General features: G+C 42.5%; 4 protein-coding genes across 7 annotated transcripts; 2 read left to right on the top strand and 2 right to left on the bottom strand.

Annotated features, from left to right (window-relative positions):
* Positions 1-18630: 18630 nt before the first annotated feature.
* LOC124264288 lies at positions 18631-19381 on the bottom strand. Its single transcript, XM_046699029.1, has one exon. It carries the CDS (start codon positions 19369-19371, stop codon positions 18631-18633), a length of 741 nt encoding a protein of 246 aa, XP_046554985.1. The 5' UTR covers positions 19372-19381.
* Positions 19382-23650: 4269 nt separating this feature from the next.
* On the top strand, positions 23651-41165 carry LOC124264290 (carbohydrate sulfotransferase 8-like). 2 transcript variants are annotated; one of them, XM_046699031.1, is made up of 4 exons: positions 23651-23909; positions 36555-36703; positions 38164-38240; positions 40559-41165. In XM_046699031.1, the coding sequence occupies exons 2-4, from the start codon at positions 36568-36570 to the stop codon at positions 41162-41164; spliced, it is 819 nt and encodes a 272-aa protein (XP_046554987.1). In that variant the 5' UTR covers positions 23651-23909; positions 36555-36567; the 3' UTR covers position 41165. The 2 variants fall into 2 exon arrangements, with proteins under 2 accessions (XP_046554987.1, XP_046554988.1); XM_046699032.1 differs by having other exon boundaries at positions 23651-23913.
* Positions 41166-47811: 6646 nt separating this feature from the next.
* On the top strand, positions 47812-55508 carry LOC124264284. Of its 2 annotated transcripts, none has more exons than XM_046699024.1 (5): positions 47812-48015; positions 49838-50437; positions 50812-50950; positions 52378-52577; positions 54615-55508. In XM_046699024.1, exons 2-5 carry the CDS (start codon positions 49897-49899, stop codon positions 54677-54679), a joined length of 945 nt encoding a protein of 314 aa, XP_046554980.1. In that variant the 5' UTR covers positions 47812-48015; positions 49838-49896; the 3' UTR covers positions 54680-55508. The 2 variants fall into 2 exon arrangements, with proteins under 2 accessions (XP_046554980.1, XP_046554981.1); XM_046699025.1 differs by lacking the exon at positions 47812-48015 and adding an exon at positions 48118-48266.
* Positions 55509-57928: 2420 nt separating this feature from the next.
* LOC124264283 lies at positions 57929-67780 on the bottom strand. Of its 2 annotated transcripts, XM_046699022.1 has the most exons (6): positions 67507-67780; positions 66988-67144; positions 64616-64742; positions 62697-62840; positions 62370-62414; positions 57929-62063 (listed from the first exon to the last, which is right to left on the bottom strand). In XM_046699022.1, the coding sequence occupies exons 4-6, from the start codon at positions 62821-62823 to the stop codon at positions 58114-58116; spliced, it is 4122 nt and encodes a 1373-aa protein (XP_046554978.1). In that variant the 5' UTR covers positions 62824-62840; positions 64616-64742; positions 66988-67144; positions 67507-67780; the 3' UTR covers positions 57929-58113. The 2 variants fall into 2 exon arrangements, with proteins under 2 accessions (XP_046554978.1, XP_046554979.1); XM_046699023.1 differs by having other exon boundaries at positions 64626-64742; positions 66988-67780.
* Between the last annotated feature and the right edge of the window lie 4309 nt (positions 67781-72089).

The raw sequence follows: 72089 nt of genomic DNA, 5'->3' as shown, positions 1-72089 counted from the left end.
AGCACATCCACCCACAGATCACAGGGATTCTCCCGTACATTGTTCAATGGCTGTGTACAGTAGAGTGCCACCCGTGAGGACACCGTGTGTTTTTTCTCTTGATTGCAGATTGCAAACAAGTATATGTATTTGTGTGAGGAAATAATTAATTCCTTTTGAACTTCTGAGCCTTCACGACATAAATCCTGCATTTAACCATAACTCAATATCCCACCTGCCACCCTAACATGCCCGACGACTGTTGCCAAGAATTCCTGTACCCGTCAACACTGACGTCTATAGGTAATCCACAATATACCTTTAGTTGGTAATAGAGGAAACTGAGGGGCTCTTAATTTCCTGCCGCCTTTATAAGGGAGAGAATATTGCTTAACGCCTAACCAGCCATTTTCGTGGCGAACGCTTTCAGAAATATGTCGTGAACATCGGCCCGGAACACTGTGAATAAGTTCCACACAGTGTGTGCACGTGGGGAAGAGCCATTTCGTGTGTATATCATTTAACGCAATTTTTCATGAGATAAAAACCGCTCGTAATCACAGCAACATAATCGGCTACATTTAGCCTGTCCTCTGTCTCATGGTCGTATGCGGTTGTCACTTCTTTACCTTGTGCTTACAGTGAGTGAGTATTGTTTCGCGCCGCTTTCACATATTCCAGCAATATCACGGCGGGGGATACCAGAAATGGGCTTCCCACATTGTACCCATGTGGGGAATCGAACCCGGGCCTTCGTCTTGACGAGCGAACGCTTTAACCACTAGGCTACCCCTCCTAGTGATTATATCTGCACCGGAATACATATACTGCCCAAGCACGTCCCTCCTCTCTTAACTTGTCAACCTTTTGCCTCACTATATTATGCAATTTTAAATAGACTTTATGTCGCCATGTAAACCCTCATCGTGCACTATATGTAGCCTTGTGCGAAATAAAGTTCAGTTCAGCTCACAGACTTAAACATATTGTCACATTTTCAACAATGCCATATTACAACAGAATAGTTTCCTATAAACTGTCTTCAAGAGACAGCCAAATAGCCCTTCCTGTATCCCAGCAGCCACAAATATTCTGCTAGCACGACTTCGACCACTAAAACACACAACAGAAAAGCAGGGTTCGACAGCAGGGTCACGATCTGACGTAGCCACACGCTTCTGTTCGTCTAAATACAAAGTTGTCATCACTTTTAATCCCCTTTCATTTGAAAATCTGACGACTAATCAGTGTTGATGAATGTTCGGTTTGTAGAGACAATTTACTGATAGCAGGGTTGCGTTATGGATTGACGGTCGATCCTACAGAGGAGAAGATGTTGACAGAAAACAACTGCCAAAATAATTTCAATTTCCGTTGTCTTCTAGAATATTCTACGACAATCAGACCGCGCAACTACTTCGACAAACAGGAGAGAAAGACTATGTCCGTGGGCAAGTCAACACAAGAAGAGCTGTCTATAAGTGGCATTTTAGAAGTTGGGGACTTTATGGATGACAACGTCTGCACGACATTTCGTTACAGATTCTTGTACTGGTGTCCCACTTAGAACAATGTTGTATTATGTTTGTTACTGATCGCCCCTGGGTCATTTAATTTATTAAACTGTGGTCATAATCGTAACAATAAGACAGACTTCATGGATGTAAATTTCTGACAACGATTGACATCCATAAATCACTTCAAAGACCTTAGTACGAAAACAATATAATATATGAAAGTATACATCTCCCGCTGACTAAAGATACCACCATCATCAGCATTGCTTCGGTTGTATCAAACAGCTTGGGTATGAAACTGACGAAGTCAGAAACATATAGCTGCGACCCCACGCCAGTGGCTCATTGTGATATGGCACTTAATGAACGTAACTCTTCCCAGTAGTGCCTCACTGTACTGGGGTGATAATGTCCACACTAATGATAAATATTTGTTAATAGTGCCGGTTTATAATAAAACGTGGTGAGGGCTACGTGTTGTGTAACTGACCGACAAAATGTATTAAGTATGGACAAGGTTTAAACCTACAAGGGCACACTCGAGTATTAATACTGGTAGCTCCAAATGGGGTTTAAACTTCTTAGTGAATGGGGATGGATACTGGCTGTTTCTTTGACAGGAGAAGTGGACAGGGAGTAGAGGTTCTGTTATGTGTGTGCACTCCTGACTGTAATAGCGCCTGGACGTGTCCACCATCACGTGATCACTCTGCTCCCCTATGCGATCAATAATACGACAATACCGCTATCTGTCCAGGAAATAAGCTGTATTACATCCAAGAGATTATACACGGTGCTGGTTACTCGCTGTCAACCGGCATCCAAGCATATGAACACCCTCATGTTTAGATATGGCAATCTCTGTCCTTGGACTCAACATGATAACGACGGTTTCCTGTGTCAAAGGGCAGATGATCTAAAGCACTGTAGAAAGTGCCGCATCACATACAGTGTATTGTTTTATATTAGTACTGATGTGTGTCACCAACGCGACCTTTCGCCTTTGTCTGGGTCCAGCTGTAAGAACGGCCATCGTGAAGGAAGGGAGTCAGGGTTAATGTCCAGTCACAAGGCCGCTCCTGCACGTGCTGTATTGACCACATGTGACACACAGGACAAAGGATATGTACACTGATGTAGTGAGTGAGTGTGTATGGTTTTACGCCGCTTTTAGCAATATTCCAGCAATATCACGGCGGGGGACACCAGAAATAGACTTCACACATTGTAACCATGTGGGGAATCGAACCCGGGTCTTTATTGTGAGATTTTTCATATCGGTTAACTATGATTTTTTTCGTAGGGGTTCAAACATATAAACGCGATTTACTTGAAATAGTCCAGTGGATGTATGAGAATAAAATATGGTTTATTAGGGATCAGCCTCACCATATTTGTTCTATTTTTTTAAAAAAAACGTTCCGAAAAATATGAAAATCGTTTCCCGACATCCACATGTACATATGTATGAAACGATTATATAGAAATGACCATTCTTCAATTGTGTGAGAATTTTTACATGAAGAAATATTGTGATGAATCTGTACCAACCAATTGTCATTCCAAATACTAATGAAATATAATGAAAGATCAATACTAGTATTTTATATCAACACATTTTCTCCAGGTAAAATGATGAAAAACAAGTCATTTTGTTGATTGAAAGTTATGTGAGAGAGTCGTCTATTACTCAACTTCATAAATGGTATTTCATTAAGAGTGGATCAATATTAATGTGTTGTCGCACAATTGAAGAATGATATTTTGAACATCGTCGTAGCATACATATGCAAGCGATTTCGGTCCCTTGTCTATCTGAACTGCATCCACTTGCCTAGTGTGAATTCGAAGCCATTCTGAAGTCACTGAAATCATGCCAACCTCCAACAACACTGGAATAAAAAAGCGGGACATATTTGTGTCAAAACAACTGATTGAGACACATTTCCGGACATTCACTAGGACACTGGTTTAATTCTAGGGTTCGGTGCGATACGTAATCAATCTCATTTACTTATCCTATGTCCATTTGGACTGGAAACACTTTCTGTGTTAACACTGATTTTCCAAACGAGTGAGCGTATGGTCGACATTGGTGAAGATCTGTGCTGAAACGTTCGGGGTCACGTAATACAACTAAACATATCCGACTTTTTAGGGTGGAATAGAATTTAACAGCATATTCACATTGCTGACATAAGTATTTAACCTATCCAGAAAAGTGCCAACAACCACCTAGTTAAGTGTAAACTTGCTCATGGAGCCCTAGACTCTTCGCGTGTTGCTGTGGCGTTTGAGATATGGTCTAAGGGAAGTAACTCTTGCTCCCCGTCCAAACGCACACCAGAGCGTCAGGGCCCGTTTCACAAAGCTATCCACTCTCCTACCAAGCCAGCATAGTACCACTGCCACAGGCTAATTTGCATATCACGTGACCGGACTTTTCTCTTGTTTGTAAACAAACGCGCATATTCAAAATAAGAAGAGACTGGACTCACGAAAGCTTTTCGGCGCTCTGTTCATAATGTTTTACATTGTTACATATATATTCTTCCACAACTGCGACAGTAAGGTCTATGACAGTACATATTTAGATATCAAACTGGCTGCATCGTTTGCTCTCCATCAGCTTCGATGACAGCACGTGGAGCCGTACAACCTATGTAAACAAAGGATCGCTACGCAAATCGAAATAGTGTTACACGTTTTTGGATATTTTCTCAGTGAAACTAAACCATTCTATTAAAGATGATTAGTTAGATGTGTAGACTCGTCAAAAAATAAAAGAGCTAAGAAATATGTACATTATATTGAATGGACATTGCAAGATGTGACGAATCGTCACATTTTTCTGGCCTGTGGCAGTGATGTTATGTTAGTCATCGCTGTGCCGGAGTGTGAAAGCTATCCTATATCAGCGACTGTCTAACCTTCTATACTATAACAAAAACATACGACAGTCGTAGGGGCCCAGCTCACAAACAAATGGTCGTTTATCGATTATACGGACTGTTGGTTCAATATATGAGTGAGTGAGTTAAGTTTACGCCGCACTCAGCAATATTCCAGCTATATGGCGGCGGACTGTAAAAAAATAGAGTCCGGACTAGACAATCCAGTGATCAACAGCATGAACATCGATCTACGCAAGTGGGAACCGATGACATGTGTCAACCAAGTCAGAGAGCCTGACCACCCGATCCCGTTAGTCGTCTCTTACGACAAGCATTGGCTACTGAAGATCAATTCTAACCCGGACCTTCACGGGTCATTTAATATATAAAATAAATATAGCTACAACCAGTCAGATATGGTGTTAACGTACGTTATTTTCATGCTTTAGATGAGGCCTTATTATTTGTTGTATTGAAACATCAGGATTGTAAACTGAACAACGTACTTACAAGATCCGTCAAGTTGAATGTTATTTGAGCTCAGCCGTGTAACCTCACTCACTCCTTCTCAGAACATGGACCTGGTCATGTAGGGGTGGAATAAAATTACCAAGACTATAACATTTTGAGGGATGTAATTGCAGTGAGGATGTGGATATCAGGATATTTGTACACATCTCCTTGTTTTGTCTTATTTTATTTTTTTAATTAATACAGTTTTATTACTTTAATTACATTCAACACAAACACCGTAATCCTTAACAAACATTGAGAACTATAATCGGTATACAACAAACAAAGCCCGCAACGACCCCGAGACCCATACCGACATTACATGTGTTACAGCAGGAACCGTGGACCATGGATCCAGCCATAGCTTATTGTGTTGAGTAATCTGTGCATGAACGCGATTTTGACATTCAACAATATTGGGTTAATTATTGACCACAGCTGTTGAATGAGATACACACCACATAGTACCCGTGAAGATCCGGTTATAATTGGTAGATCAATGCTCATGCTGTTGATCACTGGATTGTTTGGTCCAGACTCCATTATTTACACTTTGTGTGATGATCCTAACATGCCTAGCCCTATTTGCAAGTTAGATTACTGTTGCTGGGAGATGAATATTACCATTATCGGTATTGCTATTATCAGCAATATTACACTCAGCAATATTACAGCTATATGGCGGCGGTCTGTAAATAATCGAGTCTGGACCAGACAATCAAGGGATCAACAGCATGGACATCAATCTACGCAATTGGGACACGATGACATGCGTCAACCAAGTCAGTGCGTCTGACCACCCGATCCCGATAGAAGCCTCTTACGACAAGCATGGGCTACTGAAAATCAATTCTAACCCGGATCTTCACGGGTGCCACGGATAGTGATACAGCTAGAGAGTGATGTTTTCGTATTTTTCACTTTCAACTCTCCTTTCTATTAGAGTACCGTATTTCCTCTAATAAGCGCCGGGTATGTTTTATTTTTATAAATGTATTCTCCCTTGATCAAAACATAGAATTATTAAGGAATGGTCCCTAGTAACAATCAATTACATCCAGTAAGCGCAATAAGCGCCGGGTCTCCAATAAGCGCCGGGTCTCCAATAAGCGCCAGGGTGCCGTTGTACAAAACAACCTTAGCACTAAGACTACCTAAGTCTATGTTAAGGTATGGGAGTTACGGCCACCTTAGCGCTAAGACAGGTTTGTACAACGGCACCCTGGTCTCCAATAAGCGCCGGGTCTCCAATAAGCGCCAGACATGTAATAAGCGCCGGGTCTCCAATAAGCGCCGGATCTCCAATAAGCGCCGGACATCTAATAAGCGCCGGGTCTCCAATAAGCGCCGGACATCTAATAACCGCCGGGTCTCCAATAAGCGCCGGACATCTAATAAGCGCCGGGTCTCCAATAAGCGTCGGACTTCTAATAAGCGCCGGGTCTCCAATAAGCGCCGGACATCTAATAAGCGCCGGGTCTCCAATAAGCGTCGGACATCTAATAACCGCCGGGTCTCCAATAAGCGTCGGACATGTAATAAGCGCCGGGTCTCCAATAAGCGTCGGACATCTAATAACCGCCGGGTCTCCAATAAGCGTCGGACATCTAATAAGCGCCGCGTCTCCAATAAGCGCCGGACATGTAATAAGCGCCGGGTCTCCAATAAGCGTCGGACATCTAATAACCGCCGGGTCTCCAATAAGCGTCCGACATCTAATAACCGCCGGGTCTGACAGTCCGTTTAAAAAACAATAGAGGAAGTACGGTACTTGGAATTCCTTTTCCAAGTTTTTATATTTACTAACTTAGACATGAAATAGCGGATACTCTAGCGGTGGGAGTGATGCTGATGTTGATCCACCATTCAATACAGCCTCATGCTGACACCGACTGTTGTCGGGGTGTTGTCAGCAGCCGTCCCTTCTTCCACGACTGTTTGCAACGTTGTGATCTGTATAACAACCGCAGTCACGGAAGTACAGGCTCAACAGATTGGACTACATCAGAAACTCCTCTCCACAGGTTGTCGATGGTCTAAACAGGTCATCTGGAGTACACGTGAGACCTATAGGGCTGGGGGTAAAGTCAGACGACGAACATGCACGCACACTGGGTTTAGGTACCATCAACCACGCAGTCAAATCATCCAACTGTCGCTTCGAGGAGATAAAAGAGTCAAGGCCAGATGATTGACACCGCTGAAGATCACCAACGTATTAGAACTGTGGTGTCAGAGCGTCGTATATGTTGCTTTCATTGGTGGGACACAATATTCAGTAACGGATCTTACTGTCGTGTGGGGATGTTACAAGCACTACAAGCAGTGTACCAGATGCATATAACACCACCATATCTGAAGAGAGATCGATACTCCTGGGTGAGATAAGAAAAGAGATAAGATAATGCTTTATTTCCCGAAAGGGAATTTTGTGTACATCAGAGTTAAAAACATAAGAATGCAACATTTAAGATGAGCAAACAACAATGGCATTGTATGCATAGTTTAAAACATGGGTTGGGTCTTTTTTAAGATCTGACAGAAATATTTAAAACAGATCACATGTACAGAGTGTCTAAACTATCAAAATTAAACCAAGCAGTTATGTTCTGCAATTTTGACAATCCTCTGGACAGACGTCCATAACAACCCTGCATAGAAAATGTCAAAATTGAGAGTATACATGATTTATAAAACAAAGCCATAAACGTGGAATCGATGTGGAATGAGCGTAGCTGTCGTAAGAAGAGGAGGCGAGACTGACATTTGTTATTTTGAGTGAAAGTCAGTTTGCTGTCAGTTATTGTCTCCAGGTACTTGTACTCCTCGACAACCTCAACTGCTTGATCGTTGATGAGGTACCATACATCCACCCGTCTGAGCGGTGTTGTCATTACCTGACGGACTGATGTACAACATAGAGGCAGACACAAGATCTGGGGTAGCGTCAGTTAATGGCAGGTCACGCCTCTTATTTGTGACTCACGTTTCACTTTCCCCACATAAGGCGTACCCATGAAGATCCGGGTTAGAATTGATCTTCAGTAACCCATGCTTTCGTCAGAGGCGATGAACGGGATCGGGTGGTCAGGCTCGCTGATTTGGTTGACACATGTCATCGTTTCCCAGTTGCGTAGATCGTTGCTCATGGTATTGATCACTGGAATGTCTGGTCCAGACTGCATTTTTTTTACAGATTCCGCCATATAGCTGGAATATTGCTGAGTGCGGCGTAAAACTAACTCACTCACTCACTCACTCAATCCGCGGATCTGTAAAGGTACAACATCAACAACACATATCACATATGTTTTATGGTCCACCGATGCCGTAGACCGTTGCTCATCCTATCAACCACTGTTTTGTAATGACCCAGATCCATAAAAAGGTGTCCAATAATAACTCGGTAACAATCGGCGCTCTCGGAGACGCTCTCTCAAGACAGCCGCAATGCCAGAACTCAAACGTGAATTACACCGCCCAGTCAGTTTGTTGCGTTATGGTCAACGGGAGACAACTCTTGCTGCCCCTCGACGCGCACAAATGATTTTACATCATGAAGACAAAACCATATTTTCTGATTTGGCAAATGATTTCGGAAAATGACAAGACGTATCGGTATATGCTCTCAGGTAAAGTGAAGATAAGTTATGTAGACATATTGCTTATACATAAGGATTGAATACTAGTCATCTACATTAGCTTAATATGCACATAACGGTGAAGACTCGGCTTAGAATTGGTCTTCAGCAACCCATGCTTGTCGTAAGAGGCGCCTAACGGGATCGGATGGTCAGGCTCGTAGATCGATGCTGATGATGTTGATCACAGGATTGTCTTGTCCAGACTTGATTATTTACATACCGCCACCATATTGATGGAATATTGCTGAGTGCGGCGTTAAACAACAACCAAACCACACATTGAGTGCCCCAGTCTGGGGGTCTGGAAGTTTAGCAGACAGAGTCTGTTGAAGGTAAGGGGATACCAGTGGCCTTGGAAGCTTGGAAACTACGGGGCTTGATTGGGAAATACATGGACATAAACAGTTTGCCAGTGTAATAGCGACATCTAACTGAGATGCATTTACATTTTCCGTTGACCATACATTTTGTAAGATTGACCAAAAGCGCTGCAATGTCCATGAGGTCATTTACCGCGAAAAGGTAAACTCATTAATATCGCGTGAACTCGCCTCTATTCTCAAGACAATCCCGGATTCGTTGATACATACTCCTAGTCAGACCACCAAAGTCAACTTCATTCCATCCCAATCTTCCTGTAATACACGGTGCCAATGAAAGGCTTGTGCCTCCATGATGTTGTGACGGTTGTTCAGCCTGGTGCCAAGTAACATGTACAGGTGTTCTACCAGTCAGAGTGATCCAACGATGTTGTGACGGTTGTTCAGCCCGGTGCCAGGTAACGTGTACAGGTGTTCTACCAGTCAGAGTGATCCAACGATGTTGTGACGGTTGTTCTGCCCAGTGCCAGGTAACATGTACAGGTGTTCTACCAGTCAGAGTGATCCAACGATGTTGTGACGGTTGTTCTGCCCAGTGCCAGGTAACATGTACAGGTGTTCTACCAGTCAGAGTGATCCAAGGATGTTGTGACGGTTGTTCTGCCCAGTGCCAGGTAACATGTACAGGTGTTCTACCAGTCAGAGTGATCCAAGGATGTTGTGACGGTTGTTCTGCCCAGTGCCAGGTAACATGTTCTGCCCAGTGCAGGTGTTCTACCAGTCAGAGTGATCCAAGGATGTTGTGACGGTTGTTCTGCCCGGTGCCAGGTAACTACCAGTCAGAGTATCCAGGTGTTCTACCAGTCAGAGTGATCTACCAAGAGTGATCGATGTTGTGACGGTTGTTCTGCCCAGTGCCAGGTAACATGTACAGGTGTTCTACCAGTCAGAGTGATCCAAGGATGTTGTGACGGTTGTTCTGCCCAGTGCCAGGTAACATGTACAGGTGTTCTACCAGTCAGAGTGATCCAACGATGTTGTGACGGTTGTTCTGCCCAGTGCCAGGTAACATGTACAGGTGTTCTACCAGTCAGAGTGATCCAACGATGTTGTGACGGTTGTTCTGCCCAGTGCCAGGTAACATGTACAGGTGTTCTACCAGTCAGAGTGATCCAAGGATGTTGTGACGGTTGTTCTGCCCAGTGCCAGGTAACATGTACAGGTGTTCTACCAGTCAGAGTGATCCAAGGATGTTGTGACGGTTGTTCTGCCCAGTGCCAGGTAACATGTACAGGTGTTCTACCAGTCAGAGTGATCCAACGATGTTGTGACGGTTGTTCTGCCCAGTGCCAGGTAACATGTACAGGTGTTCTACCAGTCAGAGTGATCAAAGCCGGCCAGGTAACATGTACGGTGTTCTACCGGTCAGAGTTGTGGCGGATGATGTTGTGACGGTTGTTCTGCCCGGTGCCAGGTAACGTGTACAGGTGTTCTACCAGTCAGAGTGATCCAAGGATGTTGTGACGGTTGATGTTGTGACGTTTGCTCTACCCGGTGCCAGGTAACATGTACAGGTGTTCTACCAGTCAGAGTGATCCAATGATGTTGTGACGGTTGATGTTGTGACGGTTGTTCTGCCCGGTGCCAGGTAACGTATACAGGTGTTCTACCAGTCAGAGTGATCCAAGGATGTTGTGACGGTTGTTCTGCCCAGTGCCAGGTAACATGTACAGGTGTTCTACCAGTCAGAGTGATCCAACGATGTTGTGACGGTTGTTCAGCCCGGTGACAGGTAACGTGTACAGGTGTTCTGGGGGATACCAAACCACACCATAACAGAACTAGAGCCAACACGATCGTTATGCCTAAACTTAACACCTATTCCGTCTACGCCACACTCTGTGCCTGTCAAGTAAACCATGATTCATCCGAAAACCTGAAAGCATTCCAACGCTACACTACCACAGTCAACATATGGTTCTGGCATAACGCTACACTACCACAGTCAACTTGGTTGGTTCTGTTATAATGCTACACTACCACAGTCAACACAGTGGTTCTGTGGTATAACGCTACACTACCACAGTCAACACTTGGTTCTGTTATAACTACACTACAACTACCACAGTCAACACTTGGTTCTGGTATAATGCTACACTACCACAGTCAACACTTGGTTCTGGTATAACGCTACACTACCACAGTCAACTCATGGTTCTGGTATAACGCTACACTACCACAGTCAACTCATGGTTCTGGTATAACGCTACACTACCACAGTCAACACTTGGTTCTGTTATAACGCTACACTACCACAGTCAACACTTGGTTCTGGTATAATGCTACACTACCACAGTCAACTCTTGGTTCTGTTATAACGCTACACTACCACAGTCAACACTTGGTTCTGTTATAACGCTACACTACCACAGTCAACACTTGGTTCTGGTATAACGCTACACTACCACAGTCAACACTTGGTTCTGGTATAACGCTACACTACCACAGTCAACACATGGTTCTGGTATAACGCTACACTACCACAGTCAACTCATGGTTCTGGTATAACAGTCAACTACGGTTCTGGTATAACGCTACACTACCACAGTCAACACTTGGTTCTGTTATAACGCTACACTACCACAGTCAACACTTGGTTCTGGTATAATGCTACACTACCACAGTCAACACAACTCATGGTTCTGGTATAACGCTACACTACCACAGTCAACTCATGGTTCTGGTATAATGCTACACTACCACAGTCAACTCATGGTTCTGTTATAACGCTACACTACCACAGTCAACACATGGTTCTGTTATAATGCTACACTACCACAGTCAACACATGGTTCTGGTATAACGCTACACTACCACAGTCAACACTTGGTTCTGTTATAACGCTACACTACCACAGTCAACTCATAGTTCTGGTATAATGCTACACTACAACAGTCAACACATGGTTCTGTTATAACGCTACACTACCACAGTCAACACTTGGTTCTGTTATAACGCTACACTACCACAGTCAACACTTGGTTCTGTTATAACGCTACACTACCACAGTCAACACTTGGTTCTCAACACATGGTTCTGTTATAATGCTACACTACCACAGTCAACACATGGTTCTGGTATAACGCTACACTACCACAGTCAACACTTGGTTCTGTTATAATGCTACACTACCACAGTCAACTCATGGTTCTGGTATAACGCTACACTACCACAGTCAACACTTGGTTCTGTTATAATGCTACACTACCACAGTCAACTCATGGTTCTGGTATAACGCTACACTACCACAGTCAACACTTGGTTCTGTTATAACGCTACACTACCACAGTCAACACTTGGTTCTGTTATAATGCTACACTACCACAGTCAACTCATGGTTCTGGTATAACGCTACACTACCACAGTCAACACTTGGTTCTGTTATAACGCTACACTACCACAGTCAACACTTGGTTTCTGTTATAACGCTGTTACAATGCTACTACACAGTCAACACATGGTTCTGGTATAACGCTACACTACCACAGTCAACACTTGGTTCTGTTATAACGCTACACTACCACAGTCAACACAGGTTCAACTACCACAGTCAACACTTGGTTCTGGTATAACGCTACACTACCACAGTCAACACTTGGTTCTGTTATAACGCTACACTACCACAGTCAACACTTGGTTCTGTTATAACGCTACACTACCACAGTCAACACATGGTTCTGGTATAACGCTACACTACCACAGTCAACTCATTGGTTCTGTTATAACGCTACACTACCACAGTCAACTCATGGTTCTGGTATAACGCTACACTACCACAGTCAACTCTTGGTTCTGTTATAACGCTACACTACCACAGTCAACACTTGGTTCTGTTATAACGCTACACTACCACAGTCAACTCATGGTTCTGGTATAACGCTACACTACCACAGTCAACACTTGGTTCTGTTATAACGCTACACTACCACAGTCAACACTTGGTTCTGGTATAATGCTACACTACCACAGTCAACACTTGGTTCTGTTATAACGCTACACTACCACAGTCAACTCATGGTTCTGGTATAACGCTACACTACCACAGTCAACTCATGGTTCTGGTATAACGCTACACTACCACAGTCAACACTTGGTTCTGTTATAACGCTTCACTACCACAGTCAACACTTGGTTCTGGTATAATGCTACACTACCACAGTCAACACTTGGTTGTGGTATAACGCTACACTACCACAGTCAACTCATGGTTCTGGTATAAAGCTACACTACCACAGTCAACTCATGGTCCTGTTATAACGCTACACTACCACAGTCAACACTTGGTTCTGTTATAATGCTACACTACCACAGTCAACTCATGGTTCTGGTATAACGCTACACTACCACAGTCAACACTTGGTTCTGTTATAACGCTACACTACCACAGTCAACTGACAGTTCTGGCATAATGCTACACTACCACAGTCAACTCATGGTTCTGGTATAACGCTACACTACCACAGTCAACACCTTGGTTCTGTTATAACGCTACACTACCACAGTCAACTTATTCTGGTATAACGCTACACTACCACAGTCAACACTTGGTTCTGTTATTCTGTTATAATGCTACACTACCACAGTCAACTCATGGTTCTGGTATAACGCTACACTACCACAGTCAACACTTGGTTCTGTTATAATGCTACACTACCACAGTCAACTCATGGTTCTGGTATAACGCTACACTACCACAGTCAACACTTGGTTCTGTTATAATGCTACACTACCACAGTCAACTCATGGTTCTGGTACTACCACAGTCAACACTATAACGCTACACTACCACAGTCAACACTTGGTTCTGTTATAACGCTACACTACCACAGTCAACACTTGGTTCTGGTATAATGCTACACTACCACAGTCAACTCATGGTTCTGGTCTAACGCTACACTACCACAGTCAACACTTGGTTCTGTTATAACGCTACACTACCACAGTCAACACTTGTTTTCAGTATAACGCTTCACTACCACAGTCAACACTTGGTTCTGGTATAATGCTACACTACCACAGTCAACACTTGGTTCTGGTATAACGCTACACTACCACAGTCAACACTTGGTTCTGTTATAATGCTACACTACCACAGTCAACTCATGGTTCTGGTATAACGCTACACTACCACAGTCAACACTTGGTTCTGTTATAATGCTACACTACCACAGTCAACTCATGGTTCTGGTGGTATAACGCTACACTACCACAGTCAACACTTGGTTCTGTATAACGCTACACTACCACAGTCAACTCATGGTTCTGGTATAACGCTACACTACCACAGTCAACACTTGGTTCTGTTATAACGCTACACTACCACAGTCAACTTGGTTCTGGTATAACGCTACACTACCACAGTCAACACTTGGTTCTGGTATAATGCTACACTACCACAGTCAACACATGGTTCTGTTATAACGCTACACTACCACAGTCAACACTTGGTTTTTATAACGCTACACTACCACAGTCAACACTTGTTTTTAGTATAACGCTTCACTACCACAGTCAACACATGGTTCTGGTATAACGCTTCACTACCACAGTCAACTCATGGTTCTCTTATAATGCTACACTACCACAGTCAACACATGGTTCTGTTATAACGCTACACTACCACAGTCAACTCATGGTTCTGTTATAACGCTACACTACCACAGTCAACACATGGTTCTGGTATAACGCTACACTACCACAGTCAACTCATGGTTCTGTTATAACGCTACACTACCACAGTCATCTCATGGTTCTGTTATAACGCTACACTACCACAGTCAACTCATGGTTCTGGTATAACGCTACACTACCACAGTCAACTCATGGTTCTGTTATAACGCTACACTACCACAGTCAACTCATCGTTCTCTTATAATACTACACTACCACAGTCAACTTATGGTTCTGTTATAATGCTACACTACCACAGTCTTTTTTTTTTTTTTAAGACCTGCATTGCCTTGTAAGATAAGATTAATATCAATCAGTGTTCTATTTTTGACAATATGTTCTAAAGATTTTAACAGTTTATGTCTTTGAATAGTATACAAAGGACATTCAAGGAAGTAATGAAAAACATTCTCACATCTATGGCCACATTGACATGATGCGTCATTTTTTACATTTATTCTATATAAATCATAATTAAGTGTACTCGTCATATATCTTAATCTAGTGTGCATAACATTGAACTTCCTTATTCCATATGAATAATATATAGGTGCACATTTTTCCTTCACGTGGATATAAGATTTAAACGTGGCAACAGAGTCGCAATTTCTAATAGCTAAGGGAATATTATTCCACACTTTAACAGTTGATGGAATAAAAGATGACGTTGAGTACCTCAGTCTTGTATATGGTTGACTAAAGTTATTTGAGTTTCTTAACTCATAGCTTGTCTGGTTGCTAACTACAGGTGGGAGTAAATCTTGAAGAAAAACTGGTGTCAGTCATTTTTTAATTTTATAAAATAATGTTAATTTGCGTCTTCTCCTTCTCTCAGAAAGTAAATCCCATCCCGTTTCGTAATACAATGAACTGGAAGATGCATATCTTGGAAGACCAGTAACTATGCGCGCTGCTTCAAGTTGAAGTTTTTCTAATCTATTAGCTTGTTCAATTAAACATCCATCCCATACCTCGCATGCGTACTCAAAGTGTGGCCTTATGAATACAGTATATATGTTCGCTAGTGTTGCTCTATGTAATAAGAACTTTAATTTCCGAAATGCTCCAATCATTTTAGATGTCTTTTTGATAATGTTTTCAATATGATGATGCCAGCTCCCGTTAGACGTGAAGATTAAACCAAAATCGACTGTTTTATATTGCAGTTATCAAACTTCAAATTAATGTCTTTTGCCATCTTTCAAAGTAAATAATATAGCTTCAGTTTTTCCGGATTGTAGGAAATTAACCAGACCTTTGCCCAATCGTTTAATATTTCTAGATTTTCATTCATGGCTCTTTCCATCACTTGTTTGTGATTTGATAAAGTTCCCAGTGAAGTATCGTCAGCGAAAAGCCGAGTTATGCAATGTAGCTTATCAGCTATCTCATTTACACAATAAAAGAAATGGGCCTAAAACAGATCCCTGGGGAACTCCTGCTTTCAACACCATAGCTTGGAAGCGACCCATTAACAAAGACTGTTGATTGCGATCAGTTAAAACTATTAAACTAAGGAGTTTTCCACTGACTCCATACATCTCTAATTTAAGCATAAGCCCTCTGTGCCAAACTCTATCAAAGCCTTTGATACATCGCAAAAGACCATACAATCGTATTCTTTGTTATCGAGTGATGTACAAATTTGATTATAAATTTCTACAAGTTGATGTACAGTAGAATGACCTCTCCGGAAGCCACACTGATATTTGTATAACAAATCGTTTGACACAAAGAAATTATAAACATGCTTAAACACAACTCTTTCAAACAACTTCCCAACGCAACTAATAAGTGAAATTGGGCGATAGTTTGATACAACCGAATGGTCACCTTTCTTGAATAAAGGCATAACATTTGCATACTTCCATTGGCTAGGATACACATACAAATTTAGTGACATATTAAATAATATGCACAGGACTGGACTGATGGAATTAACAGTTTTTCTGAGTAATTGGTGACTAATCAGGTCTGGCCCAGCAGCTTTCTTAAGAGTAAGACATTTAATGATATCTGCAACCTCATTAACTTCGATTGTAATGTTTTCCAATACCGCATCGGTACGCTTGTCAAAATGTGGTAAACAAGTGGTATCTGCACCATTTAAATTAGATATAGACTCAAAATATTCATTTAACATATTAGCTTTATCAAAATCTGAAAAAGCTGATGGACAACCTTCATCTACATTTCTTTTCAAAGTGGGAATGAAGGAAGCAGAACCTGACGTCTTGATCAAACTGCGTAACATTTTCCAATATGATGATTTATTTTCACCATAAAGTTCGAATACAAATTCGTCAAGATTTGAATAAAAATGTTCTTTAGCATAGCATTTCATATTATTAACTTTATTACGCTGTTTTTTGTATTTCATAACATCAGTTTCCTTCCGTGTTCTCCTAGCTTTTTTTTCAGTCGATCCCGCTTCCTACTTTCACGTCGAATATTTGAGTCATACCATGGTTTGTCATTAGACCGTATCATCACAATTCTAGAAGGAATACATTGTTTGGTATAATCGTTAAAACGTTCATAAAATACACAGCAAGCATCTTCAACATTAGAACAGTCAGTAAATAGTGACATCCAATCCGTACTGCTAACAAGTGCATTCAGTTTTTCATAATCACCATTATTGTAACACCAAACTTTTCTAGGATATGCAACTTTAGTTGATACATGTACATCAAGGCTGACAAACGTGCCTTTGTGATCACTTATACTTTTATCAAAATCAACAACACCACTTTCAACAACATCAACTTCGTCACTAACAACTATTGGATCTAAAAGAGTGCTAGTTGTCTTAGTCACCCTTGTGGGTTTCGTTATAACATTACGTAAGTTTTTCTAAGTAAGATGTCTGTTAGGTTTAGATTGGATGTGGAAAGTAAGTTTTCATTCAAGTCACCGACAAGAGTAACTTTACTTGAAATATCTAAAGCACCTTCAATGCTATTGTCAAATCTGCTCCAAAAGTTGGCAGTATTACTTTCAGGCCTGTAAACTGTGCAAATGATTAATGGTTTTTGTGGAAGAAATATTTTAACCCATACAGATTCATCATACATATTTTCAAGATTTGAAAGTCTGTCAAAAGTTAAATGTCGAGATATATACATCATAACACCACCCCCAAAAGCATTTCTATCTCTACGTATCGGGTCATGAAACTTTTCCCAGGCCACTGTTTCATTATCTATACTTGAGTCTAAATGAGTCTCCGTGAAACAAACAACATCGTATTCAGATAAAAATTCCGACAAATAAGATTGCTTATTACGAATACTTCTAGCATTCAAGTGAAAAATAGACAGTAAGTTGTCTGTCTGAACAATAGGTCCTGGGTTAGACTCTACGTCACCAGCAAGCTGAAGTAACAATAGAAAAATCAGGATGATATTGACATTTGTAGCCTGTGATTGAAGTAGACATAAATACAAAAACACGCACCAAGCATTCAATTCCAACAATACTAAATTACACACAGTTTCTGCTTCAATGCATAGGAACCTGGCTAGTACATTTTTGTCAGCAAGTAAGCTACTGGTTTTCGAACATTTCTTATTGCTACTAGAACACGTGAAACAGTTGAATGACCCGATCGCCGCACGGTGTTGCATTATGTCATTACCCATACGGCTTGTTGATTTCATGTTGGTAGATACACGTGCGGATACCAGATCGGGTTATCTGCAGACATGATAATGAATTTGATAGTATATCATGGATTGGCAATACAGAATCTCTCAGTTGTTCTAAAGAGGAAGACAGAAAAATAGATATATACAGTGATTCAGTTTTGGATACATGTGTACTCGGAAATGTAACTTGAGAGTTGTAAAGTTTAAAGGTGAGATTAAGAATAGTATATACACAATTTAATACAAACATAAACAAGAAGAAAGACAGACTGTGTTGTGTGTTTATATGGTACATACAATTAATAAATAAATATTTACATACTTACATATTTGAATACCTTTAACATATAAGCCAAGCATGAATGTGAAACACATTTAAGTCACTACTGACGCCTATATTTGTCGAGGTCAGACTCACTTTGAATGACACGAATGAGTCCTTCCAACTGTTCACAGATATAAACCCTGCCATCGTATGTCCAGGTGGAATAGATCCTCTGCTCCTTCTTCAGATCTCTGGCGAGCTTGAACAGATGATTTCTGTACTTTGTCAGATCCTCGTTGATGTAGATATTGTCTCTTTTACCCTTGAGCTTGAACTTGTTCCTGATCACTTTGTTTCTGTCCCAATAACTCACAAACTTCACCAATATGCTTCTGTTCTGTTCTCGCTGTTTCTTGCCCACCCGGTGGCACCTGTCAATATCTGTGGGTGAAATATCCGAGTGCACATCCTTAAGCACCTCCAGCACAACTTCCTCAATATTTTCGTCCTCCTCTCCCCACTTGGGTTCCTTGATTCCCGATATCCTCAAAGAGTTCCTCCGACTGTACTGTTCTAGCTCGTCAGTCTTGAGGTGGAGTTCGACTCTCAAATCACGTATCTCCTGCTTGAGAGGGGCCACAACATCCTGTATTATGTCTTTCAGCGCTTCTTTAGCGACAGTCACAAACGATTCCCTGAACTTCTGCTGTAGAGCTGGTAACATGAGTGCATTACTCAGTTTCGTAGTGATCACATCCATGGAAGCATCACTGATGAAATTAAACAGTGTAGACGGGTAGGAGAGGTCCTGGTTCTGGTCGCCGTGACTTGTCCCGCTCTGTTGTGTGGGGGTCGCCATCTTGGTTTGCGTCGTTGATCTCGGCGGAAAGGAACTGCAAGATCCAAACGAAAATCACTTCTGGTAAATCAAGCTGTAGTGTCGATTGAACCATTCAGAAAATTTCAAAGGTAGTGGTTTCACGTGTTGGACTTCGGTGGCACAGAATCCAGTGGAGAACCAGATGGTTTTCTTTTTTCACTGCTGCTCCTCTGTGGCGCGGCCTGACCTGTGGTGTTTGCGCCCTTCCGTCCTCGTCTATCTCGTGAAGGCATATTTCACAATATAATACTTCAAAGACCTCAATATTCCCTTACACATGCTTCAGGATTATTCCGGTTGACATAAAGGCTATTACAGATCACCACCGTCAACACATGGTTCTGTTATAACGCTACACTACCACAGTCAACTCATGGTTCTGTTATGATGCTACACTACCACAGTCAACTCATGGTTCTGTTATAATGCTACACTACCACAGTCAACACATGGTTCTGGTATAAAGCTACACTACCACATTCAACTCATGGTTCTGTTATAACGCTACACTACCACAGTCAACTCATGTTTCGGTTATAACGCTACACTACCACAGTCAACACATGGTTCTGGTATAACGCTACACTACCACAGTCAACTCATGGTTCTGTTATAACGCTACACTACCACAGTCAACACATGGTTCTGTTATAATGCTACACTACCACAGTCAACTCATGGTTCTGTTATAATGCTACACTACCACAGTCAACTCATGGTTCTGGTATAACGCTACACTACCACAGTCAACTCATGGTTCTCTTATAATGCTACACTACCACAGTCAACTCATGGTTCTGGTATAACGCTATACTACCACAGTCAACTCATGGTTCTGTGATAATGCTACACTACCACAGTCAACTCATGGTTCTGTTATAATGCTACACTACCACAGTCAACTTATGGTTCTGTTACAACGCTACACTACCACAGTCAACACTTTGTTTCAATATAACGCTACACTACCACAGTCAACACATTGTTTTTGGTATAACGCTACACTACCACAGTCAACACATGGTTCTGGTATAACGCTACACTACCACAGTCAACATTAAAACGCTACATGGTTCAACTCATGGTTCTGTTATAACGCTACACTACCACAGTCAACACTTTGTTCTCACGCTACTAACGCAGTACACTACCACAGTCAACACTTGGTTTCTTATAACGCTACACTACCACAGTCAACACTTGTTTCTGTTATAACGCTACACTACCACAGTCATCTCATGGTTCTGTTATAACGCTACACTGCCACAGTCATCTCATGGTTCTCTCATGGTTCTGTTATAACGCTACACTGCCACAGTCTACACTTGGTTCTGCATATAATTGTGTGTACCGACTGGTGAATCAGCCACACCGCGCAGCACACAAAGCACAGAACCGGACATCGGCAGACTTTCTGCAGTGTTTTTTTTTCATATTTGGTTTTCTGTCAATACGTCTAACACGACCAAGTGCCTGCCAAATAAATCGTAGCGTTACTTGATGTCAGACCGAAAACTGACAGTTTTACACTCAAACTTGAGAGGGTCAATAAGATTTAGGGCCTGTCGTCTATATGAAGTAACGCTTCTTAGTAAAGTATCAACTGTACCTCGTGAAAGTTGTGCTTAACCAACAACATTGGACCGAACACTGTTGCAAGGTTAGTGATGGTAACAAGGTAACGATACGGTAGGTAACATACAATAGTGTACTCTCTGTGTCATACCGAGATGAGAAACTACTAGTATATAATGCATGGAACTCCTGTCTGTTCCCAGCTCGTCTTGTATACTGATAAAGGTGACAGTTTCATTGTCTGTCAGAGCAACATGTTTCTTGGGTCTGCGATACAGTGGTACTACACGTGTGCCATTACCCCTGTGTATATCACAGCACATTGTTGTCATTAGCAACTGACTGAAACGTACAGCAACATGTACTGGTGTGTATTGTCAAACAGCTATCTGTCAATCAACAGTCACCCTGTAGTTCTGAATAGGCTTACGCTACAGGGCGATCTGGTTGTGATATCTAGATAATTTCTGTCAATGGCGTCTTGTCCAGTCTTGTCGAGTCTGGACCAGATAATCCAGTGATCAACAGCAAGGGCATCGATCTGCGCAAATGGGAACCGATGACGTGTGTCAACCAAGTCAGCGAGCCTGACCACCCGATAACGTTAGTCGCCAAATACGACAAGCATGGGTTACTGAAGATCAATATTCTAACCCGGAATTTCACGGGTGAATAACGAAGGTAGGTGGCAAAATATTGATGTATCTCAAAGAAATTGTCCTGTGTGTAAAGTAGATTTAGAAGATGAATATAACTTCTTGTTGAAATGTCCAGCTTATAAAAAACTTCGGGGTAGATTATTGCCTAAGAATTTGCAGGTTAATGTGATATGGTTTAGCAATATCCTTAAACAAAACAAACCTGAAGACCAATCTAGCTCGTTTTATCTATTATGCATACAAAATAAGAGAAAGGTTAGAATAATAGAAATAGGTATTAAAATTCTAAAAACATCCAGTTCAGCTATTGATATATATGTTACAGATATTTTTCACTGGGGGTGTAAGATAATCTACACAGGTAGAAAGGTACATGCTAAAATGCTTACGAAATTGTTTCCTCTGTTCATACCTGTTTAGCATATGTATATTAATATGTATATGGGCCTGTGGCCTTCATACGTAATACAGATTTTGATGATGATGATGATGATGATGAACAAACATGACTAAATCCTACATTGACAGTACATGATATACAAAGACAAAGCAAGCTATACACGATGTTGTCAGGAAACAGGGTTTTGTTTGAAAAAGGAATTATGTGTTTCACAAAGCGAGAAATACGTATTTTGCATGTTTATTACAGACATTAAGTTTGTTACTTGAAAATAATAAAACCATTTTACCAAGAGTTGGGAACATGAAATGATATTGTGGAATAAGGCTGGAGTGCAAATCTGAATAAAATAGGCACACTAAACAAAAGTGGAATTCATCCTCAACGTTTGGGGTAATACATAATGGTATAACCGTTCATGTCTTGGTATTTTGTGATATCTGCCCGATTCTACTAGAAGACTGGTTTGATCCGCGGAATCTTACAATACTAATTCTATAGATTTTGACATTAATTAATCTGATGCAATTGCAATACTGGAAGATATCTGTTATAGATGAAAACAATTCAAGCTTTGAACAACTTTTAAGTTTTTCGTTGTAAACTTGATAAACATATGTTGGTGTCCAATATGTACACAATCACGCACATGAATGAACAGATGCGTACATGATATATTTGACGAAATTTGACCAAGACGGGGACCAAACATTTTTGTGCTATGGTTCTTTTTCATATATATTAGACATTCAGTAACAACAATTACTTCCACAGCCTGGTCGCTGGTCGGTGTTATAAGAATCAAGTAGATCCTCCTCCTCGTTGAGTTGCTCCTCCCTCCCCCTCCCCCCCGTTGCTGGTGGTCCCACGTTCGTGCATGTCCTCTAGGAGAGATAAAGTAATTTTGCATGGTATAAAACAGACCCAGGTTAAATGAATTATTCACGAGTTCCACAGTGGGCAATTGGCGGGAGGTTGTCAGAATTGTTTCCCGGCGTCTGACGTCGACTACAGACAGGAACAGTCAGCTCCATCCCATGGATATTGATTGTTTCACCACAAATTCATTTAGAGAACATTGTTCAATTTTTTATCTTGTTCGATTCATAGTGGATGACTTTGTGCATAACGGCTGCACATTTGCCGATGTGTGGCTATGAGTTCATGTAGGGTCATAGATAAGAAGTAATGAAAAGATAATACGGAGGCTACAGTGTTAGTGTTTTTATAAAAGCTCAAGTCTAGGCAGGTATAAGGTATATGGCTATTTCGTGAACAGGAAGAGATTTGTCCACGTGGCTAGTGCCGGACAATGTGTTTTGTTAGACTAAGATACATCACAGCGTGTGGTAGATGAACCGTTTAAGTGGGAATACATGTTTTCGGTATCCAACACTGAACAGAGAACTCAAAGTCTGATCGGATAATTCAGATTAAAACTCGCCCTTTATAACGTGTTTAGTCACAAACAAATAGACCATTTGACACCGGTCAAATATTTGATAAAGGTTTCCCCTGTACTCAGCAGATCTTCTTTGCGGCAAGCGCTGATAACTCACATAATCGATGCTATTTACCGACGGTGATAAAAACCCTTTGATATAAAACAAGGGAGACAATCGAAGAGAGCGGGAGCGTGTTTGATGTGTCTGATCAGCAGAGAGACGGCATTGTGCGATCGAACTGGAAGCAGAGAAATCCCGACTCGTATTTAGGAGAAAATCAATTCATTGCAGGGGAATATATAGACTCGTTTAGAAGAAATAGACAGAAGAACGCAATTTTGTTCCCATGGAAACGTTCACAACTGACCACACTGGCATCGTCTGAAACCATGTGAAGACGACTTGTGAGGGAAACTGGAACCACGTCCTGTCTTGGAGGTAGGTAAGCACATGTTCCTTCTGTGACGTGGAACAGAACATTTGAAGTATATAATTTGAAACGTGGAGTGGCCCCTTCGCCTGTATCAGACAGACGGTCGTCTCAGATAGGGCCTCGTTTGAACTGTGGTCGGTATGTTATCATCCTTATCAAATTATAATCGGATTGGGAAAACACTTAAATAACCCTATGGTGTAGGTGACTCAAAACAAAGTGTGACACATGGGTGTGATGTGTGACACGTGGCTGTGATGTGTGACACGTGGCTGTGATGTGTGACATGTAGCTGTGATGTGTGACACATGACTGCGATGTGTGACACGTGGCTGTGATGTGTGACACGTGGTTGTGATGTGTGACACATGACTGTGTTGTGTGACACATGACTGTGATGTGTGACACGTGACTGTGATGTGTGACACGTGGCTGCGATGTGTGACACATGACTGTGATGTGTGACACGTGGCTGTGATGTGTGACACATGACTGTGATGTGTGACACGTGGCTGTGATGTGTGACACGTGGCTGCGATGTGTGACACATGACTGTGATGTGTGACAAATGACAGTGATGTGTGACACGTGGCTGTGATGTGTGACACGTGGCTGCCATGTGTGACACATGACTGTGATGTGTGACACGTGGCTGTGATGTGTGACACATGACTGTGATGTGTGACACGTAGCTGTGATGTGTGACACGTGACTGTGATGTGTGACACGTGGCTGCGATGTGTGACACATGACTGATGTGTGACACGTGGCTGTGATGTGGGACACGTGGTTGTGATGTGTGACAAATGACTGTGATGTGTGACACATGACTGTGATGTGTGACACATGACTGTGATGTGTGACACGTGGCTGTGATGTGTGACACATGACTGTGATGTATGACACGTGGCTGTGATGTGTGACACATGACTGCGATGTGTGACACGTGGCTGTGATGTGTGAGACATGACTGTGATGTGTGACACGTAGCTGTGATGTGTGACACATGACTGTGATGTGTGACACACGGCCTTTGACGCAGGGCTGTGATAATGATGATCACAATTACATCTAAAACGATAATATCATAGATCGAGACCAGCGACAATAATCATAACGATATAACGATAACAGTGATAAATTCAACAACGAAATGACGTGAACGACATTAACCATACGAACGACAATATAATCATTATAAATAGAACCGCCTCAAAACTACAAAGTATGCTGGAACTGTACCCAGAACTTCAACATAAACATGTATTCCCGCTCGTTCAGATGGCGCCTCGAGGTAAAGGTCGCCTACCTCTCTGGTACATGTGTGAGATCAGTCTGTCGTGGGGCAGGTTTCATGTGCGATATTCATGATGTTACTGTTATCAGTACGGCAGATGTTGCCTCGACGTGGACGGCCTGGTTATAGGCGCTACAAGTATCACCTCTCCACGACAATAATTCTGGATAACGCACGACTTGGTATTTGTGTGGTTTACAGTGATGTATTAGTGCTCACGCTGACGTTTGTGGGGTTCAGTCGAGTATGTAAACTTGCGTCACCGCCCCCGGGGTGACCTTGACCTTCACATGTTCAACCTCATCCATCATGCCTCCCATTTAGGAAGCAGACCTGTTTGAAGTATCCATGTGTTGGAAGGAGTCACGATACTGTAAATACAACCTTGCCGATGAACGCTTGGCTCACAAGAATACGACGTCGTCCCTTTGTTTGTTACACCGTTACTGGTCACTGTCACTGGTCAGTGGCCAAGGTTATGATTACATATTAAATAATGGGGTCATTGTTGGAGCACTGGCTAATGCGCCCATGGTGTATCGATCCTGCTGCATCGCGCCCACGGTCAACATTACAAGGAATGCTGCAGGGAGGATATCGTGGTGCTTGTTGGACCCTCTGTTACGGCATGAACCATTCCGTCCATATGTCCATCCGCTGTCTAATTACTTGTTTCGTTGACCCATGAAGATCCGGGTTAGAATTGATCTTCAATAACTCATGCTTGTCTTAAGAGGCGACTAACGGGATCGGGTGGTCAGGTTCACTGACTTGGTTGACACATGTCATCATATTCAAAATGCATAGGTCGATGCTGGATTTTCTGGTCCAGACTCGATTCTTTACAGACCGCCACCATATATCTGGAATATCGCTGAGTACGGCGTAAAACTAAATCCACTCACTACTTGGTTGGTTGGGAAGAATAGTTGCTGTGTGACTTGACAACAAGATACAAGTAGTAGGTGAGTGAGTGAGTGAGTATGGTTTTACGACGCTTTTATCAATATTCCAGCAGCATCACCAGAAATAGGCTTCACACATTGTACCCATTTGGGGAAGCGAACCCGGATCTTCAGCGTGACGAGCGGACGCTTTAACCACTAAGCTACCCCATCGCCCCAATTAGTAGGGGATGCCAGTGAACATAGCGATGTGTTTTTATTGCATTGTGTTTAAATCTTTGCATTTCTTTCCAAATGACCCCAGTTAGTAAATAACCAACGTTGACCAGAATGTCGTTGCACAAAGTGATCGTACAATTAGCGCTAAGGTGATGGCATCGCGCATACCGTAGCACAGACCTACGAAATCGCAGTGCTAAGGTTTCCTTTTGTAAAACGCAACCCAGAACTAGAAATGGCCGATATTACGAGCACGTCGTAGGGATCGATGACACGCAACCAACAACGTCATCGGCCGGTGAAGTCGCCTTGTAAGACAAGCGTTTTACTTGGCACTTATCCAGGCAGTTTCACCAAGGATAGTGCCAACGTACACACATCAAATGATGGAAAACACCTCTCCACAGCCATGCGTCATATTGACACGATATCCAGGGGTTCCAACTTACTGTTTCCTTTCTTTTGAATCAATGCCACTGACCACTGTCAGGACTCAGATGTGATTGTACAAGTGATCAATTGAAAATGTTTCCAAATTAAAGACTTCGATCTAAAGTTTGGAACTCGAGAAAAAGCGTCTGTAGCGGCGTCCACCATTTTGGTTTGTTTATTTATACAACGAGTGCCGGTACCAATTCAATTTTGTTTTATTTATAAGGTTTAAATGTCACGCAAATGCAATTTTATGACCAATAAACATTCTCAAAACTATCGATGTGTAATAATAAAAAGGAAATACAAATGTTATTAGTAGTTTTGACTACATCACGAAAATTACCGATACGTATCGGGTGAACCGGTTCGCGAAAAGTGTACCGCAATATGTCGTATTGTGAAGTTCGAATAGCAGTATACCGGTAAACCGGTATTATCACTCATCCCTAATGTGAAACCCCGGTGCTAAGTTAATCTCTCATTACTCAAGTGGTTTGACAGGACGTAGAGACAGAGAAATAAATGGTCGCGATGTTCTGAAGCTTGTAATGCGCTGCTGCCTGGTTCTGGATCTGATGTATATGCCTATTATTTTAGCTGAGACTACTATCACTACAGGAAAGCATAGCACCTGCACGTACATGTATCTTGTTAACACACAGTTAACTATAAGAGCAACACGTACAACCAGATTATTGGACTGTGTCGTGTCTTATCATGTACTTCACGAAAATAAGTGTATAGTGATTCCCAGGAGCTGCTGGACTTGCAATAATTGTCACAACAAGATTCATTCGAGTAAATATGATTTACTCCTGTATAGATTGGTATAGATTCATCACCTCACTGTGGTGCTGGAGGCAAATGTATGTAACACATGATTTTTTCAAGCGTCCTGTGAATCTTGATCTGGGATTGTTGGGTTGAGCATTTGTTTCAGCTTTCGGGGCCTGGGTCCAGCTTTTAACAAGTTTTGTTTTGGGCGTGCTGGTTGCATTTCCAAGTTTGACGTATTAGCTGGGAAAAGACTTATGTACCCTTTTGACTTGTACCGAGTGTTCCCTATTTCTTTTGATGAACCACTGGCCTGCCATTGAATGTTTGTTTGTAGAGCGTGCCACCGGTTGCAGTTGTTCTTTATTTCCATCAACAAAACTCGCGTGAAAGCAATATATATACCCAAACGAAAAATTCCGTGATAAAGTAAAGCAACGTCATACAGGTGTATCACCAATGGGTCTTAAAAATGTTTTACCTATTTGTTTATAATGTGTTGACCGTTCACTTTCAAGTCCAGTTCAAGATAAGCAAGCCAGTGGTTGCGCCATTAAGGTCACCCAGATGGACACTGGCCTTTCCAAGCAATCGTCTTAAGGCGCAAGGGTTATAGTCATATGGACTTGAGAATCAGAACAGTGAAAATATGTGAAGAGATGTGTCGCTTTAAGCGATAATACTTCCATTACTTAACACTGAAATCCTGACTAGAACCTTAATAAGAGATTCTAATATATGGATCAAAAGGCAGCTAAATCTGTGAGAGGAAAGGTTGTTTTTGTTAAAATATATAACAATCATTGTCAGGTTGAAGAAATGTAGATTTGCTAGAGTATTGTAAACTTCGCTGGGACCTATTCTCTTTTACTAAACCGGGTATGTGTTAAAAATACAAATATACAAAAACAAGAAACGTCCATCTAACCTATATGATGGTTGGGTCATATGTGTCTGGTTATCACGTTATATTCGTTTACAGGCCACGATGTAGTCCTTACTTGAATCTCTGAAGTGAAAATAAAAGACAAGGTGTGACAATGGGTGTGTTTCACGTGACTCTAGACTTGTATACTATTTAAGCCAAGTATATAGGTATACATTCCCCCGTTTCGTTTCTGGGGCTGTATGGCAGACAACACAGGTCGATTAAATGGGTAATGCTTCATAAATATACTAACATAAGGTTTTCTCGTATGTTGGACGGGTTGTGAGACTCACTGACTTGGTTGACGCATGTCATCGTATCCCAATTACAAAGATTGATGCTCGTTGCAGCGAGTTATGAACAAAATGCATGGACATCATCCAACACTGTTGTGGTTTGTCTGAATGTTAATGCATTACTTGCTCTAATATTCAGCCTTGGTAGTTTTTCGCTTCTAGCGCCGAAAGCCAGAACGTAGTTCCTGATGTGGGTGCGATATGTAAGCTTACATTTGCCTCAGCGATCGTGGTATTATGTAATACCACGGAGAACATCAGAAACACATGTTATCAGTTGTGTTCTAGCGGCGTAGTGACGTAAACATGACTGTAAAACTAGAATGTCCTAGACACGGGAGGCAGTGCTCATGTCCACAAAAGAATACTCTGGGGATTCTGGAATATCAGTAGTAGTAGGGACATAACGACACCGATACACACCTGGAGTGGCCAAGGTTGCTCTATGCTTGACATCGGCTCAGCAGCATGTTCCTGCAATCCGCACACCAAGTAAATACTGTGACAAGGCTGACACTATGTTGTCGTACACACAGACAGAACCAACAACACTACGCCAGTACTGGAGGTGAAAGAATTGCTAGAACCATGGCAACAGTCCTCTACAGTCTTGTGATTATTAGATGCGTGAGTTGAAGCAGAGGTAACAGCTATATCTGGAAGTCGTCAGTAGAGGTACAGGAGGCTGCCGGTCCTGTGAGTAGCGAATCTTAGAATGGAGATGATAGTATTTGTTCCCAGTGTCTAGGGTGAAATGTGATCATTCCCGTTTTCCGACATTCGTCATGTGTCGTTTGTCCTGGTATACGTCGGCAGGCACGCTGGGAGAGAGTCTAGAGAGGGAGGTAGACCTGAACGTATAACAACTTCATGATGACAGCCTACCGCATTGACGTAAGTGAATATGTTCTGAGTGCTCAATATCTCTAAGGGAAACACCACAAAATGGTCTCCGAACATTTCACCCACGAGGGGTATCGAACCCGTATGTTCGGCGAACAAAGCTACCAAAACGCCTCCGTCTGGTAATGCAGATAGCAGTTCGAAATAGAGGTGAAATAACAGGCGTGATGGATAGAAGATTTACCCACTGATGATACAATTGTGAAGTTCAGGTGAAATAACAGGTGTGATGGTTGGAAGTGGGACCTCCTGATAATGATACCGTTGCGAGGTACACGTGAAAACACTTGTCTGATGGTTAGATGTGGGACCTCCTGAGAATGATACCGTTACGAGGTACACGTGAAAACACTTGTCTGATGGTTAGAAGTGGGACCTCCTGATAATGATACCGTTACGAGGTACACGTGAAAACACTTGTCTGAGGGTTAGAAGTGGGACCTCCTGAGAATGATACCGTTACGAGGTACACGTGAAAACACTAGTCTGATGGTTAGAAGTGGGACCTCCTGAGAATGATACCGTTGCGAGGTACACGTGAAAACACTTGTCTGATGGTTAGAAGTGGGACCTCCTGAGAATGATACCGTTACGAGGTACACGTGAAAACACTTGTCTGATGGTTAGAAGTGGGACCTCCTGATAATGATACCGTTGCGAGGTACACGTGAAAACACTTGTCTGATGGTTAGATGTGGGACCTCCTGAGAATGATACCGTTACGAGGTACACGTGAAAACACTTGTCTGATGGTTAGATGGGGACCTTGATAATGATGTACACGAAAACACTCCTGATGGTTAGATGTGGGACCTCCTGAGAATGATACCGTTACGAGGTACACGTGAAAACACTTGTCTGATGGTTAGATGTGGGACCTCCTGATAATGATACCGTTGCGAGGTACACGTGAAAACACTTGTCTGATGGTTAGATGTGGGACCTCCTGAGAATGATACCGTTACGAGGTACACGTGAAAACACTTGTCTGATGGTTAGATGTGGGACCTCCTGAGAATGATACCGTTGCGAGGTACACGAAAACACTTGTCTGATGGTTAGAAGTGGGACCTCCTGAGAATGATACCGTTACGAGGTACACGTGAAAACACTTGTCTGATGGTTAGAAGTGGGACCTCCTGATAATGATACCGTTGCGAGGTACACGTGAAAACACTTGTCTGATGGTTAGATGTGGGACCTCCTGAGAATGATACCGTTGCGAGGTACAAGTGAAAACACTTGTCTGATGGTTAGAAGTGGGACCTCCTGAGAATGATACTGTTGCGAGGTACACATGAAAACACTTGTCTGATGGTTAGAAGTGGGACATCCTGAGAATGATGCCGTTACGAGGTACACGTGAAAACACTTGTCTGATGGTTAGATGTGGCACCTCCTGAGAATGATACCATTACGAGGTACACGTGAAAACACTTGTCTGATGGTTAGAAGTGGGACCTCCTGATAATGATACCGTTGCGAGGTAAAAGTGAAAACACTTGTCTGATGGTTAGATGTGGGACATCCTGAGAGTGATACCGCTGCGAGGTACACATGAAAACACTTGTCTGATGGTTAAAAGTGGGACCTCCTGAGAATGATAACGTTGCGAGGTACACGTGAAAACACTTGTCTGATGGTTACATGTGGGACCTCCTGAGAATGATACCGTTACGAGGTACACGTGAAAACACTTGTCTGATGGTTAGAAGTAGGACCTCCGGAGAATTATACCGTTTCGAGGTACACGTGAAAACACTTGTCTGATGGTTAGAAGTGGGACCTCCTGAGAATGATACCGTTGCGAGGTACACGTGAAAACACTTGTCTGATGGTTAGAAGTGGGACCTCCTGAGAATGATACCGTTGCGAGGTACACGTGAAAACACTTGTCTGATGGTTAGAAGTGGGACCTCCTGAGAATGATACCGTTGCGAGGTACACGTGAAAACACTTGTCTGATGGTTAGAAGTGGGACCTCCTGAGAATGATACCGTTGCGAATGATACCGTTGCGAGGTACACGTGAAAACACTTGTCTGATGGTTAGATGTGGGACCTCCTGAGAATGATACCGTTGCGAGGTACACGTGAAAACACTTGTCTGATGGTTAGAAGTGGGACCTCCTGAGAATGATACCGTTGCGAGGTACACGTGAAAACACTTGTCTGATGGTTAGATGTGGGACCTCCTGAGAATGATACCGTTACGAGGTACACGTGAAAACACTTGTCTGATGGTTAGAAGTGGGACCTCCTGAGAATGATACCGTTGCGAGGTACACGTGAAAACACTTGTCTGATGGTTAGAAGTGGGACCTCCTGAGAATGATACCGTTGCGAGGTACACGTGAAAACACTTGTCTGATGGTTAGAAGTGGGACCTCCTGAGAATGATACCGTTGCGAGGTACACGTGAAAACACTTGTCTGATGGTTAGAAGTGGGACCTCCTGATAATGATACCGTTGCGAGGTACACGTGAAAACACTTGTCTGATGGTTAGATGTGGGACCTCCTGAGAATGATACCGTTGCGAGGTACACGTGAAAACACTTGTCTGATGGTTAGATGTGGGACATCCTGAGAGTGATACCGCTGCGAGGTACACATGAAAACACTTGTCTGATGGTTAGAAGTGGGACCTCCTGAGAATGATACCGTTGCGAGGTACACGTGAAAACACTTGTCTGATGGTTACATGTGGGACCTCCTGAGAATGATACCGTTACGAGGTACACGTGAAAACACTTGTCTGATGGTTAGAAGTGGGACCTCCTGAGAATGATACCGTTGCGAGGTACACGTGAAAACACTTGTCTGATGGTTAGAAGTGGGACCTCCTGAGAATGATACCGTTTCGAGGTACACGTGAAAACACTTGTCTGATGGTTAGAAGTGGGACCTCCTGAGAATGATACCGTTGCGAGGTACACGTGAAAACACTTGTCTGATGGTTAGATGTGGGACCTCCTGAGAATGATACCGTTGCGAGGTACACGTGAAAACACTTGTCTGATGGTTAGAAGTGGGACCTCCTGATAATGATACCGTTGCGAGGTACACGTGAAAACACTTGTCTGATGGTTAGAAGTGGGACCTCCTGAGAATGATACCGTTGCGAGGTACACGTGAAAACACTTGTCTGATGGTTAGAAGTGGGACCTCCTGATAATGATACCGTTGCGAGGTACACGTGAAAACACTTGTCTGATGGTTAGATGTGGGACCTCCTGAGAATGATACCGTTACGAGGTACACGTGAAAACACTTGTCTGATGGTTAGAAGTGGGACCTCCTGATAATGATACCGTTGCGAGGTACACGTGAAAACACTTGTCTGATGGTTAGATGTGGGACCTCCTGATAATGATACCGTTGCGAGGTACACGTGAAAACACTTGTCTGATGGTTAGATGTGGGACCTCCTGAGAATGATACCGTTGCGAGGTACACGTGAAAACACTTGTCTGATGGTTAGATGTGGGACCTTCTGAGAATGATACCGCTGTCTAGTACGGGTTAAATAACTGATGTGTAGGAATGACACTGCAGTGGTTTCTCCTTCCTTTTCTCCTTCTGATTCCCAGTAGGTTTTAGCGCCAGCACATGTTTTAGCCGTGCGATACTAGCGACCTTTTCAGATGCTGCTGATTCTAACGCTATAATAATTGTGCTCATTACAGCCCTAACCTTTGTGTGACCTGTGTGTACTAATGTATGGTACAAGTGAAGGTCAGTTGTGTTTCCGTAATGCATCCACAATAAATGATTCAATAATGATGACATTTCCAGTATTGAAAATGACAGACGGCACATGGGTTATTTCAGTCAGTCATGTCCGTTACTACCGAACTATGTTTTATCTATTTGCCTTAACAAAGAAGTGAACCGTCTTTACTTTACAGTTGGAAGTATTTGGATTTCGTTAATTCTCGGATTAAGAATGTTTAGATATAATAACATAAAACTTGAAGCACATAATAAAGAGAATATTTCAGGTGTCTAGTGAAATATGATGCATCTGTCATCTCGTGACGTCGAGAACGGCATATTTTCACCCTGACTACGCCACTCGTGAACATAACACGTTTTTCTTGTCACTCTCTCACAGATCATATCTTCACTAAACACATGAAATATCCTGTATATGATCCACGCGGCGTAAATCTGGTAGCTAACGTACGTGCTGAAAATACGTAATTAGCATCCATTATACGAGAAGCGGTTGCTAGGCAACTATGCTAGATTCAGCTATGACAGTTGCGAACAGGTAGGTGACTAACCTTGCCACACTAATGATGTCGTGGCTCTGCGCAGTGTTAAAAGGACAGTCACTGCTGGCAGATGTCGCTCGTCTAACAAAGATGCTACACGTTGTTTAAGCCGTCGGTCGTTACAGTCGGAGAACACCACGTTACAGGTAACACATCTTTACTTGGTTCAAAACGTTCCTTCACCTGGCTGTCGTTATGTTTCACAGCGGTCTTTGGTCATGAAAGACTCGGTTTATGATGACTTACGTTTTACCTTTTTCAAATTGCTCACCATTTTATACAGTTTGGTTATCCAGTGTCTAGTGAAAACTTCTTCATTTATGCCAGTGCCTGTTGTGTTGGCCTTGCTCCAAGGCTGTACTGAATGCTGAGCCCATGGAGGTATAGTAATTCTGTCCTTCAAGAGGCAAGTCTAGATTAGCGGACAGTCTGTTATTTATAAAAAATATTGAAATTATCATTCAAACTATTAATTTTACCATAGAGACTTGTGCAAGTTTACTATTGTTTCTACGTCTGTGCTATAGAAATATTATACGTCATTACAAATATATAGGAACACCTTTAATTAGTATTCGCATGAGTCAGAGAGACAAGGTATCTACTAATTGCGGGGAAACTGTTAGATATATGTGGGTGGTGTTTTGTGCATGGTGCACGTTCTACGAGTCTCCATCCACTGGCTGTCTGTAGCTAACCTGTAGCGGATTATGAAACTGGTCAATAGTTCACGTTCGATCCAGTGTTGACCGTTCAGTACCTGCTCATCAGCGACTCGCAGGGGAATACAATACACTGATCTCACGGTATTCAGTACATGCGTACATCAATACATATTATTAATACAATCATCAGCAGTACAAACTCAAACATTCTTCGCATTAAAATCGAGTGAGAGTTTTTTAGTACTCAGGTCAACGCAGTTATTCTGGTAATTAACTGTGTTTTGTTTACAGAAGTCTGGGTTGTTTAAAGCACAATTTTGTCCACGGTCTTGGCGACAGAGAATGCATGTCATTGAGTGTGAGTGTGTCCGCCACACAAACCTTAACTAGATACAGGTTTACATGCTTGAAGGGTCCACTGAAAAAAGAGCATTACTGAGATAAATACATCTCGACCCCTGGTCTATATACACTGAAATAAATCTTGTATTCGACATCTCGACCAGCGGTCAATATACACTGAGATAAATCTTGCATTCGACATCTCGACCAGCGGTCAATATACATTGAGATAAATCTTGTATTCGACATCTCGACCAGCGGTCAATATACATTGAGATAAATCTTGTATTCGACATCTCGACCAGCGGTCAATATACACTGAGATAAATCTTGCATTCGACATCTCGACCAGCGGTCAATATACATTGAGATAAATCTTGTATTCGACATCTCGACCAGCGGTCAATATACATTGAGATAAATCTTGTATTCGACATCTCGACCAGCGGTCAATATACATTGAGATAAATCTTGTATTCGACATCTCGACCAGCGGTCAATATACATTGAAATGAAGCTTGTATTCGACATGTCGACCAGCGGTCAATATACATTGAAATAAATCTTGTATTCGACATCTCGACCAGCGGTCAATATACATTGAGATAAATCTTGTATTCGACATCTCGACCAGCGGTCAATATACATTGAAATGAAGCTTGTATTCGACATGTCGACCAGCGGTCAATATACATTGAAATGAAGCTTGTATTCGACATCTCGACCAGCGGTCAATATACATTGAAATGAAGCTTGTATTCGACATCTCGACCAGCGGTCAATATACATTGAAATGAAGCTTGTATTCGACATGTCGACCAGCTTACCCAATGGGGCCATTCTCACTTACTCACTCTCACTAGATCTTCCACAGTACTATAACATGATCTTATCTTGTACTGCTGCAATTGTCAACTACATGTTATTTTACATCATTACATTACACATTAGTAGTACCCAGTGAGAGGAGATACACAATCTGTGTACTCAGTCACAGACAGATCACCAGCATGAAGTCTGGTCTTGAAGGTGAGAAAAAGGTAAATTACTAGTATGTCATGCGAAAATTAATCAATTTATCTTCTAGTGTATCTTGCGAAACAGTTAACAAACGGATTTCATCCCTTTCTACGTAAGTCCCAAAACATTTCAAGTAAAGTTAAGTCTACAAGGTTTTTAATCGTAGTATTTTTGTATTTTTAATGTATGGCTAACCCTCAGCATAAACGCCCGCGGCTGAAGGGATGGTGTACATCCAGCTAGGTTCCACGCTGGTAGCAAAAGTCCCATGGACCCTAGTGTGGGGATCTACCTTCAGTTGTTGGCGATCAATAGCCCATTTTTACATTGTTTTGTCAAAAAATAATTTTCTACTTTTAAAGATATACGCCAGCTAGTTTTAACTCATTTTGTGATAATCTAGTGGTTTTACTGTCCTTCGTTGACAGGGTTTTATATATTATATGTATGTATTATGAATTTAGAACTAGTCACGATGTGGTTGAAATATTGCCGATGTGACTTTAAATGTTAACTCACTCACTCACTCATCCCTTTTCTATATACAAATGCGTCTAACAAAACCATGTACCGTGTTGTATGTTCCAGAGACGATGTCAGCATGAGGAAGCCGTGGAGTAGATGCCGACGGGGTGTGGCGAGGGCGTGGCGCCATCTGAACAGGAGATTCAGCATCAACGTGATGCTGTGTGTGTGCTGCACCGCATCCCTCGTCATCATGCTGGTCAACATACACGGTAACAATACCGCGCCATATGGCATCATGTATGGGATACAGAGGATGGTGACCTCACGATGTAGCACGAACACATCTTCACTGAATACATACAGTAGTTGGCCTTAAGTGAGTCATCATTAATGCAATTCCCATGTTTCCCATGCAATTCCCAACTTTTAATACTTTCCATTCAATTTTCCGATTATTTTAAGAAAACTGCAGCTATTTAAACTAAATGTATCAGACATACCAATCAGGTTTAACATGGCTGTCTATGAGATAGATTAAAAGTTGTCCTTATATGGTGCTTAATCAGGTGTCATTCGATAACTAATCAAAGGAAACATGAAAGAAAATTATGTACACGTAGCTGAAGGTGATTTCCAAGATGTTTGCAAAATGTCAAAATACAATGACTTCTACTCAATTTGTGAACATTATGCTTGTAACAGTTAATAAACATGTAGTCTATGGAAATTTCACTAATGATGACTCACTTATGGCCAACTACTGTATACATAACACAAAGAATAGGGCGTCAAAGTATCAATACAGTGTGTGAAATAACCACTGGCCCGCCAGCCTGTGGCCAGTAAAAATCCAGTCGGGCCAGTAAATCTCCACAGTCACTGGCCCGAATTGTTAGTGAATTTTCATGGGGTCATTTTGTAAATATATCTTTCTCTCCGACTTGTTAAGTTATAATACATTTTTAAATCATGCAGAATTATGGCCTGATTAAGATGTTCATGATATTAGCAACTTAATGATGAAATCCGTGTCATGCCGACAATATCTTATTCTCACCTATTTTTGTAATCTTTTGTGTCTACACTCAAATTTGGGGCTAGTGAATTATTGTGTAGGCTAGTAACTTTCAGGCAGAGCTATCCCGACTGGCTAGCAAATTATTTCGTATCAATACCTTTGTCACTTATTTGGATTCCGCGTGGTGTACCACTCTTTGCACTATTCATGGTAACTCCTACACTTACGAACTGCATTGTGGGATCTTCCGGCCATGGTGAACATGATCAAGCCACTTTATAGACTCGAGCCTCATGGGCAGCTCTGTAGTATTAGGTTCCCTGTGGTTAGTTGGTAGGTCAAACTAGCGTCAGCTCGCATGAAGGACAAGCGAGTACACGCAGGTATAATACGTTACTACACATCTTTTGGTTTACATGGTCTGTGAAGCTGATGCAGACAGCAGATGTTCCACAGGGTGTAGTGTGTGCACGTGTAGCCTTACATCCCTGTTCTTTGTGATCTGGTTACCATGGCAACATGCGCATTGCGTGTCAAATGCACTCCTAGTCCCATCTAGCTTTAATCCAGCACTTCAGGAGCAATCTGTGACCACATATACCTTTCGCCATACGTCAGATAACACAGTCAGATGTGTCTCTATCTGCATTATGTCGATCTGTCGTAAATTAATGTGAGTGACATCAAATAAATATGGGCTTCTCTTTACAGGGTCCCAGAATATACCAGTTAGTCATGAGCTCAAAGGTCGCTTTAGTGACGTCATGGCAATGTTCCGGCATCATACAGTAAGTACCAAATCCACTGACGTCATGTAGTAAAACACGATTTGGGTGAATCTTCAATGAATATTCATGAAACATATATCTCATGACGGAAATGGGGCGGTGGGGTAGCCTAGTGGTTAAGGCGTTCGCTCGTCACGCCGAAAACCCGGGTTCGATTCCCCACATGGGCACAATGTGTTAAGTCCATTTCTGGTGTCCCCCGCCGTGATATTGCTGGAATATTGCTAAAAGCGGCGTAAAACTAAACTCACTCACTCACTCATGACGGAATGGCTACATATTGTTTGTCCCCAGTTGCATGGACATATCGTTAATAGGCATACCGAAAGATCTAGACCAAGAATACATGATAGACAGACTGACGCATTCCGCGTGACCATCTTCTATTCCGGGTATGTGAGGGGTTGGCTGCAGGGTGGACATGGTGGGAATGGGGTATGCACGCCCGGAATTTACTGGAAAATAGTTTTAATGGTGGAACATATTAAGATTGCCTCGACTGTTCTTTTCAGACAGAAACGATATTACATAGCGCCTTCTCTTGGACAATAGCCCAAAACGTGCAATACAAATATTGTTGTATCATTTACGACTCACCTTTGAATTTGTTTAGCCCTGTGTGTAACATTTGCTCCGTCAATTACCAATATTGTCCCGATGAGGACACGCCGGCTTGTTTGTAAACCAGGCGCGGCAACATCCAGGTGTTGATTACCAAACAAACAACAAACCTTTGTCCAGGTCAGCTGACCCACAAGATAGGGCCTATATTTATTCCAGGCCAACCTGTCTCGTCGCCCAACTATAAAGATGTCTGACCCCTGACGTGAACCTGAAGGTACACAGTCAGGTTAATGTTAATACCCAACATGCATTGTGGCCAACTTGTCAGATCGCCGGCTGACAGGTACCCGTAAGGTGATACATGTATAGATATGTGATTATTCATTGTCATCTGTCTTACGCATCCTTGAGGGGAAAATGATATAGTTGAATTCGCTAAACCGTTTAGAACATCCGAACAGCACAAATAGATAGATTAAATGGAAACTTATATGGACATATATGTTCTTGTTACTTACTAGTAATGCTGACGTAAATATTCCGATTGTATTTTATATTTTTAAAAAATGCCTTTTGGGGGCAAGAATATTATTTCGTAAAGCAGTTTGGTGTACGTCCAGTGGACGGCATACATATTGTTTGTAAGAACTAAAGATGCTGTTGGACGGGACTACGGTCAGGCTCGGTGACGGCGCTGATTTCTTACCATAGCACCCCGGATCCTTGTGATCGTTGTGATCATTGTGATCGTTGTTCACAATATCAGTCACTAGGCTGCCTGGCGCAGACTCCATGACATATGTTTATTGATTTACCGACATATTGTTGAAATAGTGCTGCCATAAACAAAACGAAAGAAAACGAAGGGATTTGTTTCGAATGAAAACAGTTTGCATACCTTCAGCTAGACAAGCAGAGTTAGCTCCCTTCACGAACCCCCTACTAATCTTGCTGGACAAATATGACTCTCACAATGAGGGTTTAAGCTCACACAATGTACGAAAACTGCATGTCTTTTGTTAAAAGGCTAGGAGGACAGAACGATAAATACGGTCCTTCATTCATCTATTGCATTTTATGTTCTGGTAACACTGTCGTGGTATACTTGATATATATGTGCGTTTTATAGTAGTAACCTGTAGTCGGCGAAGTCGTGAATCTATGTTACTTCTTGCAGAAACCTTGGTACCAAAATTGTCACTATCATAGAACTACGAAGGTACCTCATTACTTAAATTGGCAGGACGCCTTGTCGTATTTTTAACAGCTACATTTCACAGTATATTACATACATAGTTGCACATAGAGTTCATGTAAATTCTAAGTATTTATTTTGGCAGGAAACTGTCTTCGGAGGTGAATCATGTTCCATGTTCTACACTGTTCATTCACCAAAGCCTTATCTCCCTACATATAGCACTTAAGATTGAATACGAACTGGATCTATCTCTTATTGTGAAATATGCGGACGACGCTGCAGATATTGTTTTATTGAATTGTTCTCACGCCTCGGGGTAGCCAAGTGGTTAAAGCGTTGGCTCGTCACGCCGAAGACCCGAGTTCGATTACCCACATGAGTACAACGTGTGAAGCCCATTTCTAGTGTCCCCGCCGTGATATTGCTGGAATATTGCTAAATGTGGTGTAAAACCATAATCACTCACCCACTCTTTCATGTCATCTATGTATGTTAGAGTTATGTAGAAGGTGTTGATTAACTGATGATTATGTTATGTGATTTTTTTTCTTTGCAGCACAGCACCCAAGGATTCCAGATCAAAGAAGTTAAGAAGGAGAACCTGAGTTACTACGACCTGTTTCCGGTAGGCCGACGCTTTATGGTCAGGGAGCAGCAAGTGCAGGATGGGTGTCGTGGACGGGAGACGGAACTCAGAGGGTTGTCCTCGGAGAAGTGGGCATTCGAGCGGATAGAGGTGGACACTGACCGGAGAACCTTGTACTGTCCACTGCTCAAGGTCGGCTCAACATTCTGGAGGAGAATATTCTATGCAATGAGACAAAATGCAACAATAAACACTCCCTATGACATCAGCATCAACAAAGCGCTGATGTCGAAACGAGAGACGCTGCAGAAACTGCTACCTTTGAATAGCTCATCAACACAACAGTACTTGAAAGAATCGGTCAATATAATGTTTGTTCGTGAGCCATTCTCGAGGTTAATCTCAGGATACGTGGACAAGTTGTTCGCGCCAAATCCCTACTTTTGGACTGTCATCGGCAAATTCATCATATCAAATTACAGGAAAGATCCGAGTCCACAAAGTCTTCGCTGTGGCCATGACGTCACGTTCCCTGAGTTTGTGCAATATGTGGTGGACACGGAAGCAGGGGAATGACCCCCATCGGGACGCACACTTCACCCCCACATATGACCAGTGCAAACCCTGTCAGGTGCCCTACATCATCGGCAAGATGGAAACATTCAAGCATGACACAGCATTCATACTGAACGCTCTTGGGTACAACGTCAGTTCAAATTCGCTGAAATTTTGGTCATCGAAAGCCGAAGAGGACGCGGTCATTGATTCAACGCTCAGTCCTTTTGGGTGGAAAAAGAAAATTCAAAAGTGTATGTCATTTTACGAAGCAGCTAAACGTATCTGGCACAAAATGCAGATTCGGGGAATTGTGAGGAAGGATTATGCAATGCCTTACACTGAAAGGAGTCTCAAGACGACATCCTCCCGGCAATTTATCAAAGCTCTGTTAAACGGGCGGGGTTCAGATGATGGCCATAGTTTTCTTAAGCATCAAAAACAGGAAGTCTTACAGAGAGCATTTCAGCTTGTTCCACAGGCTGACCTTGAGAAAATCAGAAAATTATTCAAGCCTGATTTTGAACTATTTGGATATGACATGTACCCAAAGCACATCTTTCCAGATAATCCGCCACACTCGGGAAGTAATTGGTTGTTTAATTTATCAAGTGTATGATGAGTGTCTGTGTGTCTATCCACACTGTGTGTGGGATGTATCACTGTACTGATGTAAGATGTGTATTGATGTAAGATGTGTACTGATGTAAGATGTGTATTGATGTAAGATGTGTGTTGTTCATGAGAAATGATTCAGCCTGAAAGTGATGTTCTGAAAAAAAGTTGGTATGTCTGTAAAAGATGCGAAGCATTCATGAAATAAAATACCAATATTTCGTCGGTTGCTATTTTTTGAACATACAGTTTGCTCTCTACAAGTATGTGTTAATAAATTAAGTTTGAGGTCTTTTTGAACAACACCTCACTTACACACGGCCTGTCAGGTTGTGGTAATGTAAGTCTCAAGTGAAATTCTCTCACTTGATGCTCGTCAAGCTGTAACCTTCATCAGGTAGAACCTGGGAATATATTAATAGGCCTTATGCACGACTCACAAACGCAACTCTACACAATCAATATTTGCACACACAAGACGTCTACGCCCTCCGTGCAGGAACACCAAAGGAAAGTATTTCTTCACCTGCTTCTAAACTGTATTTATCTGTCTATAAAAGCAATCGACACTTATCTTACCCAGGGTCTATATCCATTCATCTGCTCCGTTGATTTGTGAAACGTTCCCTGGATCGCTGTAGAGAGGTTTATGCAATTTTAAGCTGTACCTGCAATCACTCGTTACTGGTCCAAGATACGTTCTCAAAACCTCAACATGACGTCATAACATCTTTAATTGTAGAATAATATATACAGCATGTCTGTAAACGTTTGAGTCTGGAACAGGGGGGCCACTGTCTGCAAGCTGAGGTCGCTATATCGTTTTTGTATTCCATTTTAATATGTCTTGTCTTATGTGCCTGTTTGTGATTAATTCATAACACCTAAAACACTGATACAACTCTCAGTAAAAAGATGTATATTTTCACAAGGTCATGATTTATATATAGCCATCACTGGGTCATGGGTCAAAAGTAGTTCCTATGCAAAGTAGACAAATCTAAATGAGGTCAGGGCTGCTGTCTTGTCCTTTGCTTTCAAATGCTGAAGATCTGCAACACTACCTCCAACAGCAGGCAAATGAGACAAGACATATTAAAATAGATTATATTTCCAGAACGTTTTACAGTAGGTAAATTCTCTGTGGGCGTGGGTGGAATCCTGTCTGTATGGTGGCTATTTGAATTTGTTAAATTTGCCGAATTGCTTTATCCTTTGACATCAAGCTGTTCCGTGTCGAGCATGGACTTGCACATCCCACAACCTGTTGCTGCCAAGACTCATCGTGGTACTGCCAGTCTGTTGGTCGTATCAGCACATGTGAAGTATCTACTCTTAAAAACAGCAATCTTCCTCTGATATTCTAATATGGACCCAACTACCGTGACAAGTCTCCTGTAGCGAGAACATTCGATTACAACTTTATGGATGCTGTTTAAGCATATGCTAAATTGGACCAATAGAGAAGAGTAACCTGCTGACCTCCCACTCTCTCGGAGTGGTCACGTCAGGGTGGAATGATAGCACTGATGGAACGCAGACACTGATGAAGAGGCAAGAGAACTGGTACATACCCATTCTGTCCCCGCTAGCTGCCATGTAAAGCTATTGTTCCCACGAATAAGATCTCAGATGCCATAAATAATATTGCATTAGTGTAAAATAAAAGCCAGGAACGACTCCGCCCCAAACCATGCATCAGTAGTTTCAGTACTATCAAATGCGCGTCCCCATGCGATTCAACCGGATTCCAAACTCTCCACAACAATTTGCACAATATGTGATACATTGCCGGATCAGTCATCTGCACCACCCAATCCCACTCTCCCATATACAATGAACAATAAGACTAAATACAGAAAACGTATTTAAAACAAGGAAAATAGAAACCATGTCAATTTTCAAAATTGCAAAGGATTTGCTGGAATTTTAACCATCTGAGAAAGAAGCCAAATTAAAGAATGTTAAAGCATGTCACGTTTCAACCTTAGACATGACTATCCCTTATCACAAACTTGATCCATGGGGTATTTGTATTATAAGCATGAAACTATGTTACTTATTTAAATATTTGATATGAAGTCTAGATCATTAATACTGGTAATTAAGACATAATGGGAGACAAATTATAACATGATTAATACTATCTTCAAGGGAAACATTCAGTAACTAGGGAAGGAAAGGTCGGAGACATGATGGTAGATTGGTGCATTTAGTACAGTCGGGAGCCCCAGCAAGGAGAGGTGATTGTAGATCTCTGCCAAGTAGGTTTAGGTTAAAGAAGCCACCTGTGTTATCGGGGTACGGGCAGCAGGGTCTGGCACCTTGGTGATAGTAAGACAGAAATGGTGGGAAGGGGGAGAGTGAGTGAGTGAGTCTTGTTTTACGCCGCACTCCGGAATATTCCAGCTATATGGCGGCGGTCTGTAAATAATCGAGTCTGGACCTAATAATCTAGTGATCAACAGCATGAGAATTGATCTGAGCAATTGGGAACCGAGGACATGTGTCAACCAAGTCAGCCAGCCTGACCACCAGATCCCGATAGTCGCCTCTTACGACAAGCATGGGTTACTGAAGATCAATTCTATCCCGGACCTTCACGGGTTTAGAAGAGGGAGAGGCAGCAGTTCTTGGAATTATGCAAAGTTATATATGGTCATAGGGAAAATAATACTGGTATTCAAGGAATTCACCTCACAGTATGTCGAATAAGGTATTAGGGGTAAAGAAATGGAGGGGGGGGGGGGGGTAGTCTGCAGCGAGGGGAAAAGGTTACCGTCCAATAGAAAAAACGAGAATCTTGATGCCTGTGACGTAGGATCCCGGGTCTTAAGGAAGTACGAGGGCATACCGTAGTTCCGGTACAGGAACGCCATCCCAGGTGTGGGATACTGACAGGTAAAACAACCATTACCGCCAGGAAAGGGCGTTGTAAGAGCACCTTGGACATATGTTACTTAACAGGGTGAACATAGATATATTTACATCTGGATAGGTTCGGAACTTTTTGTCAATAATGAAAGCAAATTTCACCTGAAAACAATGAGCGAAATGCTGAAATTCTGCATTGATAACATCCATGTGACATTTATGGAATAAGACAATGAAACAAGAAGCAAACATTATAGCTTCCCTTCCCATTGATCTATATATTCATGATCATGAATCTCATTAGAAACACACCACACTAAACTGCACCGACGATGCTCAGGTATGATGGGTACATTTCAGTCTGACGGGGACATTTCGTATTACATGTATATGGCTGGTGCGTATAATACTATTCACGGCTCAAATGTACAAGACAATGTAATGAAGAGGTTGGAATTATTGCCATTTATTTCAGGTGTTTGGAATAGACTACACTGGATCTTAATGGCGCAACATTTCATTTAATTCAGTCATACCCAAATACCTTGTCAAATAGGGCGGTGGGATAGGCTAGTGGTTATGCGTTCGCTTGTCACGCCGAAGACCCGGTTCGATTCCCCACATGGGTACAATGTGTGAAGCCCATTTCTGGTGTCCCCCGCCGTGATGTTGTTGGAATATTGCTAAAACCGGCGTAAGACTAAACTCACTCACTCACTCACTTTGTGAAATAAGGGGAATCAGTTACCGGCCCTGTCTAACGTTCCACGCGTCCGTAGTTTGATGGAGTATTTGATAACATAGTCCCTGTACTACACAATAATTGCTTCATCAGTTACAGGGAGAGATTACATCAGACCACTGCGCATTTTCAAAACATTCCCAAATCCTATAAAAGACTACATCACATTTTAGAATTATACCTGTATGACATAAGGCTGGATCACTAGGTATCTGTATGACATAAGGTTGGATCACTAGGTATCTGTTTGAAATAAGGTTGGATCACTAGGTATCTGTATGACATAAGGCTGGATCACTCAATATCTGTATGACATAAGGCTGGATCACTTGGTATCTGTATGACATAAGGCTGGATCACGAGGTATCTGTATGACATAAGGCTGGATCACTAGGTATCTGTATGACATAAGGCTGGAGTACGAGGTATCTGTATAACATAAGGCTGGATCACTAGGTATGTGTATGACATAAGGCTTGATCACCTGGTATCTGTTTTACCTAAGGATAGATCGCTATGTATCTGTATGACATAAGGCTGGATCACTAGGTATCGGTATGACATAATGATAGATCGCCAGGTATCTGTATGACATAAGGCTGGATCACTAGGAAACTGTATGACATAAGGCTGGATCAGTAGGCATATGTATGAAATAAGGCTGGATCACAAGGTATCTGTATGACATAAGGCTGGATCACTAGGTATCTGTATGACATAAGGCTGGATGAGTAGGTATCTGTATGACATAAGGCTGGATCCCTGGGTATCTGTATGACATAAGGCTGGATCACTAGGTATCTGTATGACATAAGGCTGGATCAGTAGGTATCTGTATGACATAAGGCTGGATCCCTAGGTATCTGTATGACATAAGGCTCGATCACTAGGTATCTGTATGACATAAGACTGGATTACTAGGTATCTGTATGACATAAGACTGGATCACTAGGTATCCTATGGCATAAGACTGGATCACCTGGTATCTGTACGACATAAGCCTGGAGCACTAGGTATATGTATGACATAAGGCTGGATCACTAGGCATCTGTATGAAATAAGGCTGGATCACAAGGTATCTGTATGACATAAGGCTCGATCACTAGGTATCTGTATGACATAAGACTGGATTACTAGGTATCTGTATGACATAAGGCTCGATCACTATGTATCCTATGGCATAAGGCTGGATCACCTGGTATCTGTACGACATAAGCCTGGAGCACTAGGTATATGTATGACATAAGGCTGGATCACTAGGCATCTGTATGAAATAAGGCTGGATCACTAGGTATCTGTATGACATAAGGCTGGATCAGTAGGTATCTGTATGACATAAGGCTGGATCACTAGGTTTCAGTATGACATAAGGCTCGATCACTAGGTATCTGTATGACATAAGACTGGATTACTAGGTATCTGTATGACATAAGGCTGGATCACTTTGTATCCTATGGCATAAGGCTGGAGCACCTGGTATCTGTATGACATAAGGCTGGATCCCTAGGTATCTGTAAGACATAAGGCTGGATCACAAGGTATCTGTATGACATAAGGCTGGATCACCTGGTATCGGTATGACATAAGGCTGGAGCACTAGTTATCTGTATGGCATAAGGCTGGATCACTAGGTATCGGTATGACATAAAACTGGATCACTAGGTATCTGTATGACATAAGGCTGGATCACTAGGTATCTGTATGACATAAGGCTGGATCAGTAGGTATCTGTATGACATAAGGCTGGATCAGTAGGTATCTGTATGACATAAGGCTGGATCACTAGGTATCTGTATGACATAAGACTGGATTACTAGGTATCTGTATGACATAAGGCTGGATCACTATGTATCCTATGGCATAAGGCTGGATCACCTGGTATCTGTACGACATAAGCCTGGAGCATTGGGTATCTGTATGACATAAGGCTGGATCACTAGGCATCTGTATGACATAAGGCTGGATCACAAGGTATCTGTATGACATAAGGCTGGATCACTTGGTATCTGTATGACGTAAGGCTGGATCATTAGATATCCTATGATATAAGGCTGGATCACTTGGTATCTGTATGACATAAGGCTGGAGCACTTGGTATCCTATGACATACTGCGGGATCACAAGGTATATAATAGTACATTTCAACACATACTCAATTTTACATGTGATTAATGTGTTCATATGTTACAGTAGGTACACATATTACATTTCAATTCATAAAGATTACATAACATAACTAAATATATTATATTGCACGGTTGTATACGGCAACTTCAGATCTCTCAGTCTCGACACGTTCACATTTTGAGACTATATCGGAAACCCAAAATCATATATGTTGGGCAACACTCGAGTCAGGTGTTGAACAAACACTCCTGTCTCAAAGGCATACCTTCAATCAGCACAAGCCCCGCCCTTCAAACAATCCCCCACCTACCCGTCAGACAGGTTTGTGTGGACAGGCACTGCAGGTACTGGGTATCACGCCGCTACATTACGGCAATCCATGTTGTCATGTCTACAAGAGAACATTTTCAAGTCCACTATGGATACGGAAGGAAGTGAACATGTGCTGCTTCGTGTTTGTTGTCTGACTACGAGTACACGATTGTTTCAGGACGAGAACGAGGCCAAGAATGAGGTCAGTACGAGTTGCCTATTCACATGTCGTGTTGATGTTTTGCCGGACGAGTGAGTTGGAGCATGGCGTCGGAGGATGTCGGTATAGCGTCTGTACTAGTAAACCTCCCTCGCACCCACCCGTCTGTAATTCTCTATACCACTACACAGAATTTGTCCCCTGGTGGAGCAGAGGGCTGTCGTGCTCGTAGTGGAGGGAATGAGTGGATTCTAACACCGAATGGAGGCTTATAGGATGTCTATGTTACAAGCGCGGGTGCTCCCGAAGCATATAGTTCACACAGTTTGTTTAGGAGAGCGATGACAGTTGGAGGCAACAAACCTATAACGAAAACCCACATATAAACTACGAGTAATCGTCACAACAAATATCACTTTATTATGTCTCACAGTGAGGCTGGAGAGCCCAGGTAAATATTAAAGAGAAGCAGCTCCGGGTACGCCAACCGTGTAATTGTTTTGTTCGTAAAACGGAATTGGTTGTGCAAAACAGTTTTGTAGCACTGTGGTAGTCTTTGTAATACATGGAAAAATGATAGTTTTTCAAACAGATCTCTGGGCTTGAATCGCCACGAATCACGGCTCTACTCCCTATAACGAGAGTACGTGCTCACTTGAGACTCAGATGAACAACCTTTGGTGCTCTTTGTGTACACTTCGAGTGACCACACCTAAAGGATTGCCGTGCTCCCTCACATGCCTTGTCATCTGTCTCTGTCACTACGGGCGTATTCCAAACCATGAAACCATGCACAACATCTGAATCATAGCACAAAGACACAGAGGAAGAAGAGTGAGAGAGAGAGAGCGAGAGAGAGAGAGAGAGAGAGAGAGATGTATCGTGGTGTATCAGCTATGGAGCTAGTCTAGTAGTTATCATTTTCAGACCCTGCACTTACAAATAGACAACGATCATAATGTTTTAATTGAATTGAGTTGGTCTGCTGTTTATAAGGTCATGTCGCGCTGACCCTTTATGGAGTATATGTTGATACAGCCGCCGAAAAGATCAAAGGATGCTATGAAAGTGTTCAGGTTACTGTCGCCCCAATAGATTATTTAGGTCTATACACATGTAAGCTCTTTGAGATCTTTATTTCAAATAATATTGTCATGGAAGATAAAGCTGACTATATTTGTCAGCAATGCAGACTACTTTAATATTTCTATACAGGGTTTAAATGTCCATACATCACTGGACATCTTAAATTGTTTACTCAGATATAATCTGCTAACATTAACACACTAATGTTTTTGAAGAAATATCTTAGTTTATGGAAACACTCAGCTGAATAATTTGAAAAATGTTATCCTTTAAATGGTATAATTCATACTGATATAAAATGTGGCGCAGCATTGTTAAAGCCGACGATGTCCCATTGTGTATAATATCATACCTATATGTTAATGTCGTACCCTGACAAAATAGAGAATGGCCAGGCATTAAAACCACAGTCAACCATTTGGTGACTTCAACATTTATGTAACCTGCACCAATCATACATACATACATACATACATACATACATACATACATACATACATACATACATACATACATACATACATACATACATACATACATACATACATACATACATATATATATATATGTCTCAATCATACATATGTGCAGGTTACATAAATGTTGAATGTTGAATGTTCAATATATATTTCAAGACAAGTTATGTTTAAAGAGTACATATTATGTCGCATCGATACCCCTCTCTCTTGGTCCACACCTGGTCATATAACATGTGTGTACTGATTACATGGCTTGAAAGCACAGTCAGTGTAGAAAGTGTAAATTTGCTCTGTTTCAGACAGAAACTGCAACAACGTCCCCTCTTGACGATGTGGCCACGCCATAAGCTGGATTAACATGAACCCAGGGTATTCCACTCCCAGGAACCATACCTTCCCTCGTGACGGTGTGACAGTCATCCCTTATGACCTTGACCCCGCCGTTGAAGGTCACGACGATAGTCCGCGTTTGACGTTCAGAACTCACTCAGGAGCTGCTTCTCTCGGAACAAGTGATGATGACGATCACCTTTCAGTGACGTCATTCCCGTTCCCACCCAGTCACAATGGGGAAGCTGAATATGGTGGCCAATCTTGTCCAAGCTCGAATCTACATTTTCACCCTGTGCGGTTAAAAAAGAAGTCTGTGTTTGTTACGTATTTTCTGACATTATTTTTGGGGATAGTTGGTGCTCATCATTTTTACCTTGGCCGCCCGAAATTTGGGACATTGTACATATTCACTGCGGGACTGCTTGGCCTAGGTTATGTTGTGGATCTGATTCGTGTGCCGTGGTTGGTTGAGAATGCAAACCTTGAACTTCACCATCCGGAGCTGAGGGGAAGGAAGTATCTCATGGACGCGTATCTTCTTTGGTTGCCTCCTTTTGGACTTTTAGGTTTGACCTCTCAATACAGAATTATGTAAAATGGTGAAAATTATCATGGGATAATGTGGACATTATGTTGTTCAAAGTTCTTATTTATCTGAAGTATCTGGCCAATAATATATCACTGTCTGTTTTCAGTTTTCAGTGCCACGAAGAATATGTTAAATCACTATCGTAATTTAATATAATATATTAAGGTCACTGTAAATAATTTAATATTTTTATAAATGTGGAGAAAAGTATCTTATTAATGCATTTTGTCGGACTCTGTTCACTAGAGTAACCGATACTTACTCTGGAATATACATATGAGTATAACGTTTTTCTCTTTATTAAAATATACATATACTGACATCGTATTATGTAAGTTTCCTTGTGTCCAGGTTTTCATCACATCTACTTGGGCAACGTGTACACAGCTATAGTGTACATGATATCACTTGGCGCTATAGTTCTGGGGTGGCTGTTGGATATCTGCTTTGTACCACTCATCTGGATGAAGATAGCAAATGTTGATTATCAGTAAGTTCGCTTATATTTTAGAATCAATGTCCCGCCTAATAAGACGAACCTATAAATGGGAATAAAATGATGTATTGGAATTATTTGTTTGATCGGCATTCTAGCAGTCAATAATGAAGCATACAACTTTAAGGACGGCAACTTCTGGCTTATTGCACAGAACGACGTTTTGGTGTAGATTCTTACACCGTTGTCAAGCTAAAGGCGACTACACCTAGCCGTTGTCAAGCTAGGGTCTGCAACCAGCTTAATAACGGTGTAGGAGCCTACACCGCACTGTTTCTCTATGCAATAAACTTGAGGTTGTCATCCATAAAGTTGTAGCAACTATATATTGTTGTATTGCCTACAACATCCCCGACAACGTAATGATATACAATAATGCTTACTAAAGGCTGTCTGGAAAAGTGATGCCATATTTGTGGAGTGCATGTCAAGCACGTCTATATGAGACATATTCCTAATTTAAACGGAAAGATTTCCGCTCGTAACCCCCGGTTTTGTTAATCATTCTATTCCTAAGAATAGATGGGATTTTTTTTATAGAAAGCCTACCTGAACCCTAACCCTAGACCTAACTCTTAACCTAACATTTTGCTAAATCTAAACCCTAAACCTAAACCCTAACCCCTAGAAATAGTCATAATAAATAGAATACATTTCAAGCGGGGGTTACGGGCGGAACTCTTACCCCTCATGAGAGATCAACAAAGGATTTAGATAGGACAAATAATTGACATGTGTCAACATCTTAATGTATTAATATGTAATGGTCGTTTAGGAAAAGATCATAATGTTGTTAAGACCACCTGTAAAGACAGATCTGTGGTTGATTATGTTATAACTACTCCTGTCTGTCTATCACATTTTACAGATTTTGAAATCTTAGATTACTCACCGCTATTTTCTGACGTGCATTGCCCCGTAAAGTTTTCACTCAGGCCACAATTCCTCAGACAGATGTCCAAACAAATACAAAGGGTAATTCAGAAAGAATTCCATTTGAAAGTAGAAAACCGAAAAGGTATGACACTGACTCATCCTCCACATTTCACCGCCGTGATATTGCTGGAATATTGCTAAAAGCGGCGTAAAACTAAACTCAGTCAGGCAGTCCACATTTCAATATCAATCAAGGCAAGGTGTGTGAACTGATTGAGTGCGCACGTGCAGCGCGAGAATCTCAGGTAAATAAACAAGTGATCAACAGCGATATCGGGAATGTGCTTATTGACGCCGCTTGTACAACTTTTGGAGAAAAGAAATCAAATGCCACTCATTCAAGCAATACGGATAAGCCCTAATTTCAAATATACAAATCCATTATTATGAAAAGATCAAGTAGCAATATACTGCCCTGTACAGCTGTTTTCTGTTTAACGACATGAGATGATGACAATGCCATACATTACCCACCTTTATTACAGACACGTTATCTCAACTGTAAATAATCACAATGCACCTGACAACACAGAGGTGATCAGACAACCTGATGTACTGTCATCACATGATTGTGTAGTTGTGATGTCATCTGATGACATGGCAATGGGTGAAGATGCTGGGAGACCCCGTGCAACACTGACGCTGTCTCCGCCGCCGTATTCTGAAGTGGATGAACTCGCTGGGGGTATGTAGACCGTGGTATTAGGTGTATACACTTACAGGCGCGAGTCATGCATGACGCCACCGCTACACCGTCATGAACGCGGTGTGCTGGAGAACACATAATCTCACGGGAAGAAGTATGGAAGTATTTAATGTTGACGTCACCCGACAGCGAGTGCTGACCTATCTATGAGGGTGTAACACACCATCTGACAGTGATATGACCGGGCTGTGAGGGTGTGACACACGCCCCGAGAGCCTGTGCTGACCTATCTGTTAGGTGTGACACACCACCTGAAAGTGATCTGATCTATATGTGATGGTATGACACACGCCCCGACAGTGATCTGACCTCTCTGTGAGGGTGTGACACACGACCTGACAGTGATCTGACCTATCTGTGAGGGTGTGACACACGCCCCGACAGTGATCTGATCTATCTATGAGGTGTGACACACGCCCCGACAGTGATCTGACCTATCTGTGAGGGTGTGACACACGACCTGACAGCCTGTGCTGACCTATCTGTGAGGGTGTGACACACGCCCCGACAGTGATCTGACCTATCTGTGAGGGTGTGACACACGACCTGACAGCCTGTGCTGACCTATCTGTGAGGGTGTGACACACGACCTGATAGCCTGTGCTGACCTATCTGTGAGGGTGTGACACACGACCTGACAGCTTGTGCTGACCTGTCTGTGAGGGTGGGACACACGCCCCGACAGTGATCTGACCTATCTGTGAGGGTGTGACACACGACCTGACAGCCTGTGCTGACCTATCTGTGAGGGTGTGACACACGCCCCGACAGTGATCTGACCTATCTGTGAGGGTGTGACACGCCCCGACACATGGCAGCCTGTGACACACGACCTGACAGCCTGTGACTGACCTATCTGTGAGGGTGTGACACACGCCCCGACAGTGATCTGACCTATCTGTGAGGGTGTGACACACGACCTGACAGCCTGTGCTGACCTATCTGTGAGGGTGGGACACACGCCCCGACAGTGATCTGGCCCATCTGTGAGGGTGTGACAAATAACCTGACAGCTTGTGCTGACCTGCCTGTGAGGGTGGGACACACGCCCCGACAGTGATCTGGCCCATCTGTGAGGGTGTGACACATAACCTGACAGCTTGTGCTGACCTGTCTGTGAGGGTGGGACACACGCCCCGACAGTGATCTGACCTATCTGTGAGGGTGTGACAGACGACCTGACAGCCTGTGCTGACCTATCTGTGAGGGTGTGACACACGCCCCGACAGTGATCGACCCGACAGCCTGTGCTGACCTATCTGTGAGGGTGTGACACACGACATGGCAGCCTGTGCTGACCTGTCTGGCAGGGTGTGACCTGTCTGTGAGGGTGTGACACACACGACCTGACAGCCTGTGCTGACCTATCTGTGAGGGTGTGACACACGACCTGACAGTGATCTGACCTATCTGTGAGGGTGTGACACACCACCCGACAGTGATCTGACCTATCTGTGAGGGTGTGACACACGACCCTACAGTGATCTGACCTATCTGTGAGGGTGTTACCTGACAGTGATCTGAGCAAGGATATGGTACTATTAAAACCTAGACACATAGCAAACCAGAATTCGAACCCACGATCACAGTTTTCAGGCATGCCCGACGGCCGTATTGTAGCACATATACATGTGGGCCCACTGTACTACTGTGTCCTCTCCCACCCTAGTGTGGTGATCTACCTTCACTTGGTGGCGATCTATAGCCTGTTTCAATATTGTATCGTCCCCTATAGTTAAACTGTTTTAAATAGATTTAATTACTAGTTTTAAATATATATCTGTGATAATCTCCTTGGTTTACTGTCCTTCACTGACAGGTGTTTATAATTTATGTTTTAATCATTATAAATCTATAACTTGTTTTTAGACACGATATGGCTGAAATATTGCCGATGTGACTTAAAATCTTAACTCACTCAATGTGTCATCTCCTCACTATTCCTGCACAGATGCACACATCACTACCACGTCACTGTTGTATGAAGCCATGTTGTACGCTGTTCCCTGGTTTCAGACGCCTGCAGTCCGCCCTCCTATGAAGAAGTACTAGCGATGAGTGCGCGAGAAAGCATCACTTGACAACACTGATGGGAGATATGTCAGGATGTCCTGAAAACGGTGCTTGCAAGCTGACATTCTATCGAACATACGTTGTGATATTCTGGTCATCCACTGATTGTACGATTGAAGGATTTTGTTACCTCCTCACTTTCGTCCTGACGATGTCTTAGCAGCATCCACTGTTAGCTGATAACCGCGATATGCACCAGTTTTTAAACAAAAAGTACTTTGCTGTGTTGGACCATGAACGGACTTCCTATGCTGGGAATCGAACCAGTTAGTATGGTGTGACAAGTGAACGTTTGGATCTCAAGACGTCCTCCACATCAATCTCCATAAATTGATTAACACTTTAAATAAACTTAAAGGTACTTTAAATATTTGTATTTGTAATAACATGAGATTTGGGGTTGTTTAGTAATGAAAACCACAAGGCTACCGGGTGTGAGCTGAGGGCACCAATGCGCTCCTTGTACGTAAAACCCTGAAACAATTGAATGTATATAATACATCTATAATGACTTCCAGACATAGTTATCAAATGTCTGGGCGTATTTGGATCTGGATAGTGAAAACAAAACACACCAAATGCCGCCTGTGCGGTTTTTCAGGGAGTTATGCAGGGAGTACAAACAGTACGATGAAAAAGCATTTGTCATCTAAACATCCAAATACTAGTTTGACCAGCCTAAACGTAGACAGGCCACTCTTGGGATATTTGCCAACTTTGGAATCGGTGCGAAAGGGCCACACACAACAATGCCCATGTGCGGTAGCGACCTGCGACCACACAACACTGTGAAAGGTGACACTATTGATACTGTTCATTAAACATCTTGAAATGTAACGTACGTGTTAATCGTTTTATTTCACATGATCTCTTTCAGTACACTTCAGTCATAATTTATCACCTAAAACAATTGAAAACGTAATTATGAAAGCGATTATCATCATAATACAATTGTCAGTAAATAATTTTGAAAAGAATTGTCCATCAATATCAGTTAAAATAGTTCCTTTTAACCGTCATGGATTCAACAAATTGCGCTGATTGTGTTCATTCCAATGGTTCTCAATAATTCACTTACAAACAATCGCTGATTATGTCTGCGTCACGTGATGCTCATAATGTACAGCAACCTGAACCCAAGGCGGCAAAGTCGCCACACCTAATAGTCAGGTCGTGCTATTTACATGTACTAAGTAAATTAGAAATGCATGAAATTACCATGAAATTAAATCAATCAATATCATTTTGAGTATGCATAATCAAGTGCATGTTTTTTATTATTTTGTAGTCCGTGATTTTACATTATTATAACAATGGAAAATGTAAGCCACATGACGATATCAAGTCGGAATAAAGTAAGTGTTAACTTGCATGATGGGAACACATTCCATGCCTTAAACTGTAATGGTTTAACATCATGTATGTGTATTACTAAGTTACCAACTTCAACATTGATCAAACAATCATCGTAGTGTGTAATGTCGTGCCAGTTATGCTAGGGTTACACTATGTTCCGGACGGCCACGGCAGCCCCGTTTCGCCGAAACAGGGACAAAACGGAATGGACTTAAGACAATGTAGGGGAACTGAATGAGCAAACGTGACAGTCCGTGATTGCCGTGGATGCCGTGCCAGATTTTCAAACTGTTCCAAAACTTGCCACGGCAGTCACGGTACGAATGAGAAACCAAGTAGGCCGTAGTAAAACGGGGGAAACGCAACAAAACGTGACGGCACGTAATAGGCCTTAACAAAACGTGTAGACGGTCCGTAGTGGGTCCGTAGTGGGACGGGAGGCATGTGTATTCCCCGGCATCTCACGGTCCTTTAAGTTTCGTCACATTCGGTCACGTTTGTCTGGCGTTTTGTCACGGTTGTTTCACCCTTGTTACCCTTTTTTCCCCGGTTCTCACGGCAAGCTAGGTTGTATGGAAGCCGATTGTACCGTTCGATCACGACGCATCTAGGCGTGTGACGGTTTACAGGGCCAGCGAGATACGGCACGTTGCGTTCTCTGGCATTCCCGCTCTGCAGCAGAAGCTGGCCTCCTTGCTGACGCAAGGACTCAATATATGCCCTCAGCAAACATACAAACACAAAATCTTCTTCATCTTGGGTTTTTTATGCTGCTCCGAGGGCACAAACGTGCTCCAAAGCTGGCCGGCGTCCACGTTTCATCCTTAGACAGTATTGACAATACGAGCAAAACTTGTCAAAACCTTGATCGAAACGTAGGAAACACGAGGGAACATATCAGAACACGACAGGCCGGGAGGAAACATTATGGCATCTGTAGTGGACTGCGGGCGAACCGTCTTTGAGCTTCCGGGACTCAGCAGCCCGTTTTCCCAACGGCCCATCACGGATACCGTGATAGACCGTGAGAAAACTTAGCAGGACCGAATAAAACTTGACTTTGGACGGGGAAAAATGGCCAAATTCCCACGGCGCACCACGTTTCCGGGAAACAGGGCTGCCGTGGCCGCCGGGAACATAGTGTAATCCTAGCATTACGCTATGGCTTGCTTGAAAGGTATGAATTTCGAGTACTTGGGTCCGAGTCGAGTCCGGACTCGCTGAAGCGCCAACATACTGAACCATCCACTTTCATGATCTGGCCTGTAGATATGGCCTGCAGATAGGCACACACAGACACAGACACACACACACACGCAGACAGACAGACAGACACACACACAGACAGAAAGACACACACACACCGTAGCTCCCTCTACCTACCAAGTAAAAACATTGACTACACAACAGTCTCGTTTCCTGCTGATGGGTTCCGTCCTATTGCGCAAATTAGTACAATAACCAGTCAATAGAATTTTGAGACCAACTCATTCAACTGGATATATACATATTAATCAATATTATTTGATACATCTAATCACTTGTATATTGCAACCCTACGCTCTTTCTAATCCTTGGAAATACGTCGTGCCCCGAGCTCTGACAAACGGAAATCTGGAAATCTTGGAAATCTCAAAACGAGTTTGGCGGTCTGGTTCGAATTTGATATTATATCAATCACATTGTACGTTACAAAAATACACTTAATAAGCGCAAAGAACATATAACAGGTGTAACCAGTGAGCCAGATGAATTGTGAATCATTGTCCGGCCTCTTCAAACAGGGGCAGTCTGTGACGTCTTAGTTAACGACATGCTACCTTAACCTCGACATAAAATATAGAAATACGATTTTTTTTAAACTTTAACATTAAAATTAATTGTAAATACCATTTTCTTATGAAACAATGAATTGGCATTTAGTGTAACCATAGGTGTTTGTGGTGTCTCTTTTCACTTTCACACGAGACAATTCGGATCGGCTGAAAAGTAGGCCATTGTCTGAATTGGTTAGTGAGACTCGTGATTCGGTTTGCTTGTAGGCTGTGTTCCTGCACTATGATGTTTGGTGTATATATCTGCTGGTTTACTTCCTGCGATATATAACGGTCTCGCCATGTGCACACCTACAGTGGTCGAGGAGAGCAGTGACATTATCTTCACACCCACTGCTCAGTGCATACTGAAGCGCCGTGCAACCATTTCTGTCTTCAACATTTGGATCAGCACCTTTGTCCAGTAGAATCTTCACATTCTCTTCACAATCATACACTTTGGCGGCAAAGTGTAAAGGAGTACAACCGTCTTTGTCTTGTGTGGATGGAGGGGAACCGTTCTCCAAAAGCATTTTCACAGTTCTGCTTCCATGTACCCCTGCTGCGTAGTGTAGAGCGGCACGACCATTTCCGTCCTGAGCACCAGCGTCAACACCGTTATCCAGGAGCACCTGGAGATTCTCCACACAGTCTCTCTCTCTTGCGGCGTAGTGTAATGGGGTACATCCATCTTTATCTCTAGGCAACGGACCATCCATTTTCTCTAAGAGATTCTTCAAGTTCCCATCACAATACAATTGTTCTGCTGCATAGTGAACTGGTGTTCTGCCATCTTTATCCTGTGCCCATATGTCAGCACCACCCTGCAGCAGCAACTTCACATTATCTTTACAATCCCTCTGTTGTGCTGCATAGTGCAATGGCGTGCAGCCATTTCTGTCTTTAGCACCCACGTCAGCACCTCCTTCGACTAATGAGGTCATAGCCATTCCAGTACCCCAGCTCTTCGCAGCATAGTGCAATGGGGTGCAGCCACTTCTGTCTTTTATGTCTGGATTACCTGCCTTCTCAAGAAGTAACTTCACATTCTCACGTCCATTAGATGACCTAGCTGCATAGTGTAAAGGTGCACAGTCATCGAAGTCTTTGGCACTGAGGTCACCACCGTTCGCGATCAGGGTCGTGATAATGTCCTGAGACCTCTCTTGCACTGCGCAGTGTAAAGGAGTACAACCAAATCTGCCGTGAATATTTGGATCCGCACCTCCCTCGAGGAGAAGGTCTACAATTTCACTTGTTACCGACACCGACACCGCATAATGTAGTGGTGTATCACCACCTGCATCTTGTACACGTGGGTTTGCACATCTCTCCAACAGAAATTTGACAATGCACGTGTTAATCCGAGGGTCTGATATAGAATCATGTTGTCCACATGCTATATGTAAGGGCGTTGTACCATCAGTGTCTCTCGTGTTGACATCCAGTCCCATATCTACAAGCAGCTCAGCTACCTCTTCATCACCGCATCCTGCAGCATAGAACAACACATTTCTACCCAGGTTGTCAACACCGTCTAAAGGAATGTTGTGCACATCTTTGAAGTAAAAGATTAAGTCAACAGCTGCAGTTTCTGACTTTCCTGCGTAGTGCATAACACTCCGACCATTGCAGTCTAATACAGATACATCGGTCCCAAGAGTGATCACATGTTTTATCATCTCCAGTTCACACATGCTGACTATATCAAACAATACTGGCTTTCCATCAGCGTCTTTCTGATTCAAGTCAGCCCCTTTGCCACAGAGATAGCGAACAGTGTCAAAGTCTTGATAAGCAGCAGCCTTGAGGAGACAGCATCTGTCATTAAAGTCAAGCTCATTGACATCGCTTCCAGCTTCTATAAAAGCCTTGACTATTTCAACGTGAGTGTCAGACTCCGTGTGCGGGAACCCGTACGGGTATAGGTCAGTGAAAGCAGTTTTCCCGTTCCGCGACGTTTCACAAACAGATGCTCCAGCATTCAGCAGGGTTTTCACATGCCCCACGTGCATCCTGGCAGCAGCAATATGGAGCATTGTTTGTCCCAGTGAATTCTTCCTGATAACATCGGCTCCAGCATGTAACAGTGGTATTATGACATCGGAGCTGTCATTATATTGTATTGCAAGCTCTAACGCACTGAGATTTGGAGACCAGTAATTGGCGGGTTCTGATTCATTCAGGAAGTCGGCTGGTGGTACACCCTTCTGTTGTAGGAACTCTATCAACAGATCCACACATTCAGCACCACCAAATGCCGCTGCCTGTTGCAAAGATGTTGTGTCCAGAAATAGAGATGATCCTCTATACGTCTTCAAGGGATCACACTTCGGGTTCTGTAGGAAGCATCTGAGGATTGTAGCATCTGAATGAGCAGCGGTCAGCCACACCAGATAATCAAGGTCAATGTCATCACTTGCTGACGACAACACATCAACTGTTTCCACATAGTTAGCGATGTCGCCAGGAACTATTAAGGCAGGGTCGGTGGGAATTTTCACAAACTTCTTCAATAACATTTCTAAATGTAGTTGAATTACATGTCTCCTTTCTCCCTTCAACAGCTTCACCAGCAGGTTTACAACCTTGGTACTTCCGCTCATCACAGCGATGCCAAACAAGTGATCCAGATTGCTCACACCTTCGAGACGGTTCTCAAAGCGTGATAGAATTGCATCTGTATATCTTTCTTCTATGTTCGGTGACTGACACAGAGCTCGAAAGCAATCTTCATTTGGATCCGCGCCCATAGAAAGCAAGTCTCTGATAAGGTCGTTGTCCTCAGTATATATAGCGCAAGCCAAACAATTGGGCAAATGGACAGAAATGTCCAGCTCTTCCAGACATACAGACTGCAACACAAGCATCATCTTTTTCAAAATGATATCTGAGAGAAGCACACTGTGTTCAAACAAAGGATATGTCTGTAGTAGCACAACAGGGTGGTCAACACTCACAGCTGTTGGCTTGTGTTCATGCAGAAGTATCTTACACTTTTCACCGGTCCATGTGTTAACCAGAAACTGCACAAACTCCTTGTGGTGAAATGATGGATGATGTAGGATAGTTTCATACTCATCAGACATCAATATTTCTGTCAATCGATGAGCAAAATCTGGAAAATACTGTTCTGATAGGCATAAAGTTGTATCGAGTCCGTCTGTGTCTCCTGCATGTGTCCTCACTAACTCCACCAGTATATCAGCGGGGCATGTGTCAATGCAAATATCTGGATACTTCTTTGAGATACTAATGAACATGGCATCAGACACCGATTGGTGTTGGAACATATATCCACTGTCTGTCTGAAGCAGGTACACGTCGCAGAGGGCTTCAGCCTTCTTGTTGATGTCTGCAAGGGTTACCTGTTCTGATATTCCACTGCAGCATTGTTGCAGACTTTGTATAAGTGTTGTGATCGGCCGTTGGAACGGGCATAGCATTTCTTCATTTAAGTATCCTTTGCTCATCAACACAATCAGTAACACAAGGTAGCCAAGGCCGTCACATTCGTGCAACGTATCCACGTCTTCCAAGATGAATTCCAGTGGGTTGTGAAAGAAACTGACGCTTTTCTCCTGTGCCCTTGTGCTGTTGGAGAAGTATGTACAGCACTGGGGGAACCCAAGGGAGACCTCGGTCTCGGTTAATGTTTCCAGTTCACTTACACTGAAGTCAACCTTACACACTTTTCGCAGCATTTTTCGTTTTTCACTTGCTGTTAATGAATACTTGCTTCCATCCAAGTCAATGTGGATAGCTTTTCTGATCAGAGGACTAGTTTTCACTTTACTGTTACACAAAGCAGATATGTCTGATCTGGAAGTGAGTACAAAGAATATGTCACCTGGTAGAGCGTGGGGCCACATCATGTCAAAGTATCTCTCACATCCAACCACTTGCTGAGGATCCAAGTTGCTCGTGCCATATATGTCATCTATCAACACAATAAACTTTTCACTGGGGCCGCTGCTGTCATTGGCTGACCGTTTCGGGATGACATCCCACTGCTGCCATGCTGACAGGATGATGGGTGTCCTTCCTGTCTCTTTTGAGATTTTGGACATAAGGCGGATCGCTAGCCTGGACTTCCCTGATCCCGACTTCCCTTCTATGTAAACAGACCCGCTGCTGGTAAACAGCCGCATCACAGACCTCTCGGCGCGGGTTGAAACATGTTGTTGTGAATTAACCTGGTTGATACGAGCCCAAGCAGAATCTAAAACAATAAGAACACATTAGTAATAATTATATTTGCAACATAGCCAATTGGCATACAAAGAGCGTGTTTGATACGATTATGCAGAGATGCCTGCAGATTCCACAGCTCTTTTGAGTGATAATGGGAAAGTGTTTGTCAAACTCCAGTGAAATACGCTTTCATGCAAATACTATGTAACTGTATCAAATATGAATTATGCCAATGTGTTGTCGAATTGCCACGATTCAAACACTGCAAATAGTTTGAGCCTCCCATTTATACATTTGTTTTGATGCATGAACATTAACCATTGTTTATACTCACTGACGATGTTTTCAAAGGGAGATTGCCCGGCGGTAACCTCGGCTCCTTTAGCAGACACAAAAAGTCTATTAAGATTACTAGTAAAATAGCTAGGAGGATGAACCCTTCATTACACAGTATCGATTACACATCCATAAATCAATCTAATGATCAATCAACTACACACATATCAATATCCGCAATGCTCCAAATCTTTGTACATGAAATGATTTGTAGAAATATCCAAATAATGGTCTGTGTTTTCATGGAAAAGGCATTTTTTTAAAACAGACGTTTACAATTATCAAAGCTACACTTGGAAAAGTTACTTTCTAGGTTCAGACATACCTTTGTATATAATTCTATTAACATGTGAGACATCACTGTCAATGTTGACAGAAACAGCGTCGATCTCGTTAACGATCGTTGTCCTTGTGCAGTCAGCCACATTATTAGCCGACGCTGTCGTCGCCATAGTTTCTGCTGTTGTTCCTGTATACATGAATGGGACAAGGATGGTATTAAAACATATCTCCCCCGTTACTTCAGTACAGTTGGAGTGAGTGAGTTGTTCCTGTATACATGAATGGGACAAGGATGGTATTAAAACATATCTCCCCCGTTACTTCAGTACAGTTGGAGTGAGTGAGTTGTTCCTGTATACATGAATGGGACAAGGATGGTATTAAAACATATCTCCCCCGTTACTTCAGTACAGTTGGAGTGAGTGAGTTGTTCCTGTATACATAAATGGGACAAGGATGGTATTAAAACATATCTCCCCCGTTACTTCAGTACAGTTGGAGTGAGTGAGTTGTTCCTGTATACATGAATGGGACAAGGATGGTATTAAAACATATCTCCCCCGTTACTTCAGTACAGTTGGAGTGAGTGAGTTGTTCCTGTATACATGAATGGGACAAGGATGGTATTAAAACATATCTCCCCCGTTACTTCAGTACAGTTGGAGTTACAGTCCGTTTGAGACAAAATGATACCGATGAGTTGCAAGCTAACACAAAAACAAATAGACATAAAAGAATCGAACCAACGCGGACTGCAATAAAAACAACAGACCAACTCTAGAAAAAAATTTGCACAATTTGTGTCACAAAAATAAAAAAGTTGTTTAAGAAACTGTCATCATTTATTTGTGCGTTTTCCAAGTATGTTACAAGGGCGCATTGGCACCTAAAGGAACAGCGCGAAAAGCGAGATGCACGTGCGTTAACGGGTTCTCAACAAAGTTTTGAGCTGGCGAGATGACACGTTTCCCCAGCTGCACAGTCAGTGCCCTGTATGTACTTAGTAATTGCATACCTGGGTCACCCCCTATCATTTTCATCCTTCAAGAAATGATAGACTTTGTAAATTATAGACTTTCATTTTCTCTCACTTTGTCAATCAGCAGTAATCACATGTCTCTGACGTCACTAATGCACGTGCATCTCGCTTTTCGCGCTGTTCCTTTAGTTGCCACTGCGCCCTTGTTACAACCTTGGGAAACGCACAAATAAATGATGACAGTTTCTTAAACAACTTTTTAACATTTTTTCTAGAGTTGGTCTGTTGTTTTTATTGCGGTCCGCGTTAGTTTGATTGTTTTATGTCTATTTGTTTTTGTGTTAGATTGCAATTCATCGGTATCATTTTGTCTCAAACGGACTGTAGTCAGTTGGGGTTTACGCCACTTTTAGCAATATTCCAGCAATATCACGGCGGGGGACACCAGAAATGGGCTTCACTCATAGTACCCATGTGGGGATTCGAACCCGGGTCTTCGGCGTGACGAGCCAACGCTTTAACCACTAGACTACCCCACCGCCCCACAATGCAGTTGGAAGTACGTCGGGCAATATCTCAGTTAAATCAAACTGCATTAATTTCACTTGAAAGGTAGGTGGGGAAAAGTACTAGAGGGCGGGGCCGGGGGGTCAACAATTTTGTAAATAGATTTTTTTTATGCTTAAAAATTATGGGAAGGGGGTGGGTGTGTCATTCAGTTTGTACATGACACGCAGGGGGTCAATTACTTTGTTCATATATTTTAGGGGTGGGGGCATTCACATTGTACATACTTCTCCATAAAAATCATCACCCCCACCCACCTCGCCATAAGTTATGAACGGTCCCTAGTTACGCTGACTATGTTGGATACTGTGATGAAACACACAAACCCGGAAGTATGATCAACACAACAACGCAGGAGGGTGTCTGTGGGCAGTTTGAGTTTTGAACACATGGAATTCTGTACATGGAGGTATAACCTGTACTTACTGAAGCCGTGGCTACTGTAGGCTAGGCGTGGCAGCTACTGGATCTAGTACCACTCTCATCCACACCGTCCTGGCGACATGGTAAACATGCTGCGGAAGTACAGCTGTGTTACCTCCCCTGATAATGTAAAGTAAAATGTATATTTTATTGACGTTTCGCCGAGTGTTGCACAGGGACAATATAAACCTGTACGCATATATGTCGATTACACCCGGCATGAAGTAACATGCACTGACTATAGGTAGGCTAATCATCTCGCTAGTAAATCGGAGACATCAATTACCTTGCGAGTACAAGAGTGAGTGAGTATGGTTTTACGCCGCATTTAGCAATGTTCCAGCAATATCACGGCGGGGGGACACCAGAAATGGGCTTCACACATCGTACCCACGCGGGGAATCTAACCCAGGTCCTCAGCGCGACGAGCGCACACTGTAACCACTAGGCTAACACCCCCCTACCCTGTGAGTGAGTGAGTGAGTTTAGTTTTATGCCGCACGCAGCAGTATTCCAGCTATATGGTGGCGGTCTGTAAATATTCGAGTGACTATTCAGTGATCAACAGTATGAGCATCGATCTACGCACCTGGGATACGATGTTATGTGTCAACCAAGTCAGCGAGCCTGACCACCCGTTCCCGTTAGTTGCCCCTTACAAGCGTGGATTACTGAAAACCAATCCTACCCCGGATCTTCACGGGTACCGCGAGTAGAAGATGAAGTCACTTTGCCTGTTATTCTCAGTTGCATGATTAAGGGACACTACGCCCTGTTCGTCCCTGGACGTTGGATCCAGATTATTGTATCTCTTTCTTTATAACAAGATCCGTCCCTCCCCCAGTGAATCACAGTCAGGGATCTGTAGCAAAATATGTTGAGAAATATGCAGTATCATCTGGTACAAAACAGGTCCCAAGCAAACCACTTACCTTTAGTTCAAATACATGTAGCTAAGTTCATGGCCAGATATCTGTAAACATCGATGTTTGTCGGTAACAATATCCCAACTTGTACCCACATCTTACAGTCTATAATCTGTCATGTATTTCAGATCGGTTTAACCCCGAGCGAGATCGCAAGGGGATTAGTGCTAACAAGGGATTAGTTCACAGAGTTCAGTTATCCGGCTACTAGCGTGTGTATAATTAATCACCGGGCCAGCTGGCAAACATGTTAAGGGGTGGGCACGGTTATTTCTCGAAAAGTCGTCCCAAAGTCAGCCAAATATTCATTTGTGAGCGTCAACGCTCCGGACATCCCAACTGTCAGGACAGACAGGTATGTTGCTCGCTATTATACAACAGGTATTGTTGACATGTCTATCTGACTGACCTACTGACTGACTGACTGACTGACTATCAGACTGATTGATAACATTAAATTTAAGAGATAATGATAATAATAATTGTATGTATGTTGAATTCTTAAATCCATTGACTACTCTACCACCATCGCCACTATGACTTTCACGACCCTGTACTACTGTTACTATACTACTCACACTTTGCTAAGGGTCACAAAAATTCCCAACTTTACTTAAACATACATTTATAATTTGAAATTGTATCCATTTAAAACCAGATAAATAATGATATGGTAACCCCTTCTTTAGGCAAATAGCTTTAATCTAACCTTATGTACTTGATACATGAGTAACCATAAAAATGGTTTTTATGGCACCAATCAACCATTTTGCAAATTATGGAACGAGTCATTGACAAGTACACAACACCTGTCAGTAGCAGGTATGGGATCCACAAGATGCAGTGACATACTGAAACCTAGGATCCATGCTTTCAATATGCTTAGATATTTAAACCAAATTAGACCCAACATCATAGTTTTCTGTTGAATCAATGGTTTGATCCTTAGCAAAGTGTGAATAGTATACTACAACTACTGCTACTACTACTACTACAACTACTACTACTACTACTACTGCTACTGCTGCTGCTGCTACTACTACTACTACTACTACTACTACTACTACTACAACTACTACTACTACTACTACTACTACTACTACTGCTGCTGCTGCTACTACTACTACTACTACAACTACTACTACTACTACTGCTACTACTACTACTACAACTACTACTACTACTACTACTACTGCTGCTACTACTACTACTACTACTACTACTGCTACTACTACTACTACTGCTACTACTACTACTGCTACTACTACTACTACTACTGCTGCTACTACTGCTACTACTACTACTACTGCTTCTACTACTACTGCTACTACTACTACTGCTACAATTACTACTACTGCTACTACTACTACTACTGCTGCTATTGCTGCTGCTGCTGCTATTGCTGCTGCTGCTATGGCTGCTCCTACGTCTATAGTTACCAGAAAGATCCGGTTTTAAAGTTGGTCCTCAGTGACCCATGCTTGTTGTTTGAGGCGACTAACGGGATTGCAGGTTTTCAGGCTCGCTGATTCGTTGACGTAATACTATGATGTCATAATCACATGTAGATGCTCATGATGTCAGTCACTGTGTGGTCTGGAGAATGTTGAACACAGAACTACATTATAAAACTTCGATAATGCTAGGTGGGAGGTAAAACAACAAAGAACCAAATATCTACAACGAAAATCAATGTTGCACAAGGACCATACTTTATGACTTAATGAATCAGGGATTGGATCACTTTACATTTGTCCCTCAAGTGTCTACATATGTGTTCTGCTTTCGCCAGTTAGAAGTGAGTTTTTGGCAAATCACTGCATCATAAACCTTTTTCTGTGGCATACCAACGTTTGGTTATGGCGCACGGACAAGTCAGCGCACTGTCTTGTCACACGTACATACGAATAGACAAAGATATTCTCACAAGCACTTCATTACCGCACATTCATAACGACCTGTCTGACAACAGTTCTAGACCCTGTCCCACCTTCAGCCAGGGATTATCCGGGATAAGCTATAGACCACATCCAGTATGTATCGTACTCATTACACCTAAGGTAAACCGGACCAGTCAACAGTTCACAATAATTACTCACAGGTAACATACAAAATAGATACAAGATAACAACTTTGATACTGGATCTAAAACAATTATAGAGGAATTGTAAGAGCAGAAAACTTGCAAACAATGGCATGATGGTGCCGGGAGAAATGACTGACTGAGTGACTGAGTGACTGACTGAGTGACTGACTGACTGACTGAGTGTTGTTTGACGCCGCTTGTAGCAACATTCCAGCAACATCACGGCGGGGGACACCAGAAATGGGAGTTCAGTCACGAATACACACGTGTACATAATGTCAATGTTTCACTGGAAAGTGTATAATTAATTTTGGAACACAAGCAACATACGTCACGTGCTGCTACATGGCGTAGTCGCGAGGTATAATTCCTATTTTGTTTGTATGAACGATAGGAGGTAGATTGAATATCTGAGATGTTGTTAAAGAAAATACCACCGCATTCCGTGTAAGCGTTACAAACATCCCCTGTGGTGGTTTGTGTCTAGATGCACGGTATGTCACACAGACCCGACCAACCTATAGGGGCAGGGACCAGGTTTTTCTTAACCTCTCTGTATGATGTTGGTCAGGCTCCCAGTGGTATTCTGATCATGCTCTCGGATATTTACAGTAGCGAGAATATTGTGTGACATACAACGTAATCTTTACATGACTCTTTTGTTATGTATTACAGTAGGATGTACATTTACCTACGACATACTGAAACACAGAGCCACTGTCTCTGCTGGCAAGGGAATGAAGTATTGTCATGTGGATTCCATGTACATCCACATAAACTCCGTGCACTGTTACCTTTTCAATCATAATTCAACTCTGTTCTGATACCTGTGTGTGTATATGGTTCGCCGCATATCAGCAGCTGAATACGATGTCTTTGTTGGTGTGGCTGGTGTCCCGCAGCCTTGACAAAACACTTACCTATGTAACGTGGGCATAACGAAGAAGCAGAATTCGGGAATACAAGCAGCGTTGTGCATCACGTGGCTGGGTTTCTGTGAAAGGGGCGAAGGCTGTTCAGCAACGTGGGCAAGTTAATGAAACGTACACCACTTGCTGACAATAAGGAGTGGTTAGAAATAGCGACTTGTGACCTATTACTACGCGTATGTAAAATTCGTTAATGCAATCCGATTTTCGTTATTCACGTTTATTCTAAAGCTCTGTAGTTGAAACTGGGATCGTGCTATGTTTAAAATGCTGTATGCATTATGTGCTAAATTTGAAACTCCACCAAATTACCGAACTTTTCGTGTGATTGATTGCAACAAATATCTCTCGTAACTGATCACTTACTGAACGCACATGAATAAATATGCATCAGCGTTGAATGATTATTTGAAGTTAAAAAATGTTAATGTTAAAAAAATAGAATACGCTTATACATGGGGTCGTAATTACAACATATAATAGAGACTATCAAATAATGTTTCGATTTGCTGTCATTGTGAATTTGTGATTCTTACTTGAGAATGTTTTGAATATCGACATACCGAGGCAGTAGATCTAGAAAACATGACACTGGTAATAACGGATGAAGAACACACGTGAAGGGTAGTGAAGTACACACGTGAATGTTAGTGAAGTACACACTTGAAGGGTAGTGAAGTACACACGTGAACGGTAGTGAAGTACACACGTGAACAGTAGTGAAGTACACACGTGAATGGTAGTGAAGTACACCCGTGAACAGTAGTAAAGTGCACACGTGAAAGGTATAAAAGTGTACACGTGAAGGGAAGTGAAGTACAAACGTGAAGGGTAGTGAAGGACACACGTGAAGGGTAGTGAAGTACACACGTGAACAGTAGTGAAGTACACGCGTGAAAGGTTGAAAAGTGTACACGTGAAGGGAAGTGAAGTACAAACATGAAGGGTAGTGAAGTACACACGTGAAGGGTTGTGATGTACACACGTGAAGGGTAGTTGAGCATACACGTGAAGGGTAGCAAGGTGCACACGGCAAGGGTAGTATAGTGCACCCGTGAAGGGTAGTGAAGTACACACGTGAACAGTAGTAAAGTACACACGCGAAGGGTAGTGAAGTACACACGTGAAGGGTAGTAAAGTACACACGTGAAGGGAATCAAGGTGCACACGTGAAGGGTAGTAAAGTGCATACGTGAAGGGTAGTGAAGTACACACGAGAAAGGTTAAAATGTGTACACGTGAAGGGCAGTGAAGTACACACGTGAAGGGTAGAAAAGTACACACGTGAAGGGTAGCAAGGTGCACACGTGAAGGGCAGTTAAGCGCACCTGTCAAGGGTAGTGAAGTACACACGTAATAAGTAGTGAAGTACACACGTGAAGGGTAGTGAAATACACACGTGAAAGGTAGTAAAGGACACACGTGAAGGGTAGTAAAGTACACACGTGAAGGGTAGCAAGGAGCACACGTGAAGGGTACTGAAGTACACACGTGAACAGTAGTGAAATACACACGTGAAGGGTAGTGAAGTACACACGTGAAGGGTAGTGAAGTACACACTTGAAGGGTGGTTGAGTACACACGTGAAGGGTAATAAAGTGCACCTGTTTAGGGTAGTGAAGTACACACGTGAACAGTAGTGAAGTACACACGTGAAAGGCAGTGAAGTACACACGTGAAGGTAGTGAAGTACACACGTGAAGGGTAGTAAAGTACACACGTGAAGATTAGTTGAGTACACACGCGAAGGCTAGAGAAGTACATACGTGAAGGGTAGAAAAGTGTACACGTGAAGGCTAGTGAAATACACACGTGAAGGGTAGTTGAGTACACACGTGAAGGGTAGAAAGGTGCACACGTGAAAGGTTGTGAAGTACACACGTGAACAGTAGTGAAGTGCACCTGTGAAGGGTAGAAAAGTACACACGTGAAGGGTAGTTGAGTACACACGTGAAAGGTAGAAAGATGCACACGTGAAAGGTAGTGAAGTACACACGTGAACAGTAGTGAAGTGCACCTGTGAAGGGTAGAAAAGCACACACGTGAAGGGTAGCTGAGTACACACGTGAAGGGTAATGAGGTACACACGTGAAGGGTAGAAAAGTACAAATGTGAACGGTAGTAAAGTGCACATGTTAAGTGTAGAAATATGCACATATGAATGGCAGTAAGGTACATTATGTGAACGTAGAAAAGTGCACATTTGACCTGTAAAAAAGTGCAAAAAGGGAAGTGAAGTACACACGTGAATGGTAGTTAAGTACACACGTGAAGGGTAGTGAAGTACACACGTGAAGGGTAGTGATGTACACACTTGACGGGTAGTTGAGCACACACGTGAAGGATAGCAAGGTGCACACGTGGAGGGAAGTAATGTGCCCCTGTGAAGGGTAGTGAAGTACACACGTGAACAGTAGTGAAGTACACACGTGAAGGGTAGTGAAGTACACACGTCAAGGTTAGTAAAGTACACACGTGATGGGTAGTTGAGTACACACGTGAAGGGTAGAAAGGTGCACACGTGAAGGGTAGTAAAGTGCCCCCGTGATCAGTTGTGAAGTACACAAGTGAACAGTAGTGATCTACACACGTGAAGGGTAGTGAAGTACACACGCGAAGGGTAGTAAAGTACACACGTGAAGGGTAGTAAAGTGCACCTGTGAAGGGTAGTGAAGTACGCACGTGAAGGGTAGTAAGGTACACACGTGAAGGGAAGAGAAGTGCTTACGTGAAGGGTAGTGAAGTACACACGTGAACAGTAGTGAAGTACGCACGTGAAGGGTAGTGATGTACACACGTGAAGGGTAGTGAAAAGTACACCACGTGAAGGGTAGTAAAGTGCACCTGTGAAGGGTACACACGTGAAAAGTACAATGTGAAGGGTAGTAAAGTAACCGGTAGTGAAGTACACACGTGAAGTAGTGAGTGAATACAAGGGTGTGGAGGTAAAGGGTTACACTTGAAGGGTGGTTGAGTACCACATGTGAGGAAGTAGTGAAGGGTACACACACCGTGTGAACAGTAGTGGTGAAGGGCAAGGGTGAAAAAGTACACACGTGAAAGTGCAGGTAGTAGTTAAGTACACCTGTGAAGGGGTACACGTGAAAAGGTAGTGAAGTACACACGTGAAGGGTAGTTAAGTACACACGTGAAGGCTAGTGAAAGTACATACGTGAAGGGTAAAAAGTACACACGTGAAGTACACACGTGAAGGCTAGTTGAGTACACACGTGAAGGTAGAAAGGTGCACACGTGAAGGGGAAGTAAAGTACACACCGTGATCAGTTGGAAGTACACAGAAGTGAACAGTAGTGATCTACACGTGAAGGGTAGTGAAGTACACACGTGAAGGGTAGTGAAGTACACGTGAAGGGTAGTAAAGTGCACACGTGAAGAAGGTGAGAAGTACACACGTGAAGGGTAGTGAAGTGCACACGTGAAGGGTAGAAAGGTGCACACGTGAAGGGGGTAGTGAAGTGCACACGTGAAGGGTGTAAGGTACACACGTGAAGGGGTAGTGAACACA

This window comes from Haliotis rubra, unplaced genomic scaffold (assembly GCF_003918875.1).
Source record: "Haliotis rubra isolate DU_JTF1 unplaced genomic scaffold, ASM391887v1 Scf919, whole genome shotgun sequence".
Lineage (NCBI taxonomy): Eukaryota > Metazoa > Mollusca > Gastropoda > Lepetellida > Haliotidae > Haliotis > Haliotis rubra.
Note: the sequence above shows the minus strand (reverse complement) of the source record. Positions and strands in the feature narration are given on the sequence as shown.

Coding starts and splice junctions, on each gene's coding strand:
- LOC124264288 (XM_046699029.1), bottom strand. CDS start 19,371: ATGGCGACCCCCACACAACAGAGCGGGACAAGTCACGGCGACCAGAAC.
- LOC124264290 (XM_046699031.1), top strand. CDS start 36,568: ATGAGGAAGCCGTGGAGTAGATGCCGACGGGGTGTGGCGAGGGCGTGG. Junction 36,704..38,163: donor CATGCTGGTCAACATACACG/GTAACAATACCG, acceptor TTCTCTTTACAG/GGTCCCAGAATATACCAGTT. Junction 38,241..40,558: donor CAATGTTCCGGCATCATACA/GTAAGTACCAAA, acceptor TTTTCTTTGCAG/CACAGCACCCAAGGATTCCA.
- LOC124264284 (XM_046699024.1), top strand. CDS start 49,897: ATGAACCCAGGGTATTCCACTCCCAGGAACCATACCTTCCCTCGTGAC. Junction 50,438..50,811: donor GCCTCCTTTTGGACTTTTAG/GTTTGACCTCTC, acceptor CCTTGTGTCCAG/GTTTTCATCACATCTACTTG. Junction 52,578..54,614: donor AGTGGATGAACTCGCTGGGG/GTATGTAGACCG, acceptor CCCTGGTTTCAG/ACGCCTGCAGTCCGCCCTCC.
- LOC124264283 (XM_046699023.1), bottom strand. CDS start 62,823: ATGGCGACGACAGCGTCGGCTAATAATGTGGCTGACTGCACAAGGACA. Junction 62,415..62,696: donor TAATAGAATTATATACAAAG/GTATGTCTGAAC, acceptor TGTCTGCTAAAG/GAGCCGAGGTTACCGCCGGG. Junction 62,064..62,369: donor TCCCTTTGAAAACATCGTCA/GTGAGTATAAAC, acceptor TTATTGTTTTAG/ATTCTGCTTGGGCTCGTATC.